General features: G+C 37.7%; 1 long non-coding RNA gene across 1 annotated transcript; it reads left to right on the forward strand.

Moving 5' to 3' along the window:
• The first annotated feature begins 2,230 nt into the window (after window positions 1-2,230).
• On the forward strand, window positions 2,231-7,345 carry LOC114817861. Its single transcript, XR_003765729.2, has 3 exons — window positions 2,231-2,414; window positions 5,603-5,632; window positions 6,992-7,345. It is a non-coding gene; the product is annotated as an uncharacterized LOC114817861 (long non-coding RNA).
• The last annotated feature ends 64,744 nt before the right edge of the window (window positions 7,346-72,089 follow it).

The raw sequence follows: 72,089 nt of genomic DNA on the forward strand, positions 1-72,089 counted from the left end.
ACACAGATGAATGAGAGAGAAGTGAAAGATTATGCCAATGTTAAGGGCTTGTGAGACAGAGCGAATGGTGGTGCTGTCTACAGTGATGGGAAAGTCACAGGGAGGAGAGGGTTTGGGTGGGAATATGAGGAGTTCTGTTTTGAACATATTAAAGTTTGAGGTCTTGTCAGGACATCCAAATAGAGATGTCCTGAAGGCAGTGGGAAATACAAGACTGCAAAGAAGGAGAAAGATCAAGGCTAGAGATAGAGATTTAGTAACTAAACACATAGAGACTGTAACTGAAGCCATGGGAGCAAATGAGTTCTGCAAGGGAGTGGGGTGTAAATGAAGAATAGAAGGGCACCCAGAACTCAGCCTTGAGGGAATTGTACAGTTAGTAGGTGAGAAGCTGAAGAGGACCCTGAAAAACAGACTGAGAATGACCTTCCAGAGAGGATGGAGGGGAGCCAGGAGAGGATGGTGTCAGTGAAGCATTATCTTCCAAGAGAAGGGGGTGGTGAACAATGTTGAAGACAGCTGAGGAGTCAAGGATAATTAAGATGGAGTAGAGGTCATTGGATTTCATGAATCATATTTATTGAGCACTTACTATGTGCAGAGCACTGTACTAAGTGCTTGGGAGAGTACAACATAACAATATAACAGACACATTCCCTGCAGTCTAGAGGGGGAGATTTGGCAAAAAGAAGAAGATCATTGATGACCTTTGACAAGGCAGTTTTGGTGGAGCAGAGTGGGGGGAAGCTAGTTTGGATGGGATCAAGGAGAGAACTGGAGAAGAGGCAGTGGTGACAGTGGGCGTACAGAACTCAGTCAAGGGGCTTAGGGAAGAATGGTAGGAGAAGGGTGGTAGACACAATTCCTATCCTCAAGAAGCTTACAATACTGCAGGGAAGACAGATACAAGACCCTCCATGTGAGAATATGCAACCAAATATAACAATAGGAGCCAACTTGTATTGGAGCAAGGTGAGTACTTAAGTGCTTAGGAAAAGTCTGAGTAACTGCATGGAAGACACTAATGCACAGGCATGAGAGTGACTAAGACATCTGAGAAACAAGTGAAAAAATATACAGACTAAAAAAAATTCCAAAAGCACCCACATGAAGCTCCTTCAGGGTAAGTGATAATCACACACAAATTCATCATCATAATCCATTTTTATCAACCACCTTCTATGGATATATCATTGTGATCCTGCCAGATCTACTATGCCTAAATGGGTTACAACAGTAACTTCCAGCCACACTCTGCTAGATATTATTGTCTGGAAGAAGTCACCACCAGCCTACCTGGAAGGAATCAATTCTTAGAAGAATTCAAAAAAGATTCAGTCTTGGAAAAACAAAATAGGAGTAACAATCAACCAAGTAGCATACATCAGACTTCAAAGTTTGTATAATATTTTTTTCGGGCTCTGAATATCTATTTAACAGTATGTTAAGGCAAAAACAGAGGAAGAGGGAAGGAGTGTGCATTGAACGGGAGGGAGAGTTGGCTTTGTAGTAAGCCCAGTTTCTAGACTGTAAGCCTGGCATGGGCAGGGATTATCTCTCTTAATGCTGAATTATACTTTCCAACCATATAGTACAGTGCTTTGCACACAGTAAGTGCTTAATAAATACGAATGAATTAATGAATTAATGAATTTGGGAAGGACATTTCTATGGGTGAGATTATATTTGTCTAAGTGTGGGTGAGGTTAAAAAGTGATCATTACACACAGTTTATCTTTTGCTCTGCTTTGGAAAATTATTTGCAATTCAAGGCATCTAGCACCATTTAAAATTTTGTCTTTCGGAAGCTCTGCTTCAACAGGGTTACCTTTTTTTTTTCCTGATTGCCACATGCGGTTCTGGCCTGTCTCCTAGCAATAGGCTCGAGATGATATTTGTAGAATAATGTTATTATAAATCCAGATCTTGAACCTACTTTAAAGTGTAGATACTGAAATATTACTCTATTAGTCCAGCATTAAAAAGTTATACCATCAGTGATGAAGGTTTCTGACCAAAAACTTCCCTAAATTGTTTTTCAAGGTAGACAGGCCTAGGAGCAATGCTGAAAATTAACTGGTTAACCTGAGCAGCAAAGACCACAATGGATACCAAGGCAACCATCCATTGAGTCATGCCACTAAGGGCACAACAGCAGAACTCTGCTTCAGTGACTTCGGACCATACACAAAACCCTTTGATGCAGTTGGCAGTGTGCTGTACTCCTGTCAATCTACTTGCTTTTTATACTCTGTGACCCAACAGCAATATGCCTGGCATAGAATAGAGTGAGTGGCACTGCATAAAGCAGCCATTACAATTGTGTCCCTGCATGTTCTCTTGATCCTGAAGTCCCCAAATTACGACTCATCCATATTTCCAGATGTGAGACTCCATCCATTCTGAACACTCAGGTTAGTGTAAATATTAATATTACATTTGCACTGGCAAGGGGTATGTTGCTGTTTAAAGCCAGGATACACCACTGGTTAAAGAGTGCCTTTGCAGAACAATTCAGAGTCAACCTTCAACTATAAATTTCTAAGGACATTGAGGGCAGGGATCATGTTTACTAACTCTTCTGCCAAGGGCTTGGCTCTGTGTTTTACAGAGTAAGCCATCAATAAATACTACTAGTAACTAATATAAAGATTCTTGGATGGCAGCTTGGCCATCTTGAGATTAGTGATAATTCCAAAATGCTATGCGGAGTTTGCAAAGTTGTCTAGAGCTCAAATGAGAATGTGAAATTCTCATAGCAACTTCATTATGAATATATAAATTATAAAATATTTAAATGTTACATTTAATATTTCCATGTGATTTAGCCATATCCTATTGACAGTTCTAATGATACATATTGGAAATAAATTCACAATAAAATGCATTCATTAGGATAAACTAGCTCTTTCTATAGCTCTTTCTAACCTTACCAAAATGTGATCTGTGCTTAGAGACCTCAACCATTCCAACATACTTTGAACAGAATGCATTTTAGAAAATAATTTTCCAAATTGATTTATGTAGGTTCTGTGGAATTTACTATGTTATTCACTAATGATCTGAAAAATAAGATGGTTTTTACTTTAGGTGAAGTTTAGGAAATGGAAGGGTTTTCCCCATCTTCGTTTGATATATGATTAATGAGTAATTTACCACACAGAGCAATAACACATGTATAATGTTTGCTTTTGTGAAAAGTAAATATTAAGACTTCTAGGAAGGTTTGCTAAAAAGGTTTCATCTATTTTATTCAAGTGTAGAATGCTAAACAAACAAAAAGAAATATCAATTTCTTAAAAGTTTAAAGCAAAAATATGCAGAGATATTGTAAATTGTGTAAATTGTATTTCTGTTTGGTAGTTCATTTGAATCAAAGAACAATATTAATTTTTAAAAATAAGCACTGTCCAAGCTAGTGTATATGGAAAAGAATAAGTCCAGATCATTTGGGCTAATTGCTAGCACATGTTGGTTGCCTTTCCCTCCTTGATACAGATACATGAGAATGAATTGCATTCTAAACCTTAAGGATATGATCACCCCCAACTAGTGTCATCAGTTCATTCCCTGCCAAAGTAACTGCTTTCGTGCAGACACAGCTTTGTTTAAAGTTCAGTTACAATTTACAGAAAGCAATGAATTAATAGTATTTATTAGATGCTACTGTGGGAGACAATGTACTAAGGAGTGGAAGGGTTGAATTGAATTAGTAAACATGATCTCTTCCTTCAGGGAGTTTCCAGTCTAGTGGGAGTCACAGACACTGAAGTAAATTATAGATAGGAGAAAGTAATTGAGTTTAAAATAGGTACACAAATGATAGTGGCAGTTTGGGGGGTGGCTCTTGAGTACTTAAGGGCTTAGGTAACACAAAAGTGCTGAAATAGGAGTTGGAAATATAGAGCAGTGGGATTAGAAATCCATTGGGGAAGGCCTCTTGGAGGAGAGGAGACTTCAGAAGGTCTTTAAAGATGGAAAAAGCAGTGGATAATAAGGTAAAGAAATGCCAAATTGGAGAGAGATGAGAATGAGGCACAATAAATTGGTTAATAAGGAAATGAGAGATTACCAATTATTCACCTTTGTAGTCTATGGTGAAGCTAAAACCAACCATTCAAGAAAAAAAATGCCCACTTGAGAGTCAGAATAATTCTGACAAGGGCTAAATTAATCTATATTATTTCATTTCCTGATCAATTCTGGATTTTCTTTCCTTTGTCCTGAATAGCTGAGTTAGGGACTCAACCCCAATTGTGCGATCTACAAACAGTTTCATATTTGAAGCTTCTTATGAATGCAGATCACATGCTTGGCACATACTAAGTACTTAATACCATTATTATGACCACAGGCACCGTTATTTGGTGTCCTTGTTATAAGTATGCATCTGTCTGCAGCATGATGGAAAATAATCCTTCACAATTACAGGAAAAATATATTCCAAATTGCTTAAACTGCTTGTTTTACTTGTACATATTGCCCATTTACCATTAGGTTTCCTTTAAAAGAAAATGCCATATTTAGAGAAACAAATTGGGACCTCATTTAGGATGTGATACTAAATTGCCAAAACAAGCACGGTCACTGATAACCCCAATACATCAGACAACTGGCATGACCTTTTACCTCTTTCATTGGTTTGAATTCCATGTTGATATTCATGATTAAAGTTGACAGGAAATTTGAATGCAGACGGCTCCTAGATTTCACACCTCACTAGTCTGACAGGTTATCAATTTGCACACTGGATGTAACTGTTCCTCATCTGTCTACCTCAGGGCACTGTGGTGGCACTTTGGTTTGTAATGTTGTAGGTTTGGGTACAGAATCTTGCTCCCGAGGAAAGAAGGAAGAGGACTGAATTTCAGAAGTGCCACAAAGATAATAAACTTTGCCTCTGGGGAAATTTTCAGACTGTACTGCTCTAAGATAACCCACAGTGCTCTGTGAGTAAGGACTTCTTATGGCCTCTCCTGGCTCTGAGGGCATGACAGGTTCCATGCAGTGCCATGACCTTGTTGAGAAAGAGGGCTGGAAAATTAGGAAGAGTGTAGCACTGGCTTCCAGGAATATCACTTTGTTTTATTCCAGTGCATTTTGCCCAGCTAGCTTGTTTTTGAAACACTGAATTTCCCCACACTATCTTTCCTATTTTAGTCAGTTTGTTTTATTAATAACTTAGTCGCTTTCCCCTCAAAGTGCTTAATCATAATATAGTATGTACTTCTCTAGGATGGTAATTTTCCTCTTTCTCATATTAAGGATGTAAACTAGATGAACAATTATTTCAGGTATCAAGTCACAAAAATATATTCAATTCATTTTAACATATAAATTGCTTTTTTCCCCTTTTCTGCCTTGCTCTATCTTGGCATAGGTGTAATATATAGTTGATTATTTTGCATGATTCATACAGACATGTCACTTCAGCTTTTCATTTTGACTGCCTGCCTGTCTAGCTGTGCATTTTTACAGGCATGCAGTTTGGAATGGATTGTCACTTAGCAAAAGTCTCCTCAGCCATACACGCATGGTTGCATAGGATCTCACTGTCAATATCTTCATCTTTGAAAGCACTCTTTCTCTCTCATCTGAACAGGCTGAGAAACTCAAACCAAGAAATACTCAGGTACCAAAATAAGTGTGATTACTCATATTTAGATTTAATCTTAACTGGTGATTTGGCATGATTTTGTTTTAGTGAACATTATGGTGGTGAGTGGAGGAATTACCATTCAGAACAGATATTTAACACAGATCTCAGAGATTTCTTCACAATCTTGTTTTGAAGAAAACATCAAGTGCTAAGAGGTTATTAAAAGTGCTATGCATTTTCTCCATAAGCAATGTTGCTCTTTCAGATATTTTAATAAAACTCTGATGAAGGTAAAGTTTGAGTCTGCTTTTCTCAGGATACCAAAAGACAAAGGGAAGACTTGGGTGGATGTGAACAGACCTAGGGAAAATAAGGAGTGACCTACAGTAATAATGACTAAGGAGTGACCTACAGTAATAATGATATTTGTGGTACTTGCTGAGCACTTACTATGTGTCAAGCACTGTTCTAAGTTCTGGGGAAGATACAAGACACAGTTCCTGTCCCATGTGACACTCACATCAAAGTAAGAGGGAGAACAGGTGTCAAATCTCCATTTTACAGAAGAGGTAACTGAGGCACAGGGAAATTGTGACTTCCCCAAGGTCATACAACAGGAATGTGGTGGATCCAGGATTAGAACCCAAGTCCTCTGACCACCAGGCCTGGGCTCTTTCCACTAGGCCACACTGTTTCACTCCAATTCGAGGTACCGCATGAGCTACGTTATCTGGCACCTCATCAAAGGTCTCCCTTTCTATACTGTAAACACCTTGTGGGCAGGAATCAGAGCTGAATAATTCTCTTTGATGGATGGATCCCTATTCACCCAAATGACCCTGCTCTCTCCATGCTCCACCCCCAAGTTCGCCCCCCACACTCAAAATGAAAAGTGCCCTTTCTCTCCCCTGACATCATGCCAGTATTGATGTTCAGAAATGTAAAGTTACCGAGTTCTGTCAGAGCATGTCTTTGGAGTATATGCTTCCAAAAGTTAATCACCAATTCCAAAGTGAAAGCATTATTTTTAGCAATGTGATCTCCCAGAAATGTTACTAGTGTCAATGATGATTTAATGGTGACTGTCCTGGTGGACAATCCAGGAGCAAATACTGGTAAATAGAAATAAAGCATCTACTATATTTCTGTGACCTACTGCAAAGGATAAGCACAAATGTAATCATTGTATACTTGATTTATGTTGTTAGCTTTTCATTTTGTCATTAGTATTGACTTCCCATTTGACAGTCTATAATGTTCAATCAAGGGCAAATAAAGGAAAATCTATTAAGTTCATTAATTGGTCAGCAGTTCTACATCATCCTGTATTTCTCAATCCATACATACAGAGTGATTTAAATATGTTTGATGCTTCATTTTTTCTCCCGACAGGGTACCAAATCTGGTATAGGATTGCAGGACATTGAATTATTTTCCCACAAGGATAGTCAAAGATCTGCTGTATGGTGATCTGAAATTGAGAAGCTGAACGCAAGGAGGGCAGAGGAAATGTTTTAAGGACACTGTAAAATAAAGCTTCAGACAAAACTGTAACACAATTTAAAATTGCAAGCTAGTTGTTGAGCAAAGATCAGCGTGGCATACTGTAATCCAGAAAAGTGGCTCTGAATAAGCTGAAGCTTATTAAGAATCAAGAAAACGGTGGCAAGGTGACAGAAGTGAAAACAGTGCTAGGTCTACAGATAGGCAACATGACAACTCAATAAAGGACATCCTTTTTGTGCACCCAATGTGGCCAGAACCATGGATCCACAGTGGAATCATACCTTATAGGTGAATGTGATCATCAGGGTTTCTTTTTCATCCATTTAAAAAAAATATTTAAATGCCAGCCCTTTTGACAGCTTTATACTGATATGGTTAGAGACATTATCATTACTTCAGTAATCTAACCTTTGAGAAGATGTTGCTGTGCAAATGGATTCAGAATTACCTATTAATTAATAGTGTCTACTGGGTAGGCACTGTATTAAGCATTTGGGAGAGTACAGAAGAGTTAGAAGACATGATCCCTATCCTCAAGCTGCTCACCACTTAGTGAGGGAGACAAACACTTAATTTATAGCTAGGACCAGGTTCTCCATCCTGAACTCTCAGGACCAAGGATCACCCATTTTTTGAAAGGAGACATTATCGTTTTGTGCCAAGTGTTGTGCACAGTTCTGTGGGAAGATCCAGAATAATCAGATTCCTTATTTGTGTCTCTACAAGTCAGCTTGACATAATGTGCTTCACAGGGGGAACGTGTAGAAATGCCATGCTGCATACTTAAAGCATTAATATCGGAGCACAACTATAAGGAGAAGAGGAAAGAGAAGTTATATTTTAGGATTTTTATGAAGGGGGAAGACAGCCCATTCTTCTCCATGTCTACAGAAAGTTTGGGGCACAGGGGAAATGATCTTAAATGGAAACAAGCAAAAGTTGAAAATAAATGTGAAGAAGAAAATAATGATTGTGAAGTTGATCAAACACTGGAACAGGATACTAGCAGAGATTATGCAGTCTCCACCCCAGGAGATCTCTTGAGAAGAATAGACACAATGTTGCCTGGATAACAAAAGGTTTTGTTTTCTTGAAAGCAGGTAAAAAGACATGGTGATAACTAAGGTCTCTTCTAATTGTATGGGCCAATGTTCTTACAATATCAGTGCCAGTGTATCATGCAGAGTATATGGGACTAACTGTTATTTTCCACTATTTGAAGGGAAATTCTACCTTTTTGTTTTAGAGTAACCAATTACCTTAAGCAATTAAAATCTAAAGAAATAGAATTTATGCCTGTCAGTGAGAGATTTGAAAAGATATGGGGTGGAAGAAGCATTACCATACTTTTGGGCATTTAGAAAATTAGGTTTCTTCAAAGAAGATGCTGTAGATCTTCTAAGAAAGCAGGAAACAGCTGGCTGCACTTGGGCCCTTTGGAGAAAAGCCCAATTATGCCTGAAATTTTAAGTTCTCATTACATAAATTTATAATGTTTCATTTATTGTTATATTTCTTTTGAGAAACTTATGATTAAAAAATCAAAAAAAAAGATCCTAAGAGAAAACTTTGAGAGGGAAAAAGTAATTACTGTCATATTTGCTAAGGAACCTAGTGGAAGGGAAAGATGGCAACTTATTTTTTAATAGAGGAAACATACATCTTGGTCTTAAGTGTGCCTTAATTTCTCTCTGATGTCACAGGGATTATTCTAACACCCATGATGCATGCCAAATATCATTTGGAGTGTGGGAAGGCAGTAGGATGAATTTGGGGTAATAGGGAATCACGGGAGTAAGGCTCTCTTTTCCACAGCTAGAGGTAACCTGGTGAGTTTTTGGTAGTTCATTCACCTAGATTATTAACAGGGGGCTCGAGGAGGAGGCCAAAGAGAATAGAACAGCAATATGCCACAGGGTAGAATACTCTGCTTGAGACTGGCTTATTGAGTTGGCCCTGTCCCTCTGTCACCAAGTGACAAATGAATCAAAAGAATACACACGGCTAATGTCCAAGTTTGCTTCCAAAGTTAGTAAGAAGCTTCATTTAGCTTTTCCACTTCCTAATACACTCTGAGGACAACAGTTACCTATCCATGTGGAATCAGAACTCAGCTGTAGATGTATAGACTTCCTCATCCTTAAATCTCTTAGCCGTAACCACCTTTTCACTTCACTTTCCGAACCAAGACTTGATTCCCTGGTCTTTGGGCAATCTGAAAAAAATGGAGAGAGGGGAACCTTTCTTCACTATGCAATGAGAGAGGGTAGTGCGTGTGGTTCAATACCTGTGAATCTCCCAGTGCATCCACAACAAACAGCAGTATAGGCAAGAAGTGCAAGATTGAATTTCCTTACCTTGTCAGAGAACAACAGTTTCCAAACCCCAGATTACTGGAGTATTTGACTCTGCCTAGACTCTTGTTGCTCTGACTTGTATGTGTATGAACCCAGGTACAAAACCATTTAAGTGGTATCTACTAAGTTGGCACATCTGGATGAAAAGCCTGCAGGAGCTTCAGGTAGACCTGCCTTGGTAAGGTCAAAATGAATAATCCCACCCCTGGGAATCACTGGCCCTTGGACATGTTCATCCCATAACTTCATTAAATCAAACTCATGTTTTCTACAAAAATCACAAGTAATAAGTCACGTTTAATTCACATCAGTATTAAGAAATAATTCATATGATAGGTAAGGGGGATGATTTCTGAACACAAGAAGGCACTGTGAGGTTGAAGGAATTTTTTGAATACACAAGTCAGAAGGGGAGTCATGACAAGACAAGAAATCCTGCTAGAATATAAGCTCCTTGAAGACAGGGATCATGCCTACTAGTCCTAGGGACCCTCCCAACTACTTAGTGTAGTGTTCCGCACAAAGCAGGTGCTACTGAAAAACAAACAAAAGGACTATTGAGTGATTAAAGAACCCCTGCTGATTCTTTACTGAACATCTCATTTAGAGCCCATAGTTTTCAGCAGTGAAATTAAACCTTCCTTTTTGAAATTTATTTCTGTTGGTTTTGTGCCTTACTAACAAAATTTCCATACACTTTTCATCACCTTATCATATCTGACTTAATGCCTGATCCAGAGGACAAAAATTTCTGAGTGAAACAAATATTTACTGAGTAAAAGAAAAAAACAACATTCTTTATCCACAGCTGCTTTTTGAATATGCTTGTGTCCTACTTAGGAGCCCCGCAGAAAGTGTTGCAATCTCCTCCAGATTTTACATCACATTCTTGAAAGTGCAGTGAAATATTCATATAGCTTTTTCCAGATTACTGCCCAGAATTTGACTGTCAGTCATTCAGTCCTATTTATTGAGCACTTACTGTATGCAGAGCATTGTACTAAGTACTTGGGAGAGTACAGTTAACAATACAACAGACATATACCTGCCCATAATTAGCTTACAGTCTAGAGAGGCAGACAGACATTAACATAAATAAATGAAGTACAGAAATAAATTACTGGAAATTGGCATTCATTACATTACCCTAGGTGACAATCCCCCTCTATACCTCACACTAACTGAACTCAAAAAAAAGATATTGAGGCTCCTGATGGCAATTATAGCAGTTGTCATAGACTTTTCAATCAATTTATCAACCAGTGATATACACAGATCATTTAATGTGTGCTGAGAACTGTATGATGCACTTAAGAGAATACAGAAGAGTTGGTAGTCATGTTCCTTGCACACAAGGAGCTTACAAGCTGTTGGGGGAGACATGATCAATTTCAGCTAGAGGAAGCAAGAGAGTACTATTATATATACATAAGTACTCTGAGGTAAGAATGGGTGAGTATTGAAGCAATTAGTAGTCATGGATGTAAGGTCTTTACTCAATTTTCAGTAATAATAATTATGGCATTGTTAAGAATTGACTGTGTGTCATGTACTGTACTTAGCACTGGGGTGGATACAAGCAAATCTGGTTCAACACAGGCCCACATGGGGCTCACAGTCTCAATCCCCATTTTACAGATGAAGTCACTGAGGCACAGAGAAATGAAGTGACTTCCCCAAGCTCACACTGCAGACAAGTGTCAGAGCCAGGATTAGAAACCATGACCTTCTGACTCTTAGGCTCATGTTCTATCCACTATGGCATGCTGCTTCTTTCAACAAAGCAAGTCTGTTTGGGCACATGGCCCAACATTTTGGAAGAAATTGCTTGTGCACCTGTAAGTCGTGGAAGAATGAAAGAGCATGACCATTTGAGTTTTCATTTACTATGAGAATTTTCAAAAAACCCAAGCCTGAATATCTTAGGAGAACGAGGTGAAGTAAGGACCCTACTAATTAATATCTCTGCCATTAATAAGCAAACAACAAAGTTTCTCTGGTAAATACTGCTATAAACATTTCAAGGACTAAAATAACTACTCACACTCAATTTACCTGAATGAGTTTAGCAAAATTGGCTTTTACAAAACATTCTCTAGGCCAGGGTCTGTTCTCGTCACTATAGCAAAGCGACTTCCACCTTGAATGGGCCAAGGTCTGCATGCATTACCTTTGTGGGAGAGTGGGAGAGGTGATCTGTTCCTGAACAAAGAGGTTGAAGGTAAGGTCCACACCTGGTAGGCTTCCTCTTTCAATGTCCCAAATGTGTGTTAACCCTAAAAATGCATTACCTCTTTCAATCCCTCCAACCAGTAGACCGAGAGACTTGGCAAGTGGCAATCGGGGTTGAGGGTGGTTCTTTTCAAGTAATGATATCATCAGGCATGCTCCAAAGTGCAGGCAGAGTCAGGTGCTGAAAAGCAAAGGAACAGAGAAAGCGTGCATATCAATCTTTGCAGCTGCAAAACATATGGCTATTAACACCGTCAGCAGCATTGATTTTGGGCCAAAAGGAAATGAGATATAATGGTGGACAGTTGTCACATCTAACAACACGGAAGGCAGTAGATTGAGGTTTGTTATTTTCCAATTGAAAAGCGTAACAATACATTTCTACTAATACTTGGCATACAAAACCCACCATGATCGTGTGCAAAGGGATACCTCCAGGTTTTAAAGCAATGCACCTTTAAAAACACATATTAGCAGGCACTTATGAGTAGAAGCAGGAAAGGAGAGTAAACACTCTGGCTAAATATCTTGGCTAGGGCAGAGCTGAGCTTTACAGTGCGTAGAGCAAGAAAAGCTCATCTTGTGTAACTCCATGGGAATTTTCAGTTCCAAGAAACTGGAAGCAAAAATAAAAACAAATTTTCTGTTTATCATTCATTTTGAAGCCATATAGTATTTTAAAATTATTAAAAATATAAGATAACATTGTAAATTGCAACTACATATGTCTATTCCTTGATAGGCAGAAAACCATCCCTATAATGTATAGGGGATATATAGCTTTCAGGTTTCAAGCAAACCATCTTTTATAAACAGCAACTGTATTGTCCTTCAATATGTGGATTCTGCCCTCTAACTGTTATTATCATGGGTCTTTCGAACACCTTTGTGATTATTAAAACATTTTAAATACTCAAAAATAATTAAAAGGAGAGAGAAGTACCATAAAACTCTCCTACAAAAATGGAGCACAAGTTCTAACAAAAAGAATATTTTGTTGGGAATTCTGAGGAAGAAGAAACTTTAGTTGCATCCATAATGCTCAATTTTCAACAAATTTGGCCAGCCTACCAAGCGGCTTGGGCCAAAGCCGAGGCAAAGGGGGCAGATAACCTCCATGCCTACTACCTGTGTAGGAGAGTGGGAGTGTTGCCTTTGTGTCTCCTCAGCACTTGCATTTTGAGATCCCCTAGAGGTCCCTGACTCCAAAAAAGGGGACCAGAAAGGAACAAAGGATGGTAAACAACAGTAGCCCTCACCTACCTCTCATCATAAGTTACTCATGTTTAGCCCTGAACTATGCCTGACCCCACCAAAGTAAGGGAGAAGTGCACTTTAAAAGACTTGGATAAGGTTCTGCCACAATGGGAACAGTTTCACAAACTATGAAATTTCAAGTCTAACTAACCCCTCACTAAGTAACAATACAACATTGCCTTATGTGGGAGTTGTTGCCTCTTGAGAAGAGATATTGGGAGTCTTAATTAGTAACAACTCAAACGTTGACTAATATTATCTAATTACTTAGGAGACCGAACACAGTCCTATTCTGAAGACCATGACATGCATCATTATTCAATGCCACCTGTGTCTCAGTTTGAAAGATAAACCATATACTATTTAAAACAATAAAAAACAGTACAGAGTACAAAGCACCCTAGGGCAAATATAAATTATTTATATTTAATAATATGCTAACTGCACTAGGGGTTACAATTACAGTGTTAAAACATTACCAAGTTCTAAAGTGGATAAAGAAGATGCGCTCCGCTGTTTCAAATATGTCAGGCTTTTGGTGGCTCAAGTCTGATTTTTGAATGGGGACTCCTTGACACAGGAAGCAAGAACTATTTGTCCCAATCTGTATGGATCCATCCACCTGCTGCTTAGTGTTGTCTTCAAGTGCACTAGTGGTGGCCTCTGCAGTCTTAGGTCAGGGAAGAAAAATACTTTCTATTACAGATTAGGATCATGGCAAGTATCATTGATGCCAGCGGAACATAGTGGAGCTTCTGTTTGAAAAGTCATCCTTCCTCCCTTATTTTCAAGTATAATGAGGGCACATCAACATTCCCATAAATGGGTGAGAGGCTAGTTCTGGAGCGGTGAGACATTTTCCAAAGGCAATTAAATTCTAGCAGCTAACATATGAACTCACTGAGATGATTAGCATTGTTTAAGGGATTGAGGCTTTTTTTTTCCAATGGCTTTGGATGACTGGGCCCTGTCAGCAGCTTTGAGTAGTCCTGGGAGATATAGGCAGTCTTCTGAGAATCCAGGAGGTCAGAGAATTAATCCACTTAGACATCATCCTAATTGCTGTTCTTTCTCTAGAAGAAATAAAACTTCATTTAAATTTGACATTCTGTCTGCTAATGCCTTGTGATTTCAGATAAACTAAAATAAACCAATCTATCATGATCCCACAGAAATCTTGGAGCGTTCCAAAGACTCATAGAAGACTAGGGAAGGGAAAGGTTGAGAATTTTCTTCCACCTTTTTGTCAAAATGTTGTAGTGCCACCTGCACTGAAGGCATCCCCATCTTCCACTGGCCTTCATCCAGTCTATTCAGTATCAAACTAGAAAGGGGAGAGAAGGTTGCTGAAATTTTCCAGAGTGGTTTCATTCACCAGCTTCCCTGCCATTCTCTCTCAGCACTTAGTACAGTGTTCTGCACACCGTAAGCACTTAATAAATACTATTATTACTATGTCCTGCACAAGTTTTTTCTCAATTATAGTTAATTCATAAGTGTCATAAAATTAGTCTGAATATTCATTCATTCAAATCATATTTATTGTTTGTTTGTGCAGAGCACTGTGCCTAAGCGCTTCGAAAGTACAATTCGGCAACAAGACAATCCCTAACCAACAATAGGTTCACAGTCTAGAAGGGGGGAGACAGACAACAAAACAAAACAAGTAGACAGACATTCAATGCCATCAAAATAAATAGAATTATAGGTATATACACATTTTAATAAAATAAATAGAAAAATATGTACAAATATACACAGGTGCTGTGGGACGGGGTGGGGGGGTAGAGCAGAGGAGCGGAGTAGGGACAATGGGGAGTGGGAGGAGGAGCAGAGGAAAAGGGGGGCTTTTATTTTATTGTAATCTTGATATTTGTAATAGTGAGTGAAGTATCATTTAAATGTTCTTCACTAAGATAGAGCAGGGTAAAAATCTTCATCATTGTTACAAATGAAAAATGAGACTTGCCATCTAATCTGATGGGGCCGAAGAATTTATTAATATTCTCTGTATAGAGTAAGCACTCAATAAATACTATTGATTGATATCAGCTTTTTTACTCAAACAAACTGACATTGCCAAAGATCAAACAGCAAGAGTTAACCATTTCATTCTAAAGTTAGGGTGAATTTTATTTTACATCTTGAATTTCCTCAGAAAATGTGGCATAATATACATGAAAAGAGAACACACCAGTGATTCAGTTGGAGCTATAAATCCTGGTTCTCTCTCTAGGTAGGAAGTCACCTGAATTTGCCATGTGGGCATATGCATCTGAATTTCACCATTTTGGATATGGGGTCAGTGTAATGATTTTAATAAGTTTAGAGTGTAATTAAGATACTACTCTAAATTCACTGGGTTCAGTAAATGTTAGCTGGTATGAGAATGCAATTTGTACAATGTTCCAAAGAAAATTCCACAATGTACAAAGCATTACAGTAAAGCTCTTTTACCCTTTAATGAAATCTTAGGACATTTAAAACAATAGGAGTACAATGTACAAATGAATTCAAGTCATCTTTATGTTGATAGCTCACTGAACTCCTGTATCACAATCCCACAATTAAATAATGAATTGCAAGAAAGACTTACAGTCAGTTAGCTCAGTAAAATATAAATAAATATCTAACTTTCTAAGCATGATGACCAGAGAATAAATTACTTGGGCCAAGGGACAGTGGCAATTGCTACAAATTGTTTTAATACATTTTAAAAGCCTTTCTCCATGAAACGTGGCAAAACCTATGAAAAGTGGAAATTCATTGGTGGACTCTTAGAAAGAACATGTACACACTTCTAATGTTCACAGAGGCCTAGGTTTGTGGACAATCTAGTTCATTAATATTACCATGTCAGCACTGAACCTTGACTCATGATTAAAACAGTGTGAAGCAAGCTTAATGCTCTATTAATTGTCAAAATAATCATTTCAATGGGTTTCTATTGATGGAAGAACATCCCATTACCAACACTGCAAGGGCAAAAAAAAAAACAACATTGTTTTTTTCTCTGCATTATTGAAACAGAAAACTACACTAGAGTAAAATGCTGCCTATTGATAATGATTTTTCATGGTGACAGATCAAGCTGAAAATCTGAGGATACACACTCAGTTTGAACCTTATAGATTTCACGTTCAATTTTTTCTATTGATTTTTCCCTGGCTATATTTGAAATGTAGCATTTAAGAGTCCTTGTGAGAGGTTCTATGCTAACACATATGAATTCCCATGGAGGGTAATGTGTACTGAGAAGGGAGCTGAATAGAGGAGCTCATTTTGTAGCTCTCTCAGAGCTACATTTGATAATGATTTCTGTCATAGGCCAAAATAACCACCAATCCATCAATAGTATTGATTGAACACTTAGCTTGGGCAGAGTATTGTATTAGCACTTGGGAGAGTACATACAATATAGTGAGTAGACACAATCCCTTATTTCAAAAACGTACAATAGAATATTCAGTAGCTCCTAGAAAGGGTAGACAATTTGGGCTTCTGCTTCCTTCCCTCCAATTCTCCCTCTGAGGCTGTTTTTGAAAGGGTTTTAAGGTACACCACTTGGACTGTGATCTCCTAAAAGGAGTAAAGCAGAAAAGAACATATGTGGAATTTGAAGAGTAATTTTTTTCTTTAGCCAAGTTTTCTGATGTGCATAAACAGGTTATTCATAGATATCTTAGGCGGAGAGGACATATAATGATGCAAGTTGTAACATGGCCAACTAAAACTAGGGATATTGGTGTTGGAATGGGAAAGTGGTATTGGCCTCTGGAAAATATCATAGAGCAATAGTAACCTTTTAGACTGTTTGGTTGGCCCTTAAAGTTGTGCTTTACTGTTAGGTTATGCAGTTCAATAATGTCTGTTTTGCTGCTTTTGCACCACAGTCAGAGGTATTTTAAATATAAAAATATACTATATTTTGCAACTAAAGTAGCCTGGAATCCAAGATAGCAGATTTTCAAGTAATCAACATTTGCTAAATTAGAGCACTGCAGCTGTTTTGGCAATAATGTGTTTTGAGTCTTTTATACTTTAATAATCAGGATTCCTGAATCTCTATATGTCTACTGGATATTTTTCTAGTGTAGATTTCTCTTTCTGCCAGAAAACAGGCAGTAGGATTAGAACTTTTGGACTGCAGATGTCTGGAAACAATCAGGCCTTTACTTTCATTCTTTGCAATACCAGAAAACACACTAAAATTCCAAAGAGCACTTTAAGAGGAAAAACCCATCACACTTAGATCAACCTCCCTTCCACGTTAAAACCTCTATTCATTTCCCTTATAAGATCTTTCAGTGCATACTCAGGTCATGGCGACAACTTCCTATATTAGGAATGTGTAAGTGAAAAGGAAAATATTGTGGACTTTATGATTGGGCCAACTTTATATCTGAATGACAAAGTCTGATCATTAAAACTGAAAGGGTTCAGAAATGTGCATGCAAAAGTAACCTTCTGATACCCTACAAAAGCATTCAAAATGGTGAAAATACATGTCCATTGTTAAAGTTCATTATAAAACCCCATCATCTTTCAGACAAGATTCCATTTGCAACCTACTTTTGCAAGACTAAGTCAATATACCATATATGACAGGTAATATAGTTCAGAGCTCATGGTATAAACCTAATGAAGTTGTCCTTCCATTAAGTCCCCCTTCAGAGATACTTGATATTTTTTAGATGCTACTTTGAGTGTATGCAAAAATGTAACTATAACATTAGAGGTTGTAGAACTGGACAAAACTATAAAAGCTGTAGAACACTGAAGTGTCTATTAATGGGTGGGCAGGATTTCTAGAAAATGTAATCACAGGGAGGGTTGAAGCTAGACTATTCTGCAGAAAATGTACTAAAGCAAAAGATTTATTTCTCTCAAATTAAAAAAATAATTGCGATTTATTGATTTGTGATTGTGTAATTTATCAAAATTTATCAAAGCTTGCAGTAATTTTTGTGAAGAGCTCATCTGCTTGTCAGCAATTGCTTGTATGAATACTAAAAAGAGAAAAAAGATGTGGTATGTGTGCTTGGGATTACTCTGAAGTAACAGTGAGAGAGCAGGTGGTTGAGTCTAAATTTCAGTTGTGATTTCTGCTGGATGCCTGTAAAGGCAAAAAAGAAGTAATTGGCAGAATGCTCCAGAATGATAAATGGAACTTGCAAGAGAATGAACAACTATGGGCAAGTTGGTAGATGTTTAACAGTGAAGGCCTTTGCAAGTATTCTTGAGACCCAAGCCTGAGCTTTTACAGGCCTTTGGCCTCTCAGGATTGAAGTATTAGACCTCTTCCCAACTTCCTTCAACACTGACGGGAAGCAAAATTCTGCTTTAAAAGAAGTGTTGAGTGGGACAGGAAAAACTTAGATAGTTTCTATGTACTTGAAAAAAGTACCATGGAAAATAAAGATGAGAAAGTACTACGACTAAAATATAGGGACAAGAAAAGGAAACATTATGTATGTGTTAGAGCTAATAAAGTAAATTCATTGCTGAACTCTTTTCACTCTGCAAATGTTTAATGGAGTTAGTAAAGGAAAGATACACCAGTACAAGTCTGAAGTGATAAAGAGACTACGGAAAATCTCAGCATCCCACTAAGACACTCTCAAATAACAAGCCTAGAATGATTCCTGAGGTTGCTGAATGAAACTTTTCTATATGATTAATACAGTTCTCAAGAGGGAACTCAGAGTCCAGCATTACTCCAAAGTTATAGGCTTTAAGAAAATGGAAAATAAGTGATCAAAAGAAACAACTTCTCGAGAGGAGGGATCAAGTCTACTAACTCTATTGTATTCTCCCAATACAATAGAAAAGTGTTCTAAACACTGAAAGGGGTTCCATAAAAATTATTGATTGATAAAATAATAAAATTTATCTCCAATTGGATTTAGTGTTGACCTACCTCCTTGGAAAAGGCTGGGGAAATGCTTAGACTCATAAGATCTTGTGCCACGAGGCTCCAAAGGGAGCAGACTAAAATTAGCCATCTGCATTTAGGGCAATCCAATATAAATATGCCATGAAAAGCTCTATCCAGGGCCCAGTTGAGTGTTCTTTGAAGTCTCCAGTGAACAATGGCTGAACCAGAGTATTAAATAAGATCCTAAAGTTGGGGTTCAATCAGGAGCATAAATTAGAATGGATAACAACAGAAAACACCAAAATTAAGATATACAAGCCAGTGTTTAATGCCACAAGTTGTAAACTACACTTAGTATGGTGCTCTGCACATATTAAGTGCTCAGTAAATACCATTGACCATTAAGGGGAAAGTTTGGTGATCTGATAAATAGAAGTTAGACACAATGTGCTGTAGCTGTCTGTGGGTTTTTTGGGGGGAAGTGGACAGAAAAAGGGATTGGGCTATACGATTTCATGACGGGGAGCTAAAAATAGCCTCATTACATTTGATTGGATTACAAGCATGCCTAGGTGATCTCCACCAGTTGAAGGGGGTAATTTATTACCTACTAATTGAACTACAGACTCTATTTGGTGCCTGATGATTCATTTGGAACATCCGTTAATCATACGATGCAAAATGGCACAAATTGGGGGTGGGGGGATGCCAGAAATTTCCCTGAAAAGCTCCCAGATCCTTGCAAACTTCATAAGGCTGTGTAATGGCTCCTTGGACGGAGGGGGGAACATAATCCCATGAGCCTCACAGTGCTTCTGCAAAGAAGGGGGCTTGTCTCCACAGGCCTCACAACACTGTGTCCCTTGGAGGGGTGGAGGGAGGAGAGAACATTGTGCCTGCCACCACAAATCATGGCCCCTGTCCCTCTGAAGAACAGAGATGGCACTTATGTGGGCTCTGAGGGTGGGTGCACCACCACTCCAGATCTTTTGAAGGAGAAGAATGGGGGGCAGAGACACTGAACTGCTGTTAGAGGGGCAGGAGTGGGGGTAATGGAATCCCCCAACTCCCACTTTCACAGATCCATCCCCTTGTCCCTAAGCCAGCCACCACATAGCTCAATAAATATGACTGAATGATAGCATAAATCAAAATAAGGAGGCCTCTTATGGGGGTATCTTGAAGAACATTTCCTGACAAATGGAAAATAGTTCAAAATGGACTAATCCATTAAAGAACTGTCTAAAGTAACCTTCAAATTAACTCATTCTGACTTCTTTCTTATGTCAAGGTGTACTTTAATTGCCAGAAATCTTCTTAAGGTGGGTTTTCGGCCCAGTGCTGATTTCTGAACTTGCAGCACCCAGTAAACTCCAACTGCTTGACTTCCTCTCTCCATATTCTCCTCAGGAAAACTCATTCCTGGCCCTAGTAAGATATGGGTTTCCCACCATTATCAGAGTGGCCAATTTAGTCTTAAAATATCCCAATAATTTCTGGGAAATATAAGCAAAACCATCCCCTTTGCACCTTGGGATTTGTAATAATAATGTTGGTATTTGTTAAGCGCTTACTATGTGCAGAGCACTGTTCTAAGCGCTGGGGTAGACACAGGGGAATCAGGTTGTCCCGCTGGGGTAGACACAGGGGAATCAGGTTGTCCCACGTGGGGCTCACACTCTTAATCCCCATTTTACAGATGAGATAACTGAGGCACAGAGAAGTGAAGTGACTTGCCCACAGTCACACAGCTGACAAGTGGCAGAGCTGGGATTCGAACTCATGACCTCTGACTCCAAAGCCCATGCTCTTTCCACTGAGCCACGCTGCTTCTCCAGATTTGTAATCTGTTTTTACCTCCCATAAAATCCTGCCAGCCCTCTTACAAAAAAAAGATTTGATACCCTGCTCTCTCTGTGGCTATGTTCTGTAATAGAAATTTCCACAGATTTGAGAAGTTATCAAGGGAATCAAGGATAACTTGATAAAGGAGGAAGTATAAATACATGTAAAGAGAGATAACATATTCTCAAAAGGAGAGGAAATAGTCAATGGAAGGAAGATGAACTACAAGAAGGTCAGAGGAGACGAGAAATAAATGGAAGGAGAGGGTGACAAGATACATGAAGTGAGAGGATGAGGAGGAAACAGAAAGGACTTGGAAGAGGAAAGGACTTAGAATAACAAAAAGAAGCAAGTGATTGAAATCAGGGAAGGAAAAGACAGACAAATTAAAAAAGGGCTAAAGAACACAAGGTCCAAGAATAAATCATGGAATTAGAACAGAGACAGGAAGAAAAATGTCAAAACAAAGTGAATGCTTCAAGTACATCAAATAGTATACATCTGTAAACTATAAATTCAGAGTAGTTTGCCTTGTAACTCCTACTGAGTATCATATTGCAAGTCTTTTCAGAGCTCAAACCAACACTCTAAAGCAAATGGTTACTCAGTAAAATTAAATGACAGACCCAGATAATAAATTACAGAATAGCAGTACTTACTTTCACAAAAGAACTAGAGAATTGGCTTCATGTTTACAAATACTGATATCCCTAATGAAAAGGTTTTATACCAGATGCTAATTCAGAAATGAACCAGTGAAAAGTGTCACTAATCCAATCCCCTTCGCAGCATTCATCATGTGAAGATAACTGGAGAACGTTTCTTTATTCAGCCTGCTGTGCAGGCCGACAACATCGTACCTGAGGGGCCTCTCTTTGAATAGTGAAAAATAAAGTAGTTGAAAGCCTGGACATTTTTCAAAGAGGGTGAGGCACACATTTTTCAAGGTGAGATCTGATAGGCTTTGGAGCTCTATTGGTGAATACAAACGGATTACAGATAAATGGGTAGAACACAACAGAATAGCTTCTGAATATTTCTTTCCTATTTTCTACGTTCAAGTAAACTTCATCCTATAATGGTCCCATCATACTGAGATTCCTTCTGCATTCTGCTACTACAATTATTTGGTATGAAATTTGACGGAGCAGTGTATTCTTTAACTCAACAACCTCTCAGTTTGCCGTGCATATAGTGTTCACTAAAAGATATAATCTATGCATGTATGTGCCCATGCTCCCATACAAACACATGCATACACACAACCCATGTATATCCATATCTATGTTAATGACTTCCACTAAAAAAGAGCATATTTTCATTAAAACAAAATGGAAATTTATGGCCACTCTGAGTTTACTGTCGCTGTCTCTGACTGCCTCCATGAGTAGTTGCCCTGGCTCCCACTCATCCTACTCCATATCTCAAAGCACTCCTAAATCTCCAAGAAACTGCACAATTAATCCACCTATGACCCACCTATGACACAATCTACCCACTTTTCCCAATAAACAAAATCTGTAATCTCTACACATGTGAATAAAGGTATTGATTTTTGATCTATCCATCTCCCCATGAACACTTTTAAAGTATGGACCTGTCTCTCCTTCAACACATCCTTGAATGCTCAATACAGTGTGCAGTGTCTTTGAGGATGCCATTCACAACTTTTATCATCTTCTAAGGGTATACTAAGGGACCCAGTTCCCTCAATTTTTCTGAAAAAATCCTGCTTCAGTATCTGCACCTGACACACACTTTACATAGTTTAAAATGTCTTAGTTCCTAACTTAGAGAGTTGTTTCTTCTGTTGTACTTTCCATTTTACCTTCTCTGGGTGGCACCTGGAGAATTTCCAATACTCTACCAGTCTTGGCTATGGGAGGGAGAGTCAAGCAGAGGCATACTCACTGCATTCCTAGCTTGGGTAGTGGTTAGCAAGTGGAAGGCAATCTGCTACAAGTCAAAACTCACCTGTGCTGGGCAACAGATGCATGGGGGAGAGTCGAGGGTGGAAATTAAAGTTAACTGCGCAGACGGAGGCAATGGTAAACTGCTTCCATATTTTTACTAAGAAAACTCTATGGATTCACTACCAGAATGAATGCAGATGGAGGTGAGGTGTTCTGGAAGAGATGTGTCCACGGCATTGCTATGCATCTCAACAGCATAAGGCAATCAAGACAAGACAAAATACTTCAAGGAGAAGGTAAGGGTAGTCCTCAAGGTAAATTTTGCAGCATTATCTTTCAGAGCCCTAAATGCAATATCATCACATTAAAATTCAGACATTTCAAAGGAGCTATTGAATATGCATCACCCCAAGCATGTAAGTGACACTTGTTGGGCACATGCCCAGAATACTTACAGAACATACCACTGTAAAGTATCTACCTATCCATGTAATATAAAAACTCATACTTAACTGAATTTCACCTTTCCAATGCAATTACTATTACAATTGTCTAATTTTTTAAATGGCTGGAAGCTGGCCAAGTAACATACTGTTTCAGAGATCAATGAGATAGGCCAAGTTTATATTCCACCATGATTTACTACGCTGAATATTGAACTTTAGTTTAATAGCAGAGCCATTTTAAGCATCTCAAGTGATTAACAATGACAAAAAATACCTTAATTGGCAGGTGCAAAATTTGGTAGAAGAAACTAAATAACAAAAAGCAATATAAGGATTACCAACAGCTTCAGAGGTAGAAACCAATATGAAACTTGTCATAAGTTTGAACAATATAGCTGAGGACAATAGAGATGGATCAGAAACAGTTCTAGCATGGCTTTGTGAAAAACCCATTAGTAGTAATATCACTGCTCAAATTTATTTCCACTCACATACACTTGTTAATGGAATACTGGTGAAAGCAGTCAACTAAACTAACAACCAGGCAAGGTGCTGCACTCCCAGGATCACCTCTGCAGCCTTGCCTTTCCTTCTGCTTTCAGCAAAACAACTATACTAGGATGTTCTCTGACACCTTGACCTTAACATGCCCCTCAATGGAATTCATCTTTCCACCCAAATCCTCAGCAACCAATGACTTTCCTATCACTGTAGACAGCACCACCTCTTACTAGTCTATCTAACCTTGGCTTTATCTCCAACTCAACTCTCACATTCTATGTAAGCCTGGAATGGGCAGGGATTGTCTCTCTTCATTGTTGAATTGTACTTTCCTAGCACTAGTACAGTGCTCTGCACAGAGTAAGTGCTCAATAAATATGATTGAATGAATGAATGAATCTGGCACATAATCTAAATAATGATAATGATGGCATTTGTTTAGCCCTTATGATGTGTCAAGCACTGTACTAAGCACGGGGGTGGATACAAGATAATCAGATTGGACACAATATTGTCTCACAGGGGGCTCGTGGAGAGAACTGTTGGTTTTACCTTCACAACATTTCTAGAATGCAAACTGAAACCATGTTTATTTAAGCACTTGTATCCCAATGGCATCCCAACATCTCACTGATATCCCTACTTCCTTGCTGACCCAATTCCATCATTATTAATGGTATTCATTGAGCACTTACTATGTGCAGAGCACTGTACATACTAGTCCCTACTTCATTCTGCTGCCCAGGTAGCTTTTTCTAAAACATGTTTAATGTTTATCTCCCCAATCCTCAACAATCTCCGATGGTTGTATTAAACAGGACCTCTACCATCAGTTTTAAGGTACTCAATCAGCTCTCTACCTTACCTTATTGATCTCCTAGTACAACCCAATCCACACACTTTGCTCTTTTAACATTAATCTTTCTCCCTTTCCCTCCCACCCTCCCTCCATCTCATTTAGCTCACCACTGAATCCTTGCCACATCATTCCTCAGGCCTGGAAGTCACTCCCCCTAAAATATCAGTACTCTCTCCATCTTCAAAGGCCTATGAAAAGTACATGTCCTCCAAGAGGGCTTCCCTAACACTTGGTTTCCCCATCCTATTTACCATCTCCTCTGTGTCACCTATGCTCTTGGTTGTGTACCCTTAGAGCAGTTGGATACTCACTCCACCCCTATCCCCAAAACACTTACATCCTTATACTCTCCCATTTACTTTATTTGAAATTATTTTAATGTCTATCTACTCTAAACTGTAAACTCCTTGTGGACAGGTACTGTGTCAACCACTTCTATTAAACTGTGATTTTCCAAGTAGTTAGAACAGTGCTCTGCACACAGTAAGCCCTCAGTGAGTCTCACTGACTGGTATATTCAGACTTCTAATGAAGTTTTATTTAATCTAAGTTTTCTTCAACTTGGCCTATCCACCCCTGTTGCCCAATAATTCAACTAGAGGGTCTCCTCCCTCCTTTTCAAGCTGGATTGCAGTTTGAATAGCCTCGGATCTCTTCAGCTTAGGATCTTATCTCACAATTAAGACTTTGGTATGCATCCTTTGCTTGAGGAACTATAAGGGCTTTGATGATGCTGTACACAGCTCTTGGATCTCAAATTACCTTTTCCAAAATGTTCTGGTTTTATTTACCAAGAGAGTTCATTGTCCAAAAAACCCATTCAAATGTGACATTTATAATATCCTCCAGATTTTCAAAGAATTTGAAAAGCTGTCAAATTCATAAGGCTTTACAAAGACTACACTCTCTCCCCCTATCTGGGTCACACCTGGAGAGTTTCCAGTACTATACCAGTCTCGACTACGAGAGGGAGATTCAAGTAGAGGCATACCCATTCCATTCCTATCTTAGGCAGTGACTGGAAAGTGGAAGGCAATCTGTTACAAATCAGGAACTTGCTTATAATGGGTGGTAGCGGTATGGGAGAGGGTCGAGGGTGGAAACTCAAGACTACTGTGCGGAAGGAGGCAATGGTAAACATATTTTTACGAAGACAACTCTATGGACACACTACTAAAATGAATGCTGATGGAGGTGGGGCACTCTGGGAGAAAATTGTCCATGGCGTCACTATGAGTTGCAGATGACTCAACAGCATAAGACACTCCCCTTTTGTTCTAGGAAACAAATTGTTCTCTACTTCTCCACAGCTCTCCTGTTAATTGTGTTTTATCCCTAGGAGAAATGGGGACCAAATCAAGTTTGCTGCCTTTGCAAGCCCTCCTCTTGTCCAGTTGGAAATAATCAATCAGTACTATTCCTGGAGCAGAGTGTGTGCCAAGTACTGTACTAAACACTTGGGAGATTATAATACAGTAGAGTTGGTAGACAGAATCCCTTCCTTAAGGACAAGAGACAGGTGCTAAAACAGAATATAGATAAAGGAAGCAGCAGCATTCCTCATATAAGCGCATTTAAATTAGGGCCATAGAGCTTGGTATCAAAATGCTTAAGGTGTACAGAGTCAAGCGCATGGATCACACAGATATGAGGGCAAACAGGGTGAATATATGCTTAGTGCAGAGCTTTGCCCATGGTATGTGTTTAATAAATACAATTGATAACGAGAGAATCGTCAATAAACAGAATAGTTCTTTATGAAATATTGTTGGGCACTATGTGGGAAGTAGTTTTCAGAAGAGGAGACTAATATTTTGTGAAGGTCAGATTATTTAAAAAATCAACCACAAAAGAGGTACTTTTTCCCACCCATCTAATGGGAGAGTATAAAAAGATGATCATTTACTGCTCCCTTCTTCCCTGTAGGTAGGTGAACAGGTAATTTATGTAACCCGACCAATATGTGGTCCAGATTTTATAATTGACAATAAAATCAAGATTATAGTGAAAAACAGTCAAACTACAAATTCAGGCTATTACTGTCATTTATCTACTACAGGAAATTAATTCTTCCCTAATGAAAGTGTAGACATGCTTAAAAAGGAAACCAGAGATTAGAGAGAAAAACACACAGCTTCTTTCCCCCAGGTGCTGTTTTAAAAGTGAAATGCTCTCACACAGCACCACAGTGATGTGACCCAAAGTGATGACATGCGACATCTTGGCTGAAACATCTTAATGAAATTCTAGCGCCACAAAATTGTGAATAAACGGAAACTGCCTTTTCAAGATGCAGTGTTGTCAAGGTATGCTATTTGGTTTAAAGAAAGGAAACATTTTCCCAGATGGAAGGAAAATATTGACACTGAACACTACATGCATAAAGACAAGAGTTTTTTAGTGAAGCCTATTTCTCCTGTATTCATCTTAAAGGGAAATACAATTACTGATGTCAATCATTTTCAAAAGGTCCTGTATACAATCTCTTTCAGATTACAAATCCCAGTGTTATAAATTAATATCTTGTAGAAAGGGTAAAGAAATTTGCTACAATTCTGGAGAATAATTTTAACACAGAAGACACAGCAGTAGTAAGGTGAAAAATCTGTGGCGCACAAAAAAATAAAAAAGCTCGTGCAGAGCCTGGGGAGGGCTGCTTTGGTGTTAGGTGGCAATAGTGTCCAAGGGGAGAAATCTTACCTTCCTTTCAATGTTCTGGAGCTGAGTAAGACCTTTCATGGAGGATGTCATTTTTTTTCTTGAAGAAAGGATAATAGATTAAGGACGGGTGAAAGATAATAGGTCAATAGGGAAGGAGAAAAGGAATTTCAAGATCAAAGTATCAGAGGCATAAATTAGAGGTGATAATAAGATTTAGGAACAAATGCCTGAATTGGCAGTAGAAAGCTTGAATGGATGGGAAAATCATAGGATAAGGAGTATGAGAATGAGTGTAAGGGATGGGAAAGAAACAGTAAATAGATAGGTGGAAAAACATATGAGATAGGTGGTTATAAACTAACCACAATGCCACCACTAGAGTTTTAAATGGAAATAAATCATTTAATGCTAGTAGCAGTTCTTGTTCTGCTGGGGTAAGGCACTTTATTGAATCCTTAAGAACAATTACCCAACTTCTTGCAGCCACCACATACTCAATATTGTCATGGACCATTTCTAAATTTTAGAGTACTTCATTAGTTCTCAAAGTATATTCCTTTTTTAATTTTTCCCCAGTTGAAATACATATGGGCTTAGTTCAGGGATTTTTATTATTAATAATAATTATAATGATTACAGTATTTGTTAAGCCCTTACTATGTTCCAAGCACTTTATTAAGTGCTGGGGTGGATATAAGTAAATCAGGTTGGACATAGTCATTGTCCCACATGGGGCTCACAATCTCAATTCCATTTCACAGATGAGGTAACTGAGGCAGAGAGAAGTGAAGTGACTTGTCCAAGGTCACACACAACAGACAAGGGGTGAGCTGGGATTGGTACCCACGACCTTCCGACTACCAGGCCCATGTTCTATTTACTAGATCATGCCTATTCTAAAAGTTACTGCTGAAATCACAGATTTTCATTTGGATTGAGGTTGTTTGTTGTGGAGGTTTTTATATTTAATTAGAGAACAATGAACATTATAGATTATTACAGAACATTAGGAAAGTTTGGGCTGTGACTATTGTGACGAGTAGCCCCTGGAGAATCCTGCTAAGTTTGTGAGAAACTTGAAAATGGCTCCTTCAATCACAATGACCTTATGTTTTTATTGTGTTTAATGTCACCCTTGTATTACGTTTCAGAATCTTTTATGTCTTTTTATATTGAATTTTTCCTCCTTTGTAAGTCACCAATCTTTGGCCACGAGAAGCAGCATGGCAAAGTGAATAGAGCATGGGCCTGGGAGTCAAAAGGACCTGGGTTCTAATCCCTGCTCCTCCACTTGTCTGTTGTGTAACTTGGGACAAACCATTTTTCCATGCCTCAGTTACCTCATTTGTAAAATGCAGATTAAGATGGTGAGCCCCATATGGGACATCTGATTACCTTGTACCTACCTCAGCACTGAGAAAAATGACTGGCACATAGTAAACTTTTTAAAAAATGCCATAAAATACTAACAACAAACTATGCCTTGGTTCTCCTTATTTGTTTTCTCCCCCATTGCTTAGGATAGCACTTTGCACAATGAATTCCATTAAATGCAGAATAGCATCAATCAGTGCAACACAGCAGTGGACTGTTGGGTGAACACTGTAATTAGCAGATCATTATGGCACAGAGAGACTGAGAGAGAGATTGCTTTAAATAAAGACTTGGTAAAAATTAGAATGCCCAAGGTGCCATTTGGAAACCAGCCCTGAATGGGGCAATCACACCAAGCACAAAAAGGAATTATCTTAGGTGTCTACAATATAGCATATTAGACTATCAAAGTTCTCGTCTACCATATTTACATATATATGCAAGATTTAACCACCTTAGAGATATCTATTTTCAAAGATGATAATTTCAAGAGTAAAATTGTATATGCAGTATTGTATTTTATACACATAATTGCCTCCACTGCATAATACCCCATTATTTTAGGAGGAAATTAAAGATTATTTTTTGTCCCACATAATTGTAAATGGTGATAGTGGTACACACCAAGTGAGGAAGAGAGGGCAAAGAACACAGTAATGCAGCAGAGGCAGGTTGGCACAGGGAAAGGTAGTTTTTTTTGTTTTGTTTTGAAATGGGCAGGCTTCAGGGAAGAAGAGAAGGGTTAGGCTTTTGGGAAACTGGGTAAAGAATTCCTACTCTATAGCAGCAAGAGTAGAAATTTAAGGGTGTGTGGCTGGGCGGGGAGAGGGGGAGATTTATTTACTGAATGCTTATTGTACCCAGCACTTTGGAAAGGACAGTAAAAGAGAAGCTGCCTCAAGTGTTTCCTTATTTCTTTCCCCTCTCTTTCCCTCTTCTATTTTTCCTACTCACTGCTAGCACTAACTGTCTAAGAATGAATAATAATTGAATAATGACCCTGTCAAATAACTTCAACCATATTTTCAAAAGTAGGATAATAATCTGAATCAAAGATATTTGTACATGCATAAACTACAAAGATATTGTACATGCATATCTTCAATTTATTCTTGCATACTCAAGGATGCACATGCATTCTAGGGCAGCATTTTTACCATATTCATGCATTTTATTTCTTTATTAACAAAATGCTTTTGATTAGATCAACTTATGAACATAAATTATAAACCATAAACTATTTATGTGTAGTGTTACAAGGGAATGTCCAGCAATAAAATGTTAAAAATGCAGTCAGTAATAATGAATCTTCCAAAGGCATAAACATTTAGTTGGTCTCCTGAAATATTCTGCTAAGTATCAGTTTCCAGAAATTACAGGCAATAATACTTAGTTTGAAAATTTGCAGTGACATTACTTTTATATGAAATGAAGAAAAAATCACATTTGAATATGATGCATAGCAAGTCTGTTAAGGACAGAATTTAATATGCCATAAGTAGCCATAGAATCATAGATTTAAGCACCCCTGATCCTCTTGGAATTGAAGTTTCTTTAGCTACCATCTATTTTCTCAGCTGTGCTGGAAAATATTCAAGCTCCGTAGGTGGTCAGAATGAGGATTGTGTAATGCATGATTATTTAGCAAACAGTAGTAAATTGCAGACTTTTAAAAATAGCTTTGGATAATTCCGTGGTGACCACTTACAGCTGGTGGAAACTGTCAAGAAAGATCTAGAGCTATTAGCCTTCCCTTTGTTGATTCTTCATTTTTTTATTGAGCAATTACTTGCAAGTTCTCATACAACTAATACTTTCTCTTTTATTTACACCAGTGATGAAGTGACATTGAGGAGAAAACAGAGAGTAAACTGTAAAAACTAATCTGGCGGTAGCTGAATCAAATGTTGTGTTGATTTATGGACAAAATTCCTATTTTAGGTGTTAGGAGGTTGATACAAAAATTATTCTGAAGAGATTTCTTCCTTCATATTTCCATCTGATTAGATGGATCACTACATACACTTGGGATCAGACAACCCAAAATATAAAATATGGTAGGTAGTATCAGATTACTAAAGTCTCAAAGGTGAGGAAGAGGACTTTACCTGCTTGAGAAATCTGCTTTTCTGTAGCTGATATGAACCTGTCATTCTATTTTGTAATCTAATATATTGATTCTCTAGTTGAATTAAGGAGTGATTTAGACTCGGGAAGGTGGTTCAAACAAACAATTCAAAAGAACCCCATGTGCTTAGGCTGGAAATTTATCGACAAAAAATGAAAGCCTTTTTATAAATAACTTCACAACAATAACATCCCCCCTCACACACACTTTCAAAGAATCTACTCTTTGCAATTCATTTTCAAGTACCCCCAACAAAGTCCCATAGTACTGTACAATGCCATTTCAGATTGGCTGTCACATCACACCAGCATTAATATAAAGTTACTAGCTCAACCAGATATTGAACCTGAAATTTTTGACAGAATAAATACAGAGCTGTCATCTGGAATGTGGCATCATTGACTTTGCAAAATATGTAACTCACAGAAATGAAACAAAAATCTCACCCTTGAGGGTACCCCAATGCCAAACCAATACATTATAAGAAAAAAGAATATTTTTGGCAAAGAAGAGGCTTTTGTGCCCACTCCTAATTTTCCGAACTAAATACTGTATCATTTTTACATTAAGAAGTAGTGAAAAATTAACCTCTGATGTAGTTATAGTAATGGTGCTAGAGGAATAATTTCCTCATGTGAATAGTCATTCTCTAAGACTCTGCACCTTCTAAACAAAGAAATTTCTAAGGTACAAATAATTTCTCCCTTGGTGTTTGCTTTTAAGATGTTACACATGACAGACTGTGTTCAAAGTGGCAATCAATAAATCGATGGATTTTACAGAGCACTTGTGTGCTAATTGGTTGGGAGAATCAAATACCATACAGTAGGTTGACATAATCCCACAAGGAGATTGCAGACTAAGGAATATACTGGTTAGATACAGGCTGTTCATAGAGTCTATTCAAGACCTATATCGGGAAGTAACCAACCTGTATGTAGGTTCGGGTTACCTTTCCCAGGCTGGGCTAAGTATCTGGCCTTCTGAGAGCCCCAAGATTTGATAGTCTGCCCAAGAGGCAGGCACAGGCAAACTCACCACTCTTCAAGGGGCTGAATCATAGAGGGCCCTCATCTAGACTGCAACCTCAGCCTTCCACTGTTCAGCTGAGAAATGGGCTGGATATGTCTATTATTCTTGAAATAGACTGAGAAACATCATCTCCGCTTGATAGGTGTTTCCTACACTCTTCAGACCTTGTAAATTACATTAAGATATTTCAATAGTTTACATTTAGTAGGAGATTTATATACAGGAGTCTCAAGTGTGGGTTTGTAGTTATTAGAATGGAGTTATCTTATAAAAAATTAGGATAAGTGAAATGCTACTAAATATGTGAGCACAATCATATATGCAGTATGGTAACATTTGTGCCCATCTCATCATCATTATCAATGGTATTTACTGAATATTTACTGTGTACAGAATACTATACTAAGCACCTGGGAGAGTACAGTAAACAAGTTGGTAAATAGTTCCTTGCCACAATGAACTCACAGGTCATCTCTACAAGATCGGGTAAAGGGGAGCTAACAATTGCTCATTTGGCCTGTGAACAATAATCAGGCGATATGAAACAACTTGGAGCAAAAGGAAATTATGACGTAAGATGTGCATCACCTGTGTTTCTGCCTTGTTCTGTATCTTGCACAACCTCACACAACCTGAAGCAGTGTGGCTTAGAGGAGAGAGCATGGGCTTGGGAGTCAAAGGTCATGGGTTCTAATCACAACTCCGCCAATTGTTAGCTGTGTGACTTTGGCCAAGTCACTTAACTTCTCTGTGTCACTTCACCCCCAACCCGACAGCACTTATATACATATATTTTAATTACATTATTACAAATTATTTATTTATCTTAATGTCTGTCTTTCCCTCTACATTGTAAGCTCATTATTGGCAGAGAACATCTCTGCTAATATTGTTGCACTGTACTCCCCTATTGCTTAGTACGGTGCTTTGCACATAATAAGCATTCAATTCCATTAATTTATTCATTAATGCACATTCCATATGGGTAACACTGGCAAAGTTAACACGTGAATGATGGAAATGTCAACTTTCAGGGCTCCTACCACCTTCTATTTTAAAATCTACCCTCACTCTCTTATCTGTCCATCCTCTTCATTAGCAGCAGCACTGAGAATTTTAAGTGCACTGACTTACTATCTAAAATGGTGCAGTGTCAAATGTCATTTTCTCTTTGATCTTTCCTGCAGTCTTTGGCAACTGAAATTCTTTCAAAATTAGGTTTCTCTGTGAAACCAGAATGTTTTGATACCAATGTACTCTGATACCAATGTACTCACTGTGCCTCATTTTCATCTCTCTCACCATCAACCCTCTGATCATGCCCTCCCTTGTGTTTAGAACTCCATACTCCTTCCCATCCCTTAGGCCACTACTCACCCCATCCTCCAAGTCCTAGGAATATCATATCTCCTTCAGAAGGCCTTTCCTGTCATTCTCTCATCTCCTCAGCCCCTTTCCTCCTTACTGTGTCACCTAAGCACCTGCTTGCTCCCCCCACCCCACTTAGATACTTATCCCATCATATCACTCCATCAACAGACTCTATTGTAGTCCACCAAGAGTTTATTAGTGTACTCTGTAAAGTTCAACTGACTGATTAGTAGTTATGATCCCTGCCCTCAAGAAAGTTACAGTGTAATGGAAGAAATAGAAACCAAGCTCCTTGGAAGGCAGGGCTCATATCTGCTAATTTAATTGTTTTCTCCCAAGTGCTAAGAAGAGTAATATACAAACAGGGCACTCATTATCATTGGTTAATTACCTCAAAAGGACAGGGGAAGTCAGGCTTAGTTATGATCTTAAGAATATATAATAGGATTAGATTTTTATCACCTCATCTCTCTAATAATGTCCAGGTACTGCCATTGCTGAAGTTATTCTGAATACCTTCGCAATTTCCATTTTGCTTTCTACCAATAGATGCCTTAGCTCAGACATTGAGAAATTCATATTTCAGTTTAAATGACACAACCAAGTCCATCCTGCTGAGGCAGGAATGCCTTTATTCTTTGACTTCACAGCATATTTAAGTGCAAAATTGCAAGAAATGAATTTACAGCTTAATCCTCATCTATCTATGAAATTTTATATCCTCTACTCTTATAAAGTAGAAAAGAATGTGAAGCCACTACCCTGCTAAAAACACCTATGCAATGCATGATTATGAAAAACTCATATTCCCACTAGTTTCTACCTTGTCACTGTAAAAAATGCAGATGCCCATCTGTGGAGCAGGGACTATATCTGATCTGATAGACTGTGAGCCAGTTGTTGGGTAGGGATTGTCTCTATCTGTTGCTGAATTGTAGATTCGAAGTGCTTAGTACAGTGCTCTTCACATAGTAAGCACTCAATAAATATGATTGAATGAATGAATGAATGATCTTATACCTACCCTAGTGCTAATAATGGTGTTGGGCACACAGTAAGCACTTAGCAAATGTATTATAATTAATCAGTGGGGTTATGGCTCCTGATGACCTAAAAGTGACAGCCCAGGGCTGAGTGCAGCATCAGGCATCTCAGCCCCTCCCTGGCCCTGCTCCACGCTGATATCATCGGGATAGAGGGTATCATCCTCTACCACCCCAACATCCTATTCTGGGGCTTTTTCTTCTATTAGGCATGTTCCCCATGGTCCAGTTTTTCTTTCATTCAATTGTATTTATTGAGTGTTTACTGTATGCGAGCACAATACTAAGTGCTTGGGAGGGTAAAATACAACAATAAACAGACACATTCCCTGCCCACAACGAGTTTACAATCTAGAGGCACTACTCTGAGTAGTGTCTGCAGATGAGAAAGGGACAGAAGACCAGAAGGGAGAAAGCAGAGGACTAAGGACTAACTACAGAAAAAGAAGCAAAGGGGAAGAAGAACAAAGGTTGAATTCACACACAACTACATTTTCTTGAGCATATCAGCAGACAAATACAACTTTCATCAAATCACGTTGTGAACATGTTTACCATTTTGCTAGGAGTATATACCAATGCTGAAAAATCACATTTTCAGGTTTAATGTTTGAATTACAAATTCATTAATTGAGGAAATTAAAGTGAAAACCCAGGTATAATCATTCCTTCTAATGCTGTAGCACATTTCAGATCAAGGGGGTAGAAATGAATGATATTCACTAGGACATTATGTTTTGTGAGCTCTGTTTATGCTGAAAGTTCAATGAACCACTTGCCAAGACACAGAGTCAAACACAGTCAAGGAGTCTGAGAAACAGAGAGGGAAATGAGGGAAATGTATCCCCATCATAAAACTAGAATGAAAAATTGAAGACTTCAAAGTAGCGAGGATGAATATCGAAGATATGATTACACAATCTCTCCTTAAGGACATTTTGGTATAAGACATCAGGCTAAGGGGTTGAAGGACTTATTTTAACTAAAAAAAGGAAACGAGCACAGAGGAACTTGCAAAATGGTTTCCTGAACTCGGTTAGTAGCCAATTTAGGGGAAAAAAAAGTGAGAAAATGCTCTGTACTTAACTCCCTATGAAACTAAAATGGTGTTAGGAGAAAAATTACTTGTATTAGTACCCAACAGCTCAGCACAGGCTGCTATATAGGCTATTGGGAAATTACCCTGAATTCAACTGAGTAATCTACAGCAGAGCCAACAAAATGGGTTTATATTAAATTTTTACTTTCTTATAAGGCACAAAAGCACAGGTGCATGAACACAAAAATCACCATCTCAAGTTCATTACTATCAAATAATAAAGTCACAATTGTTAAGATCATTGATTTGGAAGAAAACTGTATGACTTTTAGTTGTCTAACTCCATAGAAGTGAAGAATTTTAAAAATGCCATTTTAAAAACACTTTCTAGTGTCCTTAATTAATACATACACTTAATAGAAAAGGTAAATAAAAGAGAAATACCATTGGGGAACTAAACATTAAGCGAACAAAATAATGTTATAATGGAGCTTTGGCAGGACTTTGATTTGTGCAGATTTACAAAAACTGGTTTAATTTACTTACATGTACATTCAAGGAATCTTTTAACCCCACCCCAAGGTTTTAATCTCTTATAAAATTAGAGCCCTTGGAAGCTGTTTTCCACAATACTTCCTTTTATCTTTCAAATTCTCTCTCACTATCTGGATGGCAAAGAATTGTGTGTTTCTTGAGTCTAGCTTGAATTGCTACGTATTTCTCCTTCTGGTATTACCACCTTCTGAGACGAATAATGGTTACTGTCCATTAAGGATAAAATCAAGTCCTCCTGAATAGACCTCTGGTCTAACTATAACTTAAAATTTTCCAACTGTTGCACAGGTTGAGACTCACAATTCCCTCAGTCATTGACAGGAATTATGTGGATAAGACTCAGCATCATTTAGGACAAGAGGCTCTCAATGTCAATGATGTTTGTTTTAAATGACTAGCAGTGAAGCTCAGTAACAAATATATTCCAAGGCATAACACAGAAACCAAATAATCTGTAGTAAAACCATATGAAGACTATTACTAACTGAAAAATAATTATTCTATTTTTACAGGTTACAGCTAAACTCTTGCCATTGTTTTAATGTTAAAAGCTTCCCACACTGCTATTTAATTAATATAAATCAGTATACAAGCATGGTTAAATAGGATTTTTTAGGTGTCTTCATTGTCTTATTTCCTAATAATCATATGAAGGAAAACATCCTTACTTCACAAAAGTCAGCAAGTATTCCTCCGGATGCCAACAGGTAAAAACATTATCTGTATAACAAGACCAGAAAGATTAGAAATAAGTTCAGATTCCATAGAGAGAGTGAAATACAGGGAAAAAATAATTATCTAATGAAACCAGCTAGGCATCAAAATCTATTTTCCTTAGCTAAAAGTTAATTCCCCTCTCAGGATCATATCTGGAGAGTTTCCAGTACTCTGTCAGTCTTGACTATGGCAGTGAGAGTCTAGTACAGGCATATCCATTCCATTCCTAGCTTGGCCAGGAACTAGCGAGTAGAAGACAATCTGCTACAGGTCAAGACTCTCTTGTGCAGGGCAGCAGAGGCAAGGAGAGAGTCGAGGGAGGAAAATCAAGTTTACTGCGCGAAAGGATGCAATAGTAAACCAGTTCCGAATTTTACTAAGAAAACTCTATGGATACACTACCAGAACGACTGCAGATGGAGGAGGGGCATTCTGGGAAAAACATGTCCATGGAATTGTCATGGGTTGGAAACGACTCAACAGCATAAGACAAGACAAAAGTTAATCATTTAAGAATATACTCATGATACACATATTCTTAATCAAAAAACAACCCCTTCTCTTTGCTCTACCTCTTCAAGAAATTGAGAAGAAGCAATGAATGACAGACTTTGTATGAGGAAAAAGGTTAAGCCATAGTATTAACATCTACAAGCTATATTTTTAAGGGTTAGGCTGTCTATTGACTAACAGGGAAGAGCTTAGACTGATTGAAACTCCTAATTGACAGTATGAAATATATAATGAGTCTCTTCCAACTGCATGACATTGAAAGTGTGAAAGATAAAGTTTTTTGCATCACTGGCTAATTGCTGTAAAAATATTTCCAACTTAATAAATGATTAAAAAATAAGTAAATCACAAAGAATAGCTTCCTTACAGGGGGAATATAGGAGACGAGAAAAAATCACCTAGAACATGCTGTTTAGTTTGTTTTTTTTACTCATAATTCTATTCATAATTCTGAGGATATTTTTCTAAAAAGAAAAGACAATTCTCAGTAGCTATATTTGACATTAAAGTTGGGGAAAATCTGGAGGAAAAAATTTGTTCAAAAAGGCTTTTATGTGTAGGCATATTGATTAGCTGATTGAGAGGACAATACTATTTTTCTTCTCAGAGTTAAAAATTTTTTTTAAATAAATGCATTGTTAATTCAAGTGCAACAAAAGATTCAGTCAAGTAGAACAGTCAGTGTTATAGAACAGTAAGATATAGTAATCATAACAAAAGTTTTTATTAAAGGGAAAAGATATAAGAAAATGCAATTTACATTAAAAAAAATTGTTGATTTTATTCTCTTAGAAAATATTGGACCTGTAAACATGTGTGTACCCAGGTGGAGTTTCATTGTCTTTCATGTAAATGATGATATTTAAGGACAGTTCATTTATCTACCTTCATGACTAACCACCACTGGTATATTTTTCAACTTAGTATTTTCTCAAAAAAATATTTTATGACCAACATTATTACCGTATAATAAAAATTGGTTGAGAATTATAAGATTTCATTGTGATCTATTCCTAGATAAAGTGTAAGTTTTTTTGGAACATTTTTACAGTTTGTCTCCAAAGAGAAATAAAAGCAAACTCTAATGTTGACAGAATTTATAGTGACTGGGGCTCTAGTCAGGTAACATTTTCAATGACGATTTTTCAAACACCAAACAGCTAGCACGCATTTTTTAGCTACAGTGTAAAAAAAAAAAAAAACAACCCAAAAGAAAAAAAAACTGATAAACAGCAATGTCTTAATTTTAATGTGCTTGTTGGTCTGCAGATTACCCCATGAGTCAGTAAATTAAGCGAAGTTCCTTGAAGTAAGCCAACAGTCTAAGTGCTTTTCTCATGCAAGATGGAATAGCATGGCAAAATGAACAGAGCCCCAACACATTGTAATGGTTAAACCTATATTGTTTCTCCAGAGGCTAAGGAAGCATTATAAATGGGAACAAATGGGAAGCAGTTTCCCCATGCATGAATTGAAAACCTTTTTCAAGGTTAATCATATATTTCAACTTTTTCATCCATTCATTTCAAAGAAAACACATTTGAAATAATAGGTGCCCAATCTTCCCCTTTGTGGTGCTGTATTTATTTGTTCAATGGCTCCAGATATGATAGTACTCCTGAACAGAAGGGCCATTTCATTTTAACTTTTGTCCATATCTAATTTAAATTCACTCTCCAGGGGTGAGGGGCTATCTGCTCCTCTAACCATGAACCTTTAGCCTACATGACATCTCCTACACCACAAGAGAAAACTAATCTTTTTCCCATTCTCAGCCATTTCCTTTCATTTTTCTCTACTAAGCATTCTTCTTAATGTATCTGTTAGGCATTATTGAGTTGAAAGCTGTCAATGAACTGTACTACCTCACGATAACCCCACTGCCCAATATTTAATAGACAGGGAACTAGAAAGCAAATGAATAAAGCTACCTTTGACAAGTGATCTGGCAGACACTGGTATCAAATTAGATTCTAACTCTAGGCCAATCTAAAAACATATAAAGGGCTGGAGCTTTCCAGCATTCAAAATCTTGCTGAGACTTCAGTCTGAGACAGAAAAAATATTTGTGCTGGATCGTTTCCACCACTGGCTCCTCCAGGAAAGGACGAACATTTTAGAGTCCATATTGTTTAAGATGTTTAAGAGCAAGGTTTCAAGCCACAAGACTGAAAGTGGTATCAAAATGGCAATATGGCATATAGATTCACTAGGCTTAGTGGTAGAGCACATGGGGAAAAAAAAATCATGGTTCCTCCAGACATTTCTCACTCTGAATTCAGCCATAGATGTTTAGTTTACAGCAGATGGAAAGAAAAAGTAGAAAGTGAAATCAGATCCAAATGTTTAGGCATCACTGTATATGCATGCTCCAATACACATACAAACAACCATGTATCTTGGATACATGAAGTTGTGACTGTGTATACTCCCAAGTCAGCATGGTTTAATGGAAAAATCATGGGCCCTTAAAGTTACGGAACCTGGGTCTTAATTCCAGATCCACCACTTGTCTCCTGCGTGACCCTGATCAAGCAAAAACTTATCTGTGACCCAGTTACTCTAACTGTAAAATGGAAATTTTACCTGTTGTCCCTCTACCCTATAATGTGAGCCTCAGACGGGACGAGGACTGCATTTGATAGGATTTTCTGGTATCTTCCCTAGAGCTTAGTACAATAATTGGCTTAATAAATACCTAAGTAGGAACAACAACAGTAATAATAGCTATCACTATTATTATTTGTGAGTGGTAGGAATGCAAAAAGACTACCAGAATGTCTTTCAAAGAACAGGAAGAAAGCAAGTAGGAATTTACTCGTCAAATGGCAGGGACTGTCTCTATCTGTTGCTGACTTGTTCATTCCAAGCGCTAAGTACAGTGCTCTGCACATAGTAAGCGCTCAATAAATACTATTGAATGAATGAATTTACTGGCAAATTGAAATATATCATCCATTTTACAGATTATTCAGTCACATTTATTGAGTGCTTATTGGGTGCAAAGCACTGTACTAAGTACTTGGGAGAATACAATACAACGATAAACAGACATATTCCCTGCCCTACCACTCATTGCCATGGAAAATGTAGTTCTGAAGCAGCCAGTGTTACCGGTAGGTTTTCTCTTGCTCTTTCAGTCCCTTGAACTCAATTACATTTGCAATAGAAGCATGCACAGTCTCAATCCTAGGCCAGCAGAACATTTAACTATAAAATTTCTTTTTATATTTCATTTCTTCCCCTTGACTTTATTTATTGCCATTGTTCTTGTCTGTCTGTCTCCCCCGATTAGACTGTAAGCCCGTCAAACAGCAGGGACTGTCTCTGTTGTCAACTTGTTCATTCCAAGCGCTTAGTACAGTGCTCTGCACATAGTAAGCGCTCAATAAATACTATTGAATGAATTTAACTACCTACCACCTATAGAATATTCCAACCCTTCAGTTTTGTCCGTCTTACTGGTGACCATTGACTATTTTCATTTTACATTCCCCTTTCCAGACCATTAGTCTAGTAATTTGATTATTGAGGGCACTATATGAAATTTCTCATGACTCAAGTGCACTCCTGTTAGCATTTTACCTTATCTGACAACTCAAAGAGAGACCTACAATTAAAAATAAAAAAACCAAACAACACATTGTTCAAACCAAGTGTAGGTACTCAGGACAGATGAGCCTATCCTTCAGGCTTTGGGGCCCTATTTTTTTTGATCTCACCAAAAACTTTAACTCATTTATAAAGTTTTTCCAAGTCCAAGTTCTCCCTGTGACACAATCAAGTGACCTATAAACACTTATTCTCACCCTTGCAGTATTAGACACACATCTATAATGACAGATAGGTACTCCCAGCCACCCATTCACACTCCTAAAATTGTGACCTCAAATATGTATTACCACCAGGAACGAGTAAATGCAATTTGGGTTTCTCAGACTTTTTCTCCCTCACCCTTAAATTTGTTTTCCACAGGCTGTTACAATACCACTAGGAAAATAAAAGAAAAACAAATGGGAGCTCTGGTTAAAAGGTGTTATAACTTCATCTTTGAATTAGTAGTTTTGTACTACTTGTATCTCTTCCTTTTTTAACATTCATATTCAGTGTGGTAGAATTTGAAAATTTCCCAGCTATACCTTGATTGTCATCCAAAAGCAATCTGTGAGATGTGATTACAATTTCATTTTTGGATTAAGGATTTAAAACTATGCAGCTTCTCAAATATGTAACTTTTTTTCAAATTTGTTATGAAATTATAATCAAACCAATTTAAAAGCATCCAACACAAGCTGACCTGCTAGGTAAAAGTCCAACTTTGGCAATTTTTATTTTCAAACGCCAGGAACATCAAATCATTTGATTACTCCATAAACTGTGTTTTCATATTCCAGGTTAGAGAGAGCAATATTTGATAATAATGAGGGCATTCATTTTGATCACAATGAAAAGGAACATCCCTAGTAGAAATATATATTTATGATCAAGTCACCAAACATATGCAGGAAAAAGTGGGGAAAAATAGATTAATTTAGGTTTAATTTCTGTCAGAGAACTGCCCTGAATGGATGCAGTCACCTTGAAATGGCTTAGCAGTTGTGAGGGTCTGGTCAGCTTGCCTCAGTACAATCTGCTGTCAGCCCACTTTATACTGCCACCTTCTACTGTAGGATAGAAGTTCACAGGAATCTTCATTCCTAACCTATAGTGCCAAACCCCTGAGGAGGCTACAGTGACACCCTGACTTCTATAGGCTCTGGACCCATGGGTGATGCATTTGAAAAAGGGCAAGGCTTTACAGAGTTCACTGCAGTGGAAGTCCCTCCCTCTGTCCGCCAGTCCTTCCTAGAAGTTAAAGGCAGGAACTGGGATGCCTTTATGGATTAACTTCAGCTGAGGGTTGAAGGGACTGAGGCAGAAATCCTCAAAGCCTGGGAGTTTAGGTCAAGATGGATATAGATGCTGCAACAGCTTTTTCTGTAATCCAATTGGCAGATAAGCCCATTTCAAAACAGGATAGGCACATTGAGGTAGCTACAGCATCCAACCTGATTATTTTCAATCTAATTCAACACTTGCTTGACACATAGGACATATTTAACAAATGCCCACATTATTATTATGATGAACATGATTCAGCCAGATTCAATTTTCCATTTCAGGAACTTGAAACTGATATGGCTTGCAAGTGGATCATGGTAACTGGCCAATGGCACTATAATTCCTTTCACCTCACAGGGATATATCTCACGCTATTCTAATCTTGGCTTGAATCAATTGATCAGTGGTATTTATTGATTGCTTACTGTGTGCATAGTGCTGTACTAAGCATTTGTGAGAGTGCAGTACAAGAGAGTTGTTAAATGCATTCCTTGTCTTGAGAAGCAGCACGGAGTAGTGGATAAATAGATCATGGGCCTTGGAGTCAGAAAGTCATGAGTTCTAATTCCAGCTCCACCACTTGTCTTCTGTGTGGACTGGGGCAAGTCACTTAACTTCTCTGAGCCTCAGTTACTTCATCTATAAAATGGGGATTAAGACTATGAGCTCCCTATGGGACGTGGACTGTGTCCAACTTGATTTGCTTGTGTCTACCCCAGTGCTTAGTTACAGTGCCTGGCACATACTAAGTGCTTAACAAATACCATAATTATTATTATCATTATTATTATCATCCACAAAGACCTTACAATATAACAATGTAGACAGATATTGATATAAATAAGGATTAAGGATATGGACATACATGCTGTGGGGCAGTGAATGGGGTTTATCAACTCTTTAAAGGGTCAAATTCAAGGTCAAAGTCATCAGTGAAGGAGTATGGCCTAGTTGATGGAGCATGGGCCTGGGAGTGAGAAGGACCTGAGTTCTCATCCCAGTTCTGCTGCTTTGCTGGGTGACCTTGGGCAAGTCACTTTACTTCTCTGTGCCTCAGTTAGCTAATCTTTAAAATGGGGATTAGGACTATGAACCTCATGTGGAACACGGACTGTATCCAACCTGATTAGCTTGTTTATCCACCCCATTGTTTAGAAAAGTGCTTAAATACTATTTAAAAAATGGCATCTTAAAGGGAGAAGGAGTTAGGGAAACAAGGGCCTATTGGAAGAGATGAAATTTTAATAAAGATCTGAATAATAATAATTACTATGTATTTTTTTAGGCATTTACTATGTGCCAGACACTGTTCTAAGTTCTGGGTAGATACAAGATAATTAGACTGGACACAGTCTTTGTCCTACGTAGGTCTCACAGTTTTAATCACCATTTTACAGATAAGGGAACTGAGGCACAGAGAAGCTAAGCAACTTGCCCAATCAAAAAGCAGACAAGTGACAGAGCTGGGATGGGGAGAGTGGTGATCTGTTGGATATGAAGGGTTATGGAACTCTAGGCCAGAGGCAGGGCAGGACAAGGGGTCTACAGCAAGATATAAGATTAAAGAGTTCAGATTTAACTGCATAGATTTAAGTGCTTCACAGAAACTTTTTTCTCTTGGTTCTTTTCCTATCCCTCCGGCTTTTCCTTCTCAGTTTATTTCACAAGCTCCACCTTTACCTCCCACCCTCCAATTGTGCGAGTCCCTCAGAGGTCAGTTCTTGGACTCCTTCCATTCCTCATCTATACTCACTCCTTTGGAGAGCTCATTCACTCTCATGGTTTCATCTATCGTATCTACAAAGATGATACCGCCCTCTACCTCTTCAGCCCTGATCTCCTTCCTTCTCTGCAGTCTCACATTTCCTCCTGCCTTCAGGACACCTCTACTTAGATGTTTCACTGACATCTCAAATGAGACAAGTCCAAAACAGAACTCAAATTCCCTCCCAAACCCTGCCCTACCACATGCTTGCAATCACTATAGACAACACCACCACCCTCCTCGTGTCATAAGCCTGTAACCTTGGCATTATCCTTGACTCCTCTCTTTCATTCAACCCATATAATTAATGTTGTCATATTCATTGGTTCTATCTACACAACATCACTAAAATCTGCTTTTCCCTATTCATCCAAACTGCTACCTTGGTGATCCAAGCACTTAACATAATCCACCTTGACTACTGCAACAGCATCCTTGCTTATTTCTCTACCTCCTTTTTTTCCCCACTCCAAACTTTACTTCACTCTGGTATACAGTTCCTTTTAGTGAAGAAATGTTCAGTCCATGTCTCACTCCTCAAGAACCTTCAGTGGTTGCCCATTCACCCCTGCATCAAACAGAAACTGCTTACCATGAGCTTTAAAGCGCTCAATCAGCTCATCCCTTCCTATTTTTCCTAGTTAATTTTCTACTTAACTTAACCCACATACTTGGATCATCTAAAGTCAACTTACTTACTGCACCTCAATCTCACCTGTTCACATCTGATCTCTTGCTCATATCCTCCCTATGGCCTGGAACTCTCTCCCCCTTCATACATAGCAGACTACCATTCTCCCCCCCTTCAAAGCCTTATTAAAAGCACATCTCCTCCAAGAGGCCTTCCCCAACTATGTCCTCCTTTCCCCTACTTCCATTCCCTCTCCCTTCTGTGTCACCTATGCACTTGGATCTGTGCTTAAAGGGCATAGTTCAACTTCAACACTTACATATTCATAGCTTACTTTAATGGGTGTTTCCATTTTGAGATTTTAAGCCCCTTGTGGGGCAGGGAAGTGTTCTCCCAAACACTTACTATAGTGTTCTATACACAGTAAACATTGAATCCATTTAATAATTGATATTTCTTTGATCATACTTTTCCTAGAATTCCTTCTATTTCTGCAAGATAACCAGTACTTAGCATGAGTACTCATGTCACTTATTTCTGGAAAATAGGCTGCCTTTTCAATGTTGCCAACTCTATGTAGAATTTTCTATCATCCTATCTCTTTTTTTGTAAATAGCACACTTGTTCTGCTTGCTATACTTTTACATCTCCGGCATATTGGCAAAATGCAACTTTCTGATAGTGTTTCATCATCTTCTCACAGTATTATCACTATTTTTTCCTTTCATAAAGCTCAGCTAATCCTTCCTGTCTATTTATTCGAGATGCTTCTGCTGACAGATCTAATGAATATCATATCCTGTAGCAAGTTGACTGGCTAACATTTTTCAAAAAAACCAAGGAAAAAACTGACTGGGGTCAGTAAAAATAAATAGCTTATCAGCACTCTGAATCTCCTTTGAGCTCATATATATTTCTTGTCAAAGATACCAGAAATGTCCCATTTTCTAAGTCACTATTTAGGACGGTTGAGGATTTAAATGTCATACTTCATTATCGTTTGATATGATAAGGGTTTTGTTCCCTAGACCATCTTAGCAATGACAACTGTTTACACAATCCTTTTGAGGAAATGTATTAATTTTGTTTCTTCAACCAGTTCCTTATCACAAAATTCTTTGTTTTCAGCTCCATGCAATATTAAATAGCCCCTACCAGTATTAAAGTTCATCTAGAAATGTATTTTATGGGTTATGTGAAATGTCTTTTACGTGTCAGAAATTTAAATTCTCTCAGGTGGAAGGCACAATAGCTTTTCCTAACTGAAAGGGATAGAAGTTAGGTGACAGAATGAATTAACTTTAAGGTCTTCACTTTTCATCTCTGAAGACCTGAAGGTCACATTTACTTATATTAACTAAAAAAGTGAATTTGTAGGAGTTTCAGTCAACTATCTCACACCTATAAAGACCTGACAATTTATGCTCGGGAGAGACCCAATTTTACAAAATAATCATAAAAAAGTGATTTTTCATGCTTCTATAAAATCCTGCATTATTTTCCAAGAGCCTTACAGATTTTTCATTGTATTTGCTAAAACATCCTTTGGAAATAAAAATAATATCACTCTGTCTTTTTTTTTCTTTTTCCCGATGGTGCAGAAATGTTAAATGAGCTGCCCAAGGTCACAGAGCAAATCAGAGTAAGACTCAGCAGGAGACACCAGGCCTCCTGCATCTATTAGTCAAAGCTTATTGTGTCACTGAAAAACACTGACAGAACTCACTTTGGCTAGTTCTGACCATTTGTCACTTTAATGAGCATCAAACTTTTCTTATTTATACTTTAGTGGTTAGTATACTATTTATTCAGAAAAAGACACACTCGGGTAAGTTGCTGAACATATGGAGGTGTGGACATTTGTAGCTCAAGGATATTTTAAGCAATGTTGACAAGTTCAACTTGTATTTAGTGTCATTTTAAATTATTTCATTATAGCAAATGTAAACCTGGAATTGATTTCTTTTCTCAAGGAACCTATGTCTGCATCACACCAATACTCAGTCTCTCTATATATAATCGCACCTAATTCAGTCTTCAAAGTAAAATCATGAATCAGGATGAGAATGCTTACAGCCAAGACAGGTTTTCATTACAAGCAGTAAACTAGCTGCTGCTAGTAATCTGTTACAGGGGTTATACTCTCCATTACACTCTAAACAGCCTATTCCTCCTCTTCAGGTTGAACCAGACCATCTTTCTTAGAACATCTGAGAAAACATCTTGCTGATCTAAATCAGTTTTACTCCAAAGATGGAAACATTTTCAACTCAAACTAGAGAAAATTTTACTATTAGCATCAACCAAGTTGTAAGAAACCAATATGAAATTTGTGATTTGCATCTTTGTAGTTATCTTTTTCAAGAATAAAGGGATAAAGTCTGTGGAAAAGTAAATTCATGCTGTTTAACTTCTGCATGCCTTTCCCCAGAGAATACCCACATTTTAAAATAATCTTTAAAGTGTTAAAAAAATGAAAACAGAGAGATTCTTGGCATATTATTTTCTGATAAAGATCAAATCACCAAAACCAATTTTTATATTTAGATTACCATAATTAATTCCTATCAATTTACTTACATCTATTCCACAACCCAAAGGTAATGCAGGCAAGGTACACACCAAAGCATGCTATTGATTCTTTTTTTCCTAAAGGCTCCCTCCTATGTCTAGAATAATTTACTAACATGTGTACAACTGTTCCACTTAAAAAACATTGAGAATATTAATCTCTAAAACTTCTAAGCTATTTTATCCAAATTATCTAAGTGTACATGTGAGCAATTTTATTACTCACAAAAGCTATTTGTTTTCAGCAAATTGAAAATAAGAAATTTACTCAATACGGTGCCCATGAATTTATCTGATCCTCTTTCCTATGTGCACATCTAGCAATGTAATAGCACTTCAGTTATTTTTTCCAAACTGCCATCATATAATTGGGACCATTTTATAACTTTCCCATTCCAAACAACATACTACCCGTGAAGAAACACATTACATGATTATACCCTCGATTTAGATATGGACTGCAATGGAAATCACATTCCTCACTTCAGGTTTTAATTTTCAAAGTTGTTTTAATATCTTCCTCAGTAAAAGTGAATTAGCCACAAATGTATTTGACATTATTTTTTGTCAGTATGTGGCTGTCTTCTCTGACTTCTGTGTAAACACATATATGTGTGTAAATACACACATCTAATTGATTTAAAAATCTAAAAATATGAATCAGATTTGGAACCCACATAGTTGTTTTGAAAATATTTCAGTATCTTGAAATGTTAAGAACATGATTACAGTCGAAAGAGCATTTCATTTTAACTAGTATGTATTTCTTCCTCTTTTGTTACATATTTCTGCATTATTTGTTATCACTACTTAGAGAGAAACCATTTGGTTTCATTCTATTGCTGCATAAATGAGGATATTTACATCCTGGTAAATCACATCTTCACAATTGCTGTCAGTATGAGTTAATTGTCCTTATTTTTTTTTCTGCCTTAATTGGAGATTAGAGATATCCCCAAACAGAGGTCCTTCATGCCTCTTTTAGAATTGTTGATTATGCTTTACAAGGATCATTATTAGCCTTATAAAGTCTCCCTTTCTGCACTTTTATTTCTATGAATTGTTCATAATTAGGTGTGTGTAATTAAGTCTTTCATTACATTCTCCTAATTCCTCTCATCCCAATAAAAATGACAGACAAATACCTTGAGTCTATTTAATGCCTTAATTGTTCCCCACGAGTTAGATTGCACAGTTAGGTCTTGATTCATATAAAACTTTATGCACCATTTCCTTCATGGTTTTTAACACTTTGCTCTGCATTTGGGCTTCCTAGGCAAAATACAAATAACTTCTATTTACACAATCCCCTAAGAAAAGACTTACTATTTCTTCATTATGCACCTCATTAGGTACTATGTGCAACCTTAGAGGAGCAATCCATAATACACAGCATGGTCTAACTTGTCAATTATCCTCATTTTTTTAATAAAAGTCATCAAAAAATGTATTATAAAACAGCAAATCACCTAGGAATGTGCACAAAGAAGCATATTTCCTGTAGGCAAATGTGGATAGTTACTTACAATATGCTAAGCAGAGGACAAAGCAATCTTGTTCTCTCCAACTACTGCCTATTATTCAGAACTTGCTAGGTTTCTTTTATATCTGAAGAAAAAAATTACAAACCATATAAAATTCATTCATTGATTCAATCGTTTTTATTGAGCATTTACTATGTGCAGAGCACTGTAATAAGTACTTGGATAGTACTTTTTAGCAACAAAGAGAGACAAGCCCTGCCCACACCGGGTTTACAGTCTATAAAATGACTTCACTTTAGGTAGTACAGAGTGTGGGAGAGACTTTTATCATTTCGTAATGATCTCAAAGTTTTCAGCTTCTGATCATAAATCCTCAGCATTTTCCTCACAATTAGGTGACAAATCTTTTTACCTTCATCTTGCACATATGAAACAGAAGAAGGTTTCTGTGGTCTTTGGCTAACTTTGAACATAAAGGCAAAATAAAACTCCCCATTTTCCCCATCAGACATTTACCCCACATAGACCAGCTAGGAATGTGGGCCTCTCTGACAACTCTTTAATGTCTTTTTTTATGAAAGGATTCCCTCCAACTGTGTAGCAGACCAATCTAACTACATTCCTTTGGTTTCTTGCCTAAACCTAAAACTTCTATTAGAAAGTTAACATAGGGATACACTTCCCACCAGGCCTAGAGCACCTGCTCTTAGCATGTTTGGGTTGCAACAGGACAAAGCAGAGTTCCATTTTTCTATCCAAGTCTCTGAAAAGCAACTGGATGTTTTTTCATGGGTCAGGCAGGATTTTCAGGTGCATTTATCAGGGAGAGACTCAGGTTTTAAATTAAAAATCAACACAGGGTGGATGCAACATTTAATACCAAGGCACTCTGAATATACGCTATATGATCCTTTGTTTTTATGGGGTTCTACCCAGGAACATCATCAGTGTCATCATCAGTGAGAAACAGCGAGGCAAGACAGAAAGAGCACAAGACCCGAAGATAGGAAAGCAGGGCTCTAACCTTGGCTCTGCCACTTAATTGGTCCATAACCTTGAACAAGTCTGTTAATTTCTCCATCACAGCTACAACATGTGAACTCCATGTGGATAAGAAACTGAGTTTGATATGCACTGAAAACTATGCTTAGCCTATAGTAAGCACTCAAATACAATTACTATAATCAGTCCTTCCACTTCATAGACTGGATTTCAAGCTTTGTAATTCAGAGGGAACTGAGGAACAGAGAAGTTAAAGGTGACTTGCCCAAGGTCACATAGGTGACAAGTAATGGAGCTGGTTTTAACTGGGAGTCCTCTGACTCCCAGGCCCATGGTCTTTCCACTGGGCAATGTAGCTTATAATAAATGTGGACACTTTCAATTTATTATATCTATACATGTAGACCAGCCCATTGAGTGAAATATAACTGGATTCTAATCCCAGTTCCACCACATGTCTGCTGTGTGACCTTGGATAAGTCACTTCACTTCTCTGTGCCTCAATTACCTCAGCTGGAAAATGGGGATGAAGACTGTGAGCCCCACTTGGAATTCATTCATTCATTCAATAGTATTTATTGAGCGCTTACTATGTGCAGAACACTGTACTAAGCACTTGGAATGAACAAGTCAGCAAAAGATAGAGACAGTCCCTGCCGTTTGACGGGCTTACGGTCTAATCGGGGGAGACGGACAGACAAGAACAATGGCAATAAATAGAGTCAAGGGGAAGAACATCTCGTAAAAAACAATAGCAACTAAATAGAATCAAGGCGATGTACATTTCATTAACAAAATAAATAGGGTAATGAAAATATATAGAGTTGAGCGGACGAGTACAGTGCTGAGGGGATGGGAAGGGAGAGGGGGAGGAGCAGAGGGACTGTGTCTAACCTGATTAGCTTATATCTACCCCAGTGCTTAGTTCAGTGCCTGAAGCATATTAAACACCTAATAAATACCATGAAAAAAAAAAAAAAGAGACCAAATTTTTTTTTCTCAAATCACAATCTAAATTCTTGGAAAACTTGTGGCACTTATGAGACCTGTCTCATTCAATTATTCACTAATCAATCATAAAATTGTCTTTTTCTTTGATTTTTTCTGAAACTCAGACTTATAGGTTTTTAAAAAGAATAGCATGGAATCACCGCATTTTTATAAACAAATTTTCTCCAAATGGCTAAAAGCCTCTTAGAAGGAAATATTGTCTTTATAACATAATTGCAAATAAAAAATCATGGCAAGGTTAACTCTGAGTTTCCAGGTGATAAGAAGAATGACTTGCGCAGACTTTGTTCCACTTGCCAGTCTGTTAAGTAATATGCCCAAGTTCTTGTTGAGATGCTCCCCACCCTTTCCCATCAGGGCATAGCGAGATATATAGCTGCTCAGTAAAAGAATAGGTGAAAGCCTTCTGTATGTAGCTAATAAACTCTACAATTGAGTATTGTATCATGTTATAATTGTCTTAGTGCTCCTTCAAAGTTCAAAGATGGTGCTACTGATGAAGTTGGGTTTCTTTTTTAATAAGAATGATACTCTGTACCTGATTGAACAGCTAGTTTCACATCCACTTACAAAGGGAAGACTTAGTTCTGGGCTAAATGCTGCCTTATTTTGTGGAGCAGTGTAGGGTATCAGCCATCTTCCACTTAACCTGAGACAAGAGAATGAGACTATGCTAGGCCTTATGTCCTTGAGAGTAACTGCCTCATGGTACAGAAAAATCCTTCTGGCATGACACTCTCAATCCCTCCAACACCTCGGTTCATTTAGAATCAGTTCCGAGGAAATGGATGTTGGGAACAGTGCCCGGGCCCTCTTTGGGGCTATTTTTATTAAGGAGAGAATTATTAACAGCTAAAACCCTGCCCAATCCCAGTCACCATCCAAAATAGGTTTGTATGTTACTGGTATCTCTCTTGTCTCTGTCCCTTCACTCACACTGCTTTCCCTGTTTGGAAGTCCTCCTCCCTCACTTTATCAGGCAGACCATAGCCCTTCACATATTGAAAGCTCACCTAAAATCCCAGATGCTTCAACAAGCTTTCTCTGAGTAATCTTTCAGCACTCTGAGCCATGTTATCCCTTCAATCAATTCCATAATTCATGAAAATATTTCTACCCTCCTCAGCACTCATGTGTCTATGTCTGCTCAAGTTCTTTATTTTTATCACTCTAATGGTAAAATATTTTTGTTTCCCTCAAAGCGTAGGCTCCCTGTAGCAGGGAATATATTGTTTCTTAATTCTGTACTTCCCAAACACCACTTGCACTGCACTACACAACCTAGTTATAAATGCTACTGCTGTGACTTTGTTTTTTAATATGACATTTAAGTGCTTCCTGTATATGAAGCACTGTACTAAGCACTTGAGTAGATACAGGTTAATCAGGTTGTATACAGACCTGCTGCCACAGTGGGATCACAGTCTTTCCAATAGGGCAAACAGGTATTGACCCCCCAAATGTGTCAGTTTAATGTTACAGTATACTCTCCCAAATGCTTAGTGCATTGCTTTGCACACTTGCTGCAAAGTACAAAGTGCTCAATAAATACGATTGAATGAATTTTACAGTTGAGGAAACTGAAGCACAGAGTAGATAAGTGACTTGCTCATGGTTACACAGCAAGCAATCAGTAAAGCCAGGATTAGAACTCAAGTCATCTGACTCCCAAGGCACATGCTCTTTCCACTATACCATGTTGCTTTTCAATCACTAAATTACTATTACTGGATATGCAGCCGTCAGAGCTATCTTCCTTGGGACTACTTGTTGTATTTACTTGCTCACAAGGGTGTGTATGAATAGAATTCAGAATTTTACAGGGCTTTTATCCCCTTCCTTATGAAGCACAATAATCACCCAAAGACAAACATGACAGACTTATAACCAAAATGCATCACATTAGCTTTCTTCGAAATGATTTGAGCCTTTCAAAGATTTGTTATCTGACCATGCTTGAGCAAAAATATGCTTCCCCTATTTAAGGAATGTCTTTAAGGAAGCAATTTTAGTGCATAAGAACCATCTACAGGCTTTCACAGCTGTGGTTTCCATCACTTCTCAAAAAAGACTCTAATGTTACTCTGTGTGTTAGTATAAACACAGAATTAGAAGCATCCTATTTTCAGCATTACATACTAATCATATTGTCTTGACATCACATGGTAATTCCTATAGAAATGATGTTTCACTGGATTTTTACTCTTAGTTGCTTTCGTGGCCTATGGAAAAGGGTAATTTAATAAATCATTTTATGAACAGAGATTCTGGCATGACAATTTTATATTGACATCTTCTCAAGGAGCTGAAATTTGCAGGTTTATTGTTGTGTTGCACATCTGCATTATAAAGAAATATCAAATCTCTTCAGTTGTGTACCATTAGATTAATCACATAAGAGATTATTGCTCTAAATTAGAATTACTGCTTCTTTTTCTTGAGGGGAGCAAAATTAAAGAAATTAGATCTCTGAGTCCCTACTTCAATGTTTCCTCTCTTTTAAAAGAATATTGCTTGGATAGATGCCACATCCGCCTTCAGCTGTGTAACTTATGATGATTTCACCTCTTTCCTTAGAAGTACAGTGTTTATTCACAGAACATGGCATGTCACAATATTATAATGATTATGCATTCGCTTTATCTGTGGTCATAATGCCATCTGCTTCAAACTAGCCTTCTCAGTGCTTATGTACCATCTGGAGCACCATCTATCTACAGTCTAATTATTGTACAGATAAGGTTTTTATTTCTATACAAACACCATATTCCCTGTGTCATTTACTGATTGCTTATATTTTTAGAACACTGTTAAATAATAAGGATAAAAAATTGGACTCGTCCAATTATTTCATTAGTTTAAAAAGTTCAAATGACTTTTAGTAACATAATAACATTTCATATTTACAATTATATTAACTAAATTTCTCATCTTTTACATATTCAGTAGTCTACTGTTCTCACAGTGCTTTGTAGAGTTTTCTTACAGAACCTGATTCTTAAAAAAAAAAAAAATCTATGTTGTGAAGGGTTTGTTCCTTAGGCAAATTTACACCTCAGGCAGTTTAGTTCACATATATCTCCATCCCAAAAGCACTGCTTTGGCTCTTAGTGCAAAGTAACTTAACAATAAAACTTAGCAGTAATGTGAGGATACACCACTTGAAATGATATTTTATTTCTATAAGCTAGTCAAAATATACATCATATTTCTAAGGTAGGACAAACTCCAAAGTGTCAAGAACTTATATAGAAGGCTATCCTTTTTTGTTTCCTTATCTATTTGATATTCCTGTCTCATACTTTTATAGTTGTAGTTGTGTTAGAAAAAAAAAGCCTAGTGTATAAAAATCAAGTAATGAGTCTATAAATCTACCAGTGGGATGACTCGATGCTATTTTTCTTCTCAACGGAACCTCAAGTTTATCCCTTTCTTACTCAGATAGGAGGCTACTGATGGCAAAATTAATTTAGGAGTGCATGTGAGGCTAGAAAGAACAACATGGGTCCCACATCTCAACCACAACATGCACATCCAAGGATGTCTTTGGTTGTGATGTCATGTTTGTTGCCTACATTATCTGGTACTGTTTTCACTTTACCTTTGTTTCATTGTCTTCTGGAACTCTGTCCTCAAAAACAGCCATTCCTTTGATTGCTAATATTTTATGATATTTCTTTAATGAGTTTAAAGAATATGCAAGTAACTCCTGGTTCTCCTTTAACCCTGGGGTTACATTCCTGCACAACCCCAAAGTAGGGCTAACTCACTCTGTAAAACTCAACCCATGGTAGCACCACACACCAGTACACAGACACTTCTTCCAACACTGTGTCTCTATTACCACACAGGTTCGTGTTATTGAGTGAACATTCCCCATTTTCCTTATGTTCTCTACCAAATGCATAGTGAATAACAATAATAATAATAATAATTGTATTTGTTTAGGGCTTACTCTGTGTCAAGCACTGTTCTAAGGTTTGGTGTAGATATAAGCTAATCAGTTTGGACACAATCCCTGTCCCACATCGGGCTCATAGTCTTAATCCCCATTTTACAGATGAGGTAACTGTGGTTCAGAGAATTAAACTGACTTCCCCTAGTTCACACAGGAGACAAGTGGCTAAGCCAGGAACAGAGCCCAAAAAACATCTTGTTAAAACTGTGGCTATTCTCAAGTCCTTGCTTCTCAGTTACCTACTGAGGATTTATTTAGATTCATGCTGAAAACATTCATGAGATGCAAATTTTTCAAATTAGTTGAAATTTTAGACTAATTTTCCTTATCTTTCAATATTTGGTCAGTCTTAATAGAAAATAAGTAATCTTCACAACTGTGAGTCTCTCTAGGTAAGCCTTTACCATATGATTCCAAATAAACAGGATCACCCCGTTTGATTCAAGGTGAGTATCAGGCACAAAAAATGACCACATGTCTTCAACTTCTAATTTTCACAGAGTAGATTGTATTTAACCCTTCTCTCTACATCCAGTGCATATTATTAAAAGCCTGAGTGAAGGGCAGAGTCAGCCAGGACAAAGACTGGCTGTCAGAACAAACTGTTTGCCAGGCAAGTATCTATCTAAAGAGAAGTCAGGCAAATAAATGCAGACTTATGAAGACTATCCAGTGGGCAGAGGTCAGGATATATGAAAGACTAACCAGGATATGTGACAGGCAAATCTCAGAGTAGGAAGTACCAGAAGGCATAGCAGGAAACAGGTCAGTAGGAATTAGGAAAAGGCCGAAGTCCATCGAAAGTCTTATCCCTGGGGCCCTAAGAACACTAATTGAAATGTCGCTATGGAATTTGAAGTCTTTTTTCATTTTGAGTAGCAAAAACATCACTTTCTAAAGTCAATTCATAAAAAGACAAAGTTGTTTTTGTTGTACAAATCTACAAACAGGGGAAAGATTGAACATGCCCAAAGAAGGGTATGGTAATAGTGCAACCCAGGCACAGTCAATTTCTGAAAACCAAGAGGAAAAAACGTTTAAATAACAACATTCTCTAGAATCAAGAGACTATATGGGGACTATTACTTACAAAGAGTGATGTGTTTAAACCAACCAATAAATCATATTTACTGTGTGCTTACTCAGTGTGCCATGCACTGTGCTACTGATAGTGAGAGTACAGTACAACAGATTTGTTGACATGCTCCCTGCCCACCAGAAGCTTTCAACTGAGTGAGAAGCTTACAGTTTAAAAAGAAAGCATTTAGCTACCTACAGAAAGAGTAAAAGGGATTGTTTTTCTAAATTATACGTAAATAAAGCACTGTTTTTACCATAAGACTACATATGCTGGCTGGTAAGAAAGTGGTTTTCATGAGTTTCACCAAGTAAATTTTATCCTACTCCACATGCTTTCTACAACTTGGAATACATATCCCTGGAAATTCAGATTCACTTCTGCCTCTGGTCCCAAGATTCTTACTTAGGTTTCTTTTCAAAATCAATCAATCAAGGTGCAAGGGGAAGAGCAAACTCATCCTGCTCTTTCCCAGTGTCAAGAGGGAAATTACTGTTGCCATAGCCTTTTCAGGTCCCTCTCAAAATGCTCTTTTTTATGGTATTTGTTAGGCACTTACTATATGTCAAACACTGTTCTAAGATCTGGGTTAGATGCAAATTAACTAGGTTGGACACAATCCCTGTCCCACATGGGGCTCAAAGTCTAAGAAGGAGGGAGAACAGGAGAACTGAAGTAAAAAGAAGTTAAATGACTTGCCAAAGGCCACTGCAAGCAATTAGAATTACACCCAGGTCCTCTGACTCTCAAGCCCAAGCTCTTTCCATCCACTTGGCCTTACTGCTTCTCCTAATGGTTCTTCAAGTTGTTTTGTTTGGGCCAGACGGGAACACGTCCATCTCTGATAAACTAGCTGCCTTGCCCTGGCCCATTGGGGCATTTGTAATAGAACATTCCTCTACCCTCTTCCCTCTACCATGAGGCAAAAGACTGGGTGTTTTTTTTTCTATTTCAGAAAAATGCATACATCAGTTGGCAAGCTTCTGTTTGTGTATTACCATTTTCAATGAGGATGAGAGTCATTCACTTCCAGCTGCTTCTAGCGCAATAATGATTGTTGGCCAATTGACCAGGGATTATTACTTCCTCCACACTTAAGGTAAAGAGTTTTCATCCTTGATGAATACTATTGATGAAGGACCATGTGGGGGAAAGCCTATAAAATATGGCTCAATCAGTGTGTTTATTTTTGTCTATTTTCAGGGGGTTTTATTGTTGATCTTTATAAAGCATTAATCTAAATGGGAAGTGAACATGTAGTGCTATTCCTATAGGTTGAGCTCTCTAGCAAGTTACCTTAGAGAGGAATAAAAATGTAGTATGACAATGTCACAAGAAAAAAATAAAATAGATAGAATTTGCTTTGTAGGGGTGACCTTTAGGCTTTGTTCCCTAAACTGCATTTTCCCCCCCCAACATAGATAGATGGGATATTCTGCAACTGCAGTAAAGAGCTAAAAGCAGTTGAGGTAGTTTAGGGAAAGGAGTCTTTCCTTTCATATTTTCTGTTAATTAAGATACTTGACTGGGGACACACAACAGGAAAGTGGAGGAGTCTCAATTAAAGCCCAGGTCCTTTGACTTCCAGGCCCATGTTCTTTCCATCAGAGAATGCTACATCCCATTATTTCCTCTAGACTTTGAGCTTCTTGTGGGCAGGGAACCTGTCTACCCACTCTGTCGCATTGTACTGTTCCAAGCACTTAGAACAGTGCTCTTCACTCAAGAAGCACTTAATATATACCACTGATTGATTTAAACTGAGATGACAAAACCACTTTAGCTTTATAATATGTCTTCAATTGAGAGTGCCTGAATGCAATGCTGGCTCTGAAATTAAATAGTGCCATTTAGAAAAATTTCTAAAATATCAGCATTATAATAGGTAGTTGCATTTTATTTCAGTAGGGCTATCAAGATTTAGGCTCATTGACAGCCTCTATCCTCAGAGCAGTTATCCAAATAAAAAGGATGGGATGACAAAGATATGATGCTGAACATAAGAGCAGGAGGAATACTGGGGACAGAGGTAACGATTATGTGATGCATCTGAAGTAAAAAAAAGGCAAAGTTTTGTGATAAGGAAGGATGTGCACTGAAGGTGGGAAGTCAGAGAATCTGAGTTGTGAAAGGCGAACATTTTAATATGTCTCTAAAGCTGGAGTACTTCTAAAAATTTTGCTGTGCTCTATGGAAAGGACTTTGCTTAATATATCACTGAACATGAATATGGTGGCTTAACATTTGTTTCCCTGACAATTTATGTCAGTCTTGCCATTTACAAACAAATATTTTGAGCAGGAGGGATTTAGGATTTAAATTTTTTGATGAACAAAGGTCATCACCAAACTGTCACTTTAGCTCTTCTGTACCACCTTGTTATTTAATCACTAACTCCTATGTATAGAATTATATAAAGATAAATATATGCCCTTCCTCTGCTTTCTCCTGTTTGCTAATTATTGTAAATTCTTTGAGGTCAGAGATTGTGTCTATTGGCTCTATTCAACTCTCCTAAGAAAATGTGAAGTGTTCCTGCCCTCAGCAGGATCTTAAGAACCCTCTAGAATATGAATGACTGATAGATAGACTGAGCACTGAATGGCATCCTACTGGAATCAATCTTGTGATAGGTTCTTGTCACTATCCTCCCAGAGTGGTATAAAAATACTACAGGGAAAGAAGAGACCTCACTTCAAAATAGGGGACTATCCCACCCTGGAATATTCTTCCAAATTCATTTCTTCATTCATTCACTCATATTTATTGAGCACTTACTGTGTGCAGAGCACTGTACTAAGCACTTGGGAAAGTACAATGCAACGATAAACAGTAACATTCCCTGCCCACAATGAGCTTACTGTATAGAGATGGAGAGACAAACATCAATACAAATAAATAAAATTACAGTTATGTTCATAGTTGCTGTGGGGCTGGGAGGGAAGAAAAGTAAAGGGAGAAGTCAGGGCAAAATAGAAGGGAGTAGGAGAGGAGGAAAAATGAGGCTTAGTCTGGGAAGGCCTCTTAGAGGAGGCATACCTTCAATAAGGCTTTGAAGTGGGGGAAGAGTAAAATCAGATCAGTAGAGACAGTGAATAGGTCTGAGCACACAGATAACAACCTTCCATTACATAAATTAGCTAAACATTCTCAAAATTACAATACATATATAGTTATTCAGAAAATAATGATTATTAATTGTCAGATTCAGTGGGTCAATTATGCTCATGACTAGACATCAGCAGCCTACCCAGAAAATCTTTTCAAAATCCAAGCCTCCTACAATCCTAATGAACTATTAAAGAATAAAATACATAACTCCCAAGAGTGGCACATACAGCATCGTAGCCCTACATTGCTATAAATAGAAAATCTTTACATATACCTATTGGCAATAATGATCCACAAATGTCAGCATCAAACCTTGCTTTCTTACCTTGCCCATAGTACCAAGAACATTCCTCTTTTATTTCAGCAACATTACAGAAACCTAACTCACATCATTTCCCAGAGGACCTCTCTTTTACATTTAGAGTAAGAAATGACAGTTATTTCAAAGAAGGCTTTTTAGAGGAGGATATGATTGGCAGAAAAAAAAAGGATGAAGAATTGATAAGCTTTGCTCTAAGAAATGCATTTCCACTTTAACTGATTAGCTGAAAAACATTCTAACATGCAAAACTTCCATATCAGCAACATGATTTTACCACAATTAGTTTGGCCCTTGGTCAGAATATCATATCTACCTCGGAATCCCCTCGATGTCAGGACTGCAAAAGGATGATATGAGAATGAAATGAAAATTAATTGAAAGAATGAACAGGTAAGAAAATCATTTCATTCTTATTTTTAGCTATTTTAGAGAATGATGATTGAAGACCTAGTTCAGAAAAGTGTATCAGTTTGGTTTCCAAGACAAAAGCCATTAGATATATATACTGTGCCTAACATCAGTATTACCCACATTTGGGTCTACTTATGTTTCTAAAAAAAAAAAAACCATATCAAATTAGTTAATACTTGAAGAGACAACAGAACTCCTGACTGGTTTGTTCCCCAAAAGAAGTTCTTTGGAACCATAAATTATGCCATCCCCTTAAATTATATTGGTGTACATAAGGAGGGATAGCTTGTACATAAGCCAGAATTACTTGTTTTGCCAACCTCTGGTATGATGATGGATGGAGTTGCACATTGAGAATGATAGACAATCCTTGGGCCCATGACTTCTGGTGTATTGAAAGAGTTTGAGACCAAGAACCTGCGAAAAGGAATTGATCACAGTGATGGTAGTTTGCAGAGTGCCACTCACCATCTCTCGTCTCTGGCAACCGTGTTCCCACTTGAGCATGAAATACAATGAGCAAGTAGATAGGTGAGGCACAGCACATTGAAAATTGTATTGAAGCGTTTCCTACTTTTGACCAAAATGTCTATGGCATTCAGAACCAGTATGGCTTAATGGAAAGAGTCAGGGGATCTGGTTTTAATTCCGGCTCTGCTACTGGCATGCTGTTTGACCTTGGGGAACTAATTTAACTTCCCTGTGCCTCTGATTCTTCATTTGTAAAATGAGGATTAAATACCAATTCTCCTTCCAGTTTAGTTTGTGAGCCCCACGCCCTATGTGTCTGACTTAGTTATCTTCCATCTATCCCAGCACTCAGTGTAGTGCTGAGCGCATAGTTTAATGCTCAATGAATACCACTACTGCTATTATTATAACCTATGGCTGCAGTGTCCTGAAGCAGCAGAAGCTGTAAGACCAGTGATAGCATAGCCCCAGTGGTTATTCCCCTACTTAGGTTCACTCCCCTCTCCCAAGTGAGGTGTGGATTACTATGTGCTATCCAATGCTGTTTTAGAGGATACACAAGCACATAAGTGCTAAGTCCACTGTTATTTTTCTGAGAGTATATGGGATTCATGTGAATTGCAATATTTGTTGAGGTTTTATTTCTGCTGGATCTATTATGTCTGCTGGGTACCCTTAGGTGAGAATGACTAGTGTCATCATTGAGATTCAAGAAGCCTCTAAGCAGCAAATCACCAATATGATTCCAAAAGTAGTGTCTTTGCCTGACATTGGAAAGCTAGATCAGGGAGGAGCTACGTTTATGTTCTCAAAAATCGCTTTCAAAATTTCTCCCCCTTCCCTATTCAGAGCTACAGTAAGGGCCCTACGGATGCCCATATTTATAAAAATGCCTTGTAGATTCTTATCAATGTATTCAAATCCCAGTTGAAAAGTATATGCTTGAGGAGTAAAAATACACATTTTTTTTTCATTTTCCCTTTTCTATAGGGAGATAACATTTTAAGACAAGGAATATTTCTAAGTTCTATACACTGCAATTCTCATTTTTTCAATATTTTCTTGCTTTCATCTCTCACGCTGGTACTTAAACATTTTTTCTCCATCTGGTTATCTTAAATATAGGATTATCCCATTCTGCAAACAAAATTGGAGCATACCATGATAGCCTTCATGGCATTTTCATGAGCATCACAGTCTCTAATTCAGAACCTCACCTTTCTCATTTCTTTCACAGCTATCTCATTAATGTTTCCCTTTAAGTTTTTCTCTTCCCTAACCCTGAGTTCAACAATCATAATTATTGAGCACTTATTGTGTGTGCAGATCCCCGTACTAAGTGCTTGGGGGAGCATAATATAACTGAGTTGGTAGACACATCCCCAGGCCAAAATGAGCTTACAGTTTAGAATCTTCAATCATTCTTAGTTACCATTGTGTCCCCAAAAGGCAGTATTAGCTATAAATACCTGCAAACTCACACACATATATATTTTATGTACAGTACCTTTTTAAAAATGTGGCCTATTTTTCTGTGTATCTTAATTCAAGAAATTTCACCTAAAATGGCTATTTTAGTGGCAATTGAACTGCCAAAAATTGCACACTTTTTCTATGTACTGTTCAGTGACATAGGGACAGTGTGTTTTATAATGGGAAATTCCTTTGAAAAGTCTTACTTTATACTTATCATAATTCATTCAATCATATTTATCGAGTGCTAACTGTGTGCAGAGCACTGTACTAAACACTTGTGCATTTAATCATTTAATTTTCCAAAAGGTTAGCTTCACAAAATTAGCCACTGCCTTTCTTCTCTTTAAAAATAGCCAGAAAAATCCTCTCAATAAAGGTTGTGTCTGTTCTGCCTAGACTTTGTAGACTCAGACTCTACAAAGTCAACTAAGACTACTCATCTTTAAGAGAAATGATCTAATTGACCTAAGGTAATTGATTTCAACCGAGTTCCAGGTAATAATCATTCCTGCCATCATCCAGTTTGTTTAACTGTATCCTTACACAGCATGTCCAAAATGACTCTGGCTCAGGTTTTTGTTTTTATATATAATATTAATCAGGACAATATTTAGACTGTAAGCTCTCTATGGGCAGGGAACTTGTTGATCAACTCTGTTGTAATTCCGCACTCCCCAGCACTTTGTGCAGTGCTCTGCACACAGTAAGTACTCAATAAGTAATGTGGCCTAGTGGAAAGAATACATGTCTGCAAGTCAGAGGACATAGGTTCTATTCCCAGTTCCATCACTTGTCTGCTTTGTGACCTTGGACAAGTCACTTATCTTCTCTATGCCTCAGTTACCTCATGTTTAAAATAGCCAGTCAATAATATTTATTTGAGCATGTACTGTGTGCAGAACGCTTAAATACCATTTAAAAAAATAAATTCCATTGATAGATCTAGGTAGCTTCCACAGTTGTATCTTTCACCTTTCTTCATGAAGATGGTGAAAGATGGTGACTGTGGTGGTGGTAGTGGTCCCGTAAGACAGACCATCCCACTGTGTGGCCTTTGGCAAAGCCATGTCTCTCTACCCTGGATGGCTGTCTTCAACCCCTTTGGACAGAGATTCCCTCACCAGCCAGAGGGAGTGTCTGAATCCATCTTCATGCACTCTTCCCACGACCTTGTACACTCTTTTGCAAGCTATAGAGGGTTATTAAATGTTAGTGAGTCACTGATTCATCTTTCAGTCCTGAAATTTTAGGAAGATCATGACAGCAAGGGCAGATATGAAATCAGACTTTGCAAATAGCAAGCTAAATTGTTCTACATAGGATAATCTTTATGGGTGTACAGTGTGAAAATAATTCGGGGCCACCAGTACTTTCCATCCTATTTTATACATACAAAAAAAGTCAGTAGCATCATGCTTGGACTTCTAGAGCAATGAGAGATAAAAAAAATAAACCTATATACCATAATATGGTATACCACATGAAGCATATTGAATACTCTGTGAGAATTATCCAGCAGAGGTTGATGAAACTAAAGCCAATAAAGAGTCTGTCCTTCTATCCTCCAGAAATCCCTTTCCTGTATCCCTGTATTTACTGCTCCTGTATTGAAGCAGTGTGGCCTACTGAAAAGAGCCCAGGCCTGGGAGTAAGAGGACCTGGGTTCTAATACCAACTCTACCACTTGCCCACTGTGTGACCTTGGACAAATCACAACTTCTCTGTGCCTCAGTTATCTCATCTGTAAAATGGGGATAAAATCTTTCTGCCTTCTACTTAGACTGTGAGCCCCATGTGGAACAAAAACTGTGTCCCACCTCAATGTCTAGTATCTACCCCAAGCACTTAGTATAGTGTTTGGCACATAGTAAGGACTTAAAAAGTATAACAATAATAATAATATTCAATAACTAAGTCTTGTGTACTTTATTTGGAAGGAATCACCACAAATGTTTTTATGCAAACCCTAGCAAAACATGAATAGTATTTTCACAGTGGCATTTGGGAATCAACAAAGAAAATTAGATCTCTTAAAAAAGTTGGAAGTTGGTATTAGGTAAGAAAAGAAGAGTGAGTGCTACTTCCTTCCATTCATATGTTGATATTCCTCTTTCTCCATTAGGAATGTAGGATTTGAGCTAGAAATACAGCACATTAGAAATAATATACATTTGAAGGAAAGCTGGGAGGGGTTGGGGGAGATAAAGATGGAATCAGCACAAGGTTTGAGAGACCAAATTAAGGAAGGAATATGAGGCCAAGCGATTGAGATAGTTTTGAAAATGCTTATAGGGCCAGATTGGGATGAGCAGGGTCTTGGCTGCTGTAGTACTCATTTATATTTAGTCTCTGAATTAGCCAGGAATTCTGTTCATGTTCCTCTGAAAGCAATTTGTGACAGAGTGAGCAAAACAGCCTTAGGGAAGTCTAAATGTAAAGAGGTATTCTTGTAAAGGATTAACCAGTTATTAAATCAATAAAGTGTATATACATTTTATTATTTGCACTAACGTTTTGTATTTGGGTATTTACCAATGAATTGACTATCAATCAATGGTATCTACTGAGTGCTTACCATGTGCAGAGCACTGTGTTAAACAATTGGCAGAATGCAATGCAATAGAGTTGGTAGACACAACCCCTGCCCACAACAAACTTACAGACTAAATGCGGATCAGACATTAGGATGAATTGCAGATAGGAGAAATGGCAGAGCATAAGGGTATATATGAAAGTGCTGTGGGGCCTGGTATGAGGTGACTATTATAGTGCTTAAGGGGTACAGATCCAGTGAGTATATGAGTATGAGTATATTTACTCATAAATATAAGCTAATGAATAATCAAATGGATCAAGATTAAAAATCAAAGCCTAGAGAATGATCGATGTCAAGTTTGGCTTTCTTGGGCAGAATAAATGCTCAATTTTGCTTGGTTTTCCAAACTTTGTTTTTTATCTAAACCAATTTCAGTTTAGATAGTCATTCAGATAAAACAGACATTTGGCTGAGCAAATTTTCCCAATTAATATATGAATAGAACTGTTTTTACAGCATCGGGCTATACCTTCTGAGTTAAAGAATAGTTTCTTTCCTATCAAATAAATATCTCTTATTTAGCAGTTGGACAGATATGGTGGTTTGTTACCTAACTGTGATATGCCCAACTGATTTTCTATGAGAGGAGGATGCCTTAAATTAGGCAAGAGTTCAATACCAACTGAGCCAACTGAGGTAGCAAATGAATTATAGCAAAACAAGCTAATTTATTTAGCTGATATAGCGACTAATCTCTGACGTGAATGGAACACTCCCAGTTATGCCCTTAAGGATCTTGCCAGGAAATCCTGGAATTCAATCTTATGACTTCACCTAAACCTCTGTCAGATTATGAGAGGTTTCCTTTCTATAAACAAAAACACTCCAAAATGCTCTTTAGCCAAGTGCCCCTATCATCCAACCTGACATCTGGAGAGGTAGCTCTATGCTCATGTCATACCAACACAGCTTGATGATTTGATTTTTCTTTTCTGAAAACATCTATCCACATCTCTATTCAGCTGAGCAAAGATGTCAGTAGATCAAGGAGGGCAGGAAAAATCACTCATACTATCAGTTCTTCAATTACTCCAGGTAAATTTTCAGAATAGTCACTTACCTCTCTGTGAGTACCTCATTTTAGCAAGTGAAAAATTCAGTTTTCTTAAGTACATCATACAAGTCCCCAGAAATTTAAGTTTGTAAAATATAACACAATATATAAAATAGTTTGTGGCACCCATTAGGCATTTTCGTTGATCTTTGCTCTTCTAATCATCTTTCTGTCTTTCCCCATTTCTGGGATATATATAAACATATATCTAATAGACAATTATTCTCCCACACTTCAAAGCTTGATTGACGGCACATCTCCGAGGGGCTTTCCCTGACTAAGTTCTCATTTCCTCTTCTCCCACTCCCTTCTGCATTTCCCTGACTTGCTTCCTTTATTCATACCCCCTCCCAGCCCCACAACACTTACATACAAATCTGTAATTTATTTATATTAATATCTGTCTCTTCTTCTAGACTATAAGCTTATTGTGGGCAGGGAATGTGTATGTCTATTGTTTTATTATAGTCTCCCAAGCACTTAGTACAGTGCTCTTCACACAGTAAATGTTCAATAAATGTGATTGAATGATATATCTAAATATATGTGTATAAGCATATATATATATATAGAGAGAGAGAGAGAGAGAGAGATATCTGTACCTGGCACATAGTAAGCATTAAACACATACCACAAATGCCACACACACACTACATAATACTATAGCTCTGTCCCAATCCAAGCTCCCAAAGTCAGTGTGGAAGAAAAGTATACTATGCTTTTAATTTTCACTTATATAGAGTCCAAATGTTAGGGTATCCCCAACCTAGAGTAAAGTAACACTTATTTCAGGAAATTCAGCAAGAACCCTACTCTGTCTACAGAATATATGATAATATCAGGATGAATATAACCACTAGAAATCTGGATTAAACCTTGTCCTCTACCTCTTATCCAATATATCTTCCAGCCATTGGGTACAAGCCATCCTTATAACACTGGCCACTATTGAGCACTGACTTCTCTCTGAATATTGTCTTTTTGTTCAAATATTAAAGAACAGAAAGGTGTCCATTGACTTAGAAAATGGATGTTCTACACACTCTAGTCCTCAAAAGATTACTGATGAATAGGAAGACCCTCCATTTGCTATTGATGGCATTATTTTAACTTTGGCTGTAATCAAGTACCAGACTCCTTAACTTTCCTGAAATTGCACTATTGGGTTACTGATGGAATGCCTTCAACTATATCCACTACCAGAACCATAGGCTTTCTTAATGGCAGGACCAGCAGTTCCCAAGTTGGGATTTAAGATTAAATAGACTCTGCCATTACCAGCTTGACAGCAATGTAATGTGATACAATGACAGTGGATACAAGAACAGATTTTTAGAAAAACCTGGGTTTTGTTAAAAGCAGTTATAATAATTTTGAATTGTTCTCATATTTCTTTCCTCTGTAGGTTCTGGGGCAAACTGGTGTGTCATACTTTCCCATTTAGGCTTTCATTTCAATTGCTCTTACTCAAATTACTTCAGCATTACCCTCTACATTTTTTTAAAAAGTCTTACTAATTTACTAGTGTTTTTTTGACAGTTACGCCCCTTGCCACTTTAATTCCAGTTTTGACATAACAAATATGTATCAACTTGTGGATAGAATCAGCAGGTGGCCCTTTAAAAATAGAAATGGTGCTGAGTAAAGGTGCCACAGGGAGCAGTGCTAGGTCCAGTATTAATTAACATTATCATTACTAGATATAGAGAAATTGATAATAGCAATTTTATTAAATTTACATATGATTCTGAAATCAGAAAATTTGATCAAACTGCTGAGGGCATAGGAATAACAAGAATAACAAACTGAGGACCGACATTTGCTAGAAATATTTGCATGAAAGGGAGAAAAACTCATTTTAACCTTTAAAAATGCAAATGAGTATATCTGGAGAAAAACTGTGAAATGCTTTTAATGAAAATGATGCACTAGGAAAACTTAAGTTGAAGGGATGGATGGATGTGTGAATACAGAAGACAAAGAAAGCATTATGATGCATTGCAATATGGCAACAAAGCTAACACAATTTGAGGCTTCATACCGGGAACAATCACCTCTTAGAACAGAAAGGTAATAGTTCCTCTTTACAGAGTTTTGATAAGAGCACAGAAAATTCTGAGGTACTTAGAAGTTGCGAATCTCACTACTAGAAAATATATATTAGCTAAGAAGAGAAAATATAGGAACACCTTAGAGATTTAGCTGTTGGTGGGACTAATTTGGGTAAAATAATAAAATAGCAAGATATGTAAATGGGCCAAGACTTTGAGAGTAGGTTGCCTGAAAGTACATGAAAAGTGTAGGCTATGAGAAGGGAAGAATTGTGAAGGTTTAAGTAGTTCCCAAATGCTGTACTGACACCTACTTTCGCATGGCTGAGTGGAAAGAGCATGGGCTTGGGAGTCACAGGATGTGGATTCTAATCCCAGCTCCACCATTTGTCTGCTGTGTGACTTTGGGCAAGCCACTTACCTTCTCTGTGCCTCAGTTGCCTCATGTGTAAAATGGGGATTAAGACTGTGGGGCAATCTGACTACCTTGTATCTAACCCCAGAGCTAAGAATAGTGGCTGGAACATAATAAGTGCTTAATAAATACCATAATTATTATTAAACCTGACAAAATGTTACCATGTACACAAATTTCAGTGACCACTTTCTATTCTATAACTACTTTTCCCCTCCCTGACACTCTATACCTGATTCAGTCAGATAATGGAAGAGTCAGGAGTGTGGGCAAAGATTGACATTACCTCTGACTCTTCCTGGATTTGACTGAAACACTTTACTGCCATTACTAAATAGGTTATCTGCATAGAAAAAAATGTGGAAGAAATTGTCTGTTCACCAACTCTGAAATTTCCCTTCTAAGGAGACAGGTATTTTACTTTTGTTTTTCCAGTGGGGAAATGAGTATTCCCTTAAATGTCATCATTGTTCTAAATGTCAGTTGTTAACTAGTAGCATGATGACTTCAATCATATTGTGAGGTATTTAATTTAAAATGAAAAAAAGTAGGTTGAGGTATTCATTAGGTATCTTCTATCATCTTTGCTCTTGTAATCTTTCTATCTTTCCCCAATTCCTGGGTATTTCCTCTGCATAAAAACAGATAGCAATTGCTTTCTAAATATCTAGAAGGCATTTCCACAACAACAATGGGTACATATCAAATCTTTCCTTGGAGAAACTTTAAACACTAAAAATCCCTAGAAGTATGTATGTAGCATTGTACTGTTGGGTGAGGTCATAAAACAGCTTTGTTCTAGTGGCCTCACACTTGAGGTAGCAATATCTTCCCTGAAAATGGAAAAAACAAATTATTAATAACCCAAATATAAAGGAGTAGTTTACAAACCAAAGTGTTCTTAAAACTTTGTTTAATCACTTAAAAACTACTTATTGCAGTAATTGGTACTTTCATGCAGTTCTTACCTAATTGTGCATTTATTTCATTTTACATCACATCTGATGAGTTATTGATTATAAATCCTCTCAGGACACTCAGGACTTTCCTGGTGCAACACATAAAAGAATAAATACTGTAACCCAGCCACAACAATAACTTGTGGTAGTGAGGCTGTTACAGACTTCCATATAAAAGATTTCTTCCATTGCAGGCCATTGATCTAGCTGTGTGTCCTGCATTTCAATGTTGTAAACTGCTCCTGTGATATTTTTTTCTCCCCTTTCACAGCTCTCTTCTTTGAAAGGAGAAAACATTCAAAGAGGTGACCCCTTTCTTTGGACATTTAGAGCTAGAGATTTGCTACCATTGTGGGCTGTGGTGAATGATCTCAGACAAGTGTTAGAAATCGAACCTCAATCTTTCAAGCGTAGAAGAATCTGCCATAAGAGGGCTAAATGATAAGTCTCAAGTCCTCTTATTGAGCTATTGTGCTTCTGCTCCACAAACAGGCTTCCTAAATGGTATTTTCTTTGGCAATAATTTATTTTCCTTAAAAGCATTTAGATTTGCCACTCAGAGCTTAGAACAGTGCTCAGCACATAGTAAGTGCTTAACAAATATCATCATCATCATTTACCAAACAGAGGTTAGCTTTACCCCGGAGTCCACTACATAAAACAAGATTGTGTTATTTATATCGTTTAGACATAAGACTGAAAATGAATGTTCTGAACTGACCTGAGGTCATTTAATCTAGTTGAATGAATGTTGGTGATGGGCCATGTCTTTCAACATCTATCTGTGGTGAATCAACCAGGATATAAGTGACCCAACATCTACCATAATTCCAAGCCTTCGCTGGATGACCTAAGTGAAGCCTACTTGGTTGAAGCAAGACCCCCTGGGAGGACATCCTGGGCCCACCCTTGACTTCAGTGTTGGAAAGAAAACTATAAGAATGGACATCAGATGATTCCTCTTTAGCAGGATTTCCTGATCAAAGGGACCTTCTGCAGTCAGAAGCAGGGACCAATCAGGTCACAGAGAGCCCTGTTTTCTTGTTTCTATTCTGTTGCCATTGGGATTGAGTCTTATAACTCATTGGGCCAGGAACACACCCATACGAAGATGTATGCCTCCTTATAATGTATTTGTCTCCCTATCTCTTTAAAGGTACCGACAAACTGTTGATACCATTCACTATTTTCTAAGCCCTGACACTAAACTTTCAGTGTTTTTTGAATTTTCATGTCCAGGTCTTGACCATTTTCTTAAATTTCCCATGAGAAAGAGGAAGAGAATTCCTGAAAATCGAAGGCATTTCTAAAAGTCAAGATAATCTTTTTCTATTGTACTTCCTTTTTTATCTAGCTTGTTTCCTTGTCAGAAAGAGTAATCAAGAACATTTCATGACTAGTTGTAGCCTAGTGCTAGATTTTATGTCACTCTATCTGCCTTAAAAATTGAGGTCTGAGAATATTAATTTGATTTCAAAATGTTTTTTCTTTCAAAATAGTTGGATAGACCATGAACCTTGCAGTACTCTCACAAAGTTGTTCATTTTAGAGGGTACATCTACCATGGCTTTAGGGTACAACACCATGGCTTCTTTTATGACAGAATGTACCTGAAAGAGTGAGCAACTTACTTCTGAAAAGGAGATTCAAGCAATGATATGATTGACATACTAAGCAATTTCCAGGGGTATTTGACTCCAATGTTAATTGAACCTTATCGAAATTTATTACCAAATTCTATCATTTGGAATTTCCAAAAAATGGGCTAAGTCCCAAAAAATTGTAACTATGGCATGCTTGCAAGTTATTAACCTCTCACTATATGTTAAATATTGGTGTAGATATTTATAATACCTAAAGATTAAAATATTAAGATATTTTAGATATTTAATTCCAGCTCTACCACTTGCCTGCTGTGAGTCCTTGGGCAAGTCACTTCACTTCTCTGTGCCTCAGTTACTTCATCTGTAAAATAAGGATTGAGACTGTGAGTCCATGTGGGACAGGGACTGTGTCCCATCCGATTTGCTAATAGTCACCCCAGCACTTATTATAGTGCTTAACAAATACCATAATAATTACCAGTTTGGACACAGTCTTTATCTCACTCAGGGAGGAAAAGGAGAGCAGGAAAATGAAGCAAAGAGAGGTGAAGTGATGTGCCCAAGGTCTATGCCAGTGACATAACTGGATTAGTAACCGGAACTCCAGAATTCCAGACTCATTATCTTTCCAGACAGCCATCCTGCCACATAAAGAACATGAGGATAAAAGATATAGGTGCAAATTGTGTGAAGTACTTTTGATTGGATTTTGTGGGTTCCTGAGTGCCTTTATTTGATTATCCTCCACCCATGTGAAGGGGTTGATTTACAGCCTGTTAATGAACCATGTTTTGTTCTTGGTTACTGCCAACAATATCTGAATAGAGAAGCAGCGTGGCTCAGTGCAAAGAGCACAGGCTTGGGAGTCAGAAGTCATGGATTCTAATCCCAGTTCTGCCACTTGTCAGCTGTGTGACTTTGGGCAAGTCACTTAACTTCTCTGGGCCTCAGTTACCTCATCTGTAAAATGGGGATTAAGAATCTGAACCCCATGATACCAGATTACCTTGTATCACCCCCCCCCAGTGCTTAGAACAGTGCTTGGCACATAGTAAGTGCTTAACAAATGCCATCATTATTATTATTATTATTAATTGGCACATCTGTCACTCACACAATATTCTTCTCTCCCATTGCTGCTTGTCAGTACACCTGATGGGAAGAAATTTCAAACCAGTGATCTTCATTTGCTATATAACACTCCCACTAGCATCACAAAACTACATCCCAACTCTTTGAGGGAGTATCCCTGCTAACCTAAGAGCACTGGATTCTGGATTCTTGGGAGTTGTTGGGTTTGCCACCATCTCCCGAGGCATTTCACACCATAAGCCCCAGGCCTTGCATCTCCCATCTCCAGACCCCTTTGCAAGGAAAGAGGGGGGAGCAGGAGGGCTCCAGGGCCATCATACTGTTGTTACCACTACTGCCACCCCTCTGGAGGACAGAGAAGAAGTTAAGGGATGGTCGAACACCAAGCCACTTCTGGATGGGTAAAAATATGGTACACAGAATGTTCCATTCATTGGGATCTGCCCCCTTGTTACTAGGCTAGGGCCTACATGGTTTAAACCACATAGACAACAGAAGTAGCAGTGAAATAACATAACCATTTAACTGGTCACACTGAAAGACTTGACCAGATAAATTGGTTGTAGTTAAAAATGATGCATCTTCATGGAACCGAAAATAAATTCCACTGAAATAAAATTCCCAGATCCTATTTATGTTCTTGCAGCTTACCAGTAGCCCTTATTTTCCTACTGTTGAATACACATTTCTTCTGGACCTTATTTTCTCAACCAATGATTACTGTTTGATAAAAACCATAATCATTATTAGAACTCAATTGATGTATCAATTCCCTAAAAACAATTGCCCCATTTATTCCCTGGTTGGATGGCACAAAATAAGGCATCAGAACACTAACATAGTGTTACTTTTCACAAGCGATATATTATTCTGGCCCAAACTGCTGCAATGGTCCTCTGATACAAAATCATTCAGTGGATGCTTGTTGGCCCAATGGTGGTGACTGGTGTCATTTGTCCATTAATTCTGGGAGGTTCCTTTGGTCTACCTGATACCAGGTTGTCTTCGTACAATCAAGAGAAAAAGAAATAGCCCTTGTTAAATGGGAACTTTTCACAATGCACTATTTCTCAAGTTCACAGTTCCAAATAAAAAGTGGAAGGGTTTATTGAAAACTTTTTTTTTGGTGACTGCTTGAAAAGATAGGCTTTTGGATTTCTATAACAAACTCATCTACATTCTTCCAAAATTCTCTGATACCATCATACCAAAGAAGTATTTTAATTTTTATTTCTTTCAAAAAATTTATTTAAATATCAAACCCACTAAAATAAAGTATAACCTCCTTGTGGGGAAGTGAGTATGTATTGTGCTTCTATT

This window comes from Ornithorhynchus anatinus, chromosome 17 (assembly GCF_004115215.2).
Source record: "Ornithorhynchus anatinus isolate Pmale09 chromosome 17, mOrnAna1.pri.v4, whole genome shotgun sequence".
NCBI classification, from domain to species: domain Eukaryota; kingdom Metazoa; phylum Chordata; class Mammalia; order Monotremata; family Ornithorhynchidae; genus Ornithorhynchus; species Ornithorhynchus anatinus.